Source organism: Cetorhinus maximus, chromosome 29 (assembly GCF_964194155.1).
Source record: "Cetorhinus maximus chromosome 29, sCetMax3.hap1.1, whole genome shotgun sequence".
Taxonomy (NCBI): domain Eukaryota; kingdom Metazoa; phylum Chordata; class Chondrichthyes; order Lamniformes; family Cetorhinidae; genus Cetorhinus; species Cetorhinus maximus.
This window is the reverse complement of record NC_135907.1, coordinates 1,533,187-1,605,275: the sequence shown is the minus strand read 5'-3', so window position 1 is coordinate 1,605,275 and position 72,089 is coordinate 1,533,187. Positions and strand designations below refer to the sequence as shown.

Below are 72,089 nucleotides of genomic sequence, written 5' to 3'. Positions count from 1 at the left end.
TGATGTCTGCTCAAACTCTGTTCCGTCTAGACAATTTGAGGCCTTTCTTTCCAGCGCTCTGCAATACGCCCCCCAAAACCATTCTGCCTCACTGCAAACCTTCTGCCTACCGAAGATTTTATCTTTGTCCCGGCCTTCGGTCTCCTTCTCACACACATGGTTCCAGAGCTCAGTGATGTTTCCTTGACGCTAGCAGCCCTGCCCCCATAACCCTTGACTCCCTTTTCTATCAAAAATCTGTCTAACTCAGCCTTGAATATATTCAATGACCCAGCCTCCGCTGCTCACTGGGGAAGAGAATTCCACAGACGACCACCCTCTGAGAGGTAAAGATTTCTCCTCATTTCTGTCTTAAAGTGTGTCCCCCTAGGTTAAGTCTCTCCTACAAGTGGAAACATCCTCCTGGTATCCACCCTATCAAATCCCCTTAGGATTTCATACCTTTCAGTAAGATCGCCTCTCATTCTTCTGAATCTTCTATACAATGGGTACAGGCCCAACCTGTTCAACCTTTCTATTAAGGTAAGCCCCTCAGCCCAGGAATGAGTCAAATGAACCTTGTCTGAACTGCTTCAAATGCATTAATATCCAATTAAAGAGACCAAAACTAGATGCAGTATTCCAGATGTGGTCTCACCAAGGCCCTGTACAGCTGCAGTAAAACTTCCCTAATTTTATATTCCACCCCCCCTTTGCAAAAAACGACAACATTCCATCTGCCTTCCTCATCCCTGGCTGTACCCGCATACTGACTTTTTGTGATTCATGCACCAGGACGCCCAGATCCCTCAGCACTTCAGAGTTCTACAATCGCTCTCCATTTAAATAGTATACTGCTTTTCTATTCTTCCAGCCAAAGTGGACAACCTCACATTTTCCCACATTATACTCCATCTGCTCATTTTTTGCCCACTCACTTAATCTATTTACATTTCTTTGTAGACTTTTCATCTTGATAGCTTACTTTCCTACCTATCTTGGTGTCATTGGCAAACTTAGCAACCATATAGTCGGTCCCTTCACCCAAATCATTGACGTGGATTGTAAATGGTTGAAGAACTAGCAGTGATCCCTGCGGCACTCCACTAGTTACAGCTCGCCAACCCAAAAATGATCCGTTTATCTCTCTGCTTCCTATTAGCCAACCAATCCTTTATCCATGCTAATATGTTACCCCCTACACCATGAGCTCGTATTTTGTGTAGCAACCTTTGATGTGGCACCTTGTCAAATGTCTTTTGGAAATCTAAGTACAGCACATCTACAGGTTCCCCTTTATCCACCTTGCTTGTTACTTCCTCAAAGAAATCTAATAAATTTGTGAAACATGATTTCCCTTTCACAAAACCATGATGACTCTGCCTGATTCCAATATGATTTTCTAACTATTCTCTATAAGCTCCTTGATAATGGATTCTAGCAATTTCCCTATGGCCATTGTTAGGTCAACAGGCATATACTTTCCTGCTTTCTGTCTCCTTCCTACCTTGAATAAAGGTGTTACAATTGCTATTTTTCAATCTGCTGGGACCCTTTCAGAATCTAGGGAATTTTGGAAGATTATAACCAATGCATCTACTATCTCAGCAGCCACTTCTTTTAAGACTCTAGGATGCACGCTGAATTAGATAGATTCCTGATTGACAAGGGAGTCAAAGGGTATAGGGATTAGAAAGGAAAGTGGAGTTGAGGCCACAATCAGATCAGCCATCATCCTATTAAATGGTGGAGTAAGCTCGAGGGGCCAAATGACCCACTCCTGCTCCTAATTCACATGTTCGTATATTTTTGATTTTCAAGCATCTTTAGGGAGTTTTCTAAGTCTCCTACAGCAAAGAGAGACACAAGACACACTGCAGGAATTCACCTTCGACAGCACCTTCCAAACCCACGACCACTACCATCTAGAAGGACAAGGGCAGCAGATACATGCTGAAACACCACCAACTGGAAGTTCCCCTCCAAGTCACTCACCATCCTGACTTGGAAATATATCACCGTTCCTTCACTGTCGCTGGGTCAAAATCCTGGAATTCCCTCTCTAACAGCACTGTGGGTGTACCTACACCACATGGACTGCAGCTGTTTAAGGCAGCTCACCACCACCTTCTCAAGGGTAATTAGGGATGGGCATTAAATGCTGGCCCAGCCAGCGAAGCCCACATCTCGTGAATGAATAAAAAGGGCCTGGATTTTCTCCAAGTTGGGTTGTCTTGGGAGCCCTTTAAAAATGGCGGGCAGGAATTCCTGACCCTGATTTTTGGGAATTCCTTTAAAGGGTGTGGGCTGGTTCCTGTCAGAAGCCTACATCTGGCACTCCTGACCTGGCCCGCTCCAATGTGTAGACGGATATGTTTTCTCATGTCCCCTATGCCAGACCCCGCACTTCCACCCACCCTCTATGTCCCCTCATGCCCCCGATACCAAACTCCGCCCTTCCACCCATCTCCTCAGGCCCCTCATGCCCCCTATGCCAAGCTCTGGCAATTCCATGCCAATTGACCTCATTATGTATGCTTGGCTGAGAGCCCAGACATCTATTAAAATATCAGAACATCTGCTTCTCAGAGGAAACATTGTTTGATTGACAGCTCAGCCTCACTGATCTCTGCGGTCAATTTCACTATGTTTGTTATATAACTCAAGTGGTTTTAAGTGTTTTTGGTTTGTGGTTTTTGAAGGGCCTTTTATTAGCTTGCATCCAGACCGTTTCCCTTCATCAGAAATTTATCAATGGATTACATTTTTTCAAAGCTTTTTTTCTACACATCCCACTTTACATTGAGATGTTCATTGGTTCTAGAAGGTGTACAGTGGGTCAATCGGTGCGAAAGTTTCAGAGCTTAGTATAGAGGGCTTGAGGGGCCTGTGGGGTTGGATGGAAAGGCAGAGACTGGATAGGGAGCATGATGGGATACGGGGAGGCAAGTAGGGGCATGAGGTGACATGGATAGAGTATGGAGAGCGTTTGGAGAGTGAAGGGAGTGTGACAGGTGAGGAATGGAGAGTCTTTGTGCTTTTTTCCCACTGGGACAAAGTCCCATGGGACCGAGGCCAGCCTTTTAAACAGCCCCGCCTCCACACGCGGCAGCCCCTGTGGTTGCCTCCAAACCTCTTCCTCTGGGATTGACTGGTCCGACTCAGCCTCACACCCAGCTCCCAGCAATGAAGACCCTGCCTTGGTGGGCACTTCCTCCCTAGGCAGGGGGGCCGAGCCAGGAATTTTCCCAACTTCCCCTAGCCACCTGGAGGAAGAGAAACAGGCCAAATGACCTGTTCAACGTTTCCCCCATTTCCTTGTTTTTCCATTACTAATTCCACAGGCTCATTCTCTAACACTCACTTTAGTTACTCTTTTCCTTTTTAAATACCTCTAGAAACTCTTACTATCTAGTTTTTGTATTTCTAGCTAGCTTTCTCTCATACCCTAATTTCTCCCTCTTTATTTTTAATTAGTTTTTCTTTGCTGGTTCTTAAAATCTGTGCAATCATCTGACCTACCACTAATCTTTACAGAATTGTACAGTGTAGTGTTCAACGTGATAACTTAAGTTTCTTATTTAGCCACAGATGATGCATCTTTCTCACTGGGATAAATCTTTGCTGAGAGTTATTAAATGTCTCCTTAAAAGTCTACCACTGCGTATCTACTGTCTTTGTTTGGTTTTGAAATGCAACAGTACTACATGTCCTACCTGGCTTGCTGTGACCTCTGCCAAGACGGAATTCTCCCAACTCCCCCTATCCAACTTGAGGATCAAAATCCAGGCCAAAATATCTGTTCAATGCTTCCATCTTAAGCTGCCATCTTACAATCAGTTCAATAAAGATCTACAACGTAAAAGTACTGCGATCATTGAACTCGAAACATAGTGTCAGGAAGTGGAGATAAAATTAGAGTTTTGAAATCCTGGAAATGCTGCAGAAAAGGCACAGCTCAGAAAGGCACTCAGAAATGTTCAAATCTGCTAAAAAAAAAAGGACAAGGAAAAGCAAACACATACCGAAAGCAAGGCTGCAAAGAAAACGCTGGATGAGTGAACATGGCAATAAACCTCCCCCTCCCAGCACCTGTCAAAATGAAAGGCAACATGGGGCAGAACTGGCAGTTTTTCCACTTGCAATGGCAAAACTATGAGCTGGCAACAGATTTAATTAACAAGCCGGAACTGATAAGAGTAGCCACACTTCTAACACCGTGGGGAGGGACTGCTACAAATTGTATACCACCCTAAATCTAACTGACGAACAAAGAAAACAGACAGCGGAGATTTTGAAAGCCTCGAACGAACACTTTGAACCTCGAGTGAACGTAACTTATGAAAGCTATGTATTCAACACTCAAGCTCAAGAGAAAAAAAAACATTGAACAGCATGTGACTGCAGTAACAAAACTTGCAGAGTCATGTGAATTCAGCTGGCTAAAAGATGATCTGATTAAAGATAGAATACTCTTAGGCACTTGAGACTCCTCAGTGAGGGCAGATCTACTGAAAGAGGAGAAACTTATGCTCAGAAAAGCGATAGGCGTGTGCAGGAATGCCGAGTTTGTAAAATGTCAGTTAGAGCACATGTATGGCAGAGCGGACCAGGAGTTACATTATTCTAGAGACATGCCAGGCTGAAGGAGCAGAGCAATCGCAGACAAAGGGCAGGGATGCAAATGCTGTGGATGACATTTTACAAAGGAAAAGAAGGATTTCCCAGCATGGGGAAAGCAGTGTTTTAACTACAAGAAGCCGAATCATTTCGCACACAAGTGTCTGACTGGAAAGAAGCAAAACAAGCCTATAGAGGTGGCCACTGGACAGGTATCAGCAGAAGAGTCTGACGATGAACTGTACACGATACAGCAGGTTGTTTCTGTCAAGTCTATAGGTGAGAAATGGTTTGTGACTGTTACAGTGACGACCGCAGAAGGAGAGTATCAAGTGAACAAGAAATGTCAGATCGACACTGGTGTGTCATGCAACGCAATGACCTTCACAAACCTGTGCAAAGTAGCTCAACCTGACGATCCAAAACTGAAGAACCCGAAAGTGAGGTTGAGGCTATATGATGGCGCAATACTCATTCCGAGAAGACAAATTAGTCTGAGAGCCCAATGCAATGGGAAGAGGGAAGATCTAGCGTTCCAGATCATCGATGGGATGCAATGACCACTCATCTCAGCTGGAGCAAGTCTAAAGCTTGGGCTGGCATCACTAAACTTGCCATCAGACGTTCAACGTGAAGCGGCAGCTCCACATGATCTGGACCAGCAGAGGCATTGAATCTGACAGATAAGCACCTTGCACACATCAAGAAAACTACCCAACTCTCCAAGCACTACAAGGAGTAGTGATGAAAGGATAGCCTGAGAGCATCAAGGGCACAAAAGCCTATTGGACATACTGAGATGAATTGACAGCTCAAGATGGCATCTTGTACAAAGGAAATAGAGCCATCATCCCTAAGGAGATGAGAGGAGAGATGCTGAAGCACATCTACAAGCCTCAAGGAATTGTGTCAAATCTGAGGAAGGCAAGAAAAGAGCTCTCCTGGCCAAACATGAGCAATTAAAGACCATAAAGGCCATTGCAGCGCTTGTAACGAGTACCAAGCTAAACAAGCTCGAGAGCTGTTGATGATGCAATGACATCCCAGACAGACTGTGGATGAAACTGGGTGATGCAGGAACTGATTATCTTATCACTGTTGACGACTATTCTGACTACTGGGTATTAGACGAGCTGACTTCAACAACGACAGGAGAGATAGCTGAATGCCTGAAAACACACTTCAGTCGTCATGGCATTCCAGACATTGTGATCAGTAACAATGGCCCTCAGTTCACGAGTGAAGAATTCAGCTGCTTCACAAAGGATTGGAAATTCAACACTATACATCATCTCCACACTATCCCCAGCCAAATGGAAAGGCTGAGGTGGCAGTGAAAATCGCCAAAGGAATCATCACGAAATCGAGCAAATTGAGCACTGATGTACACAAGGTAATCCTCGAGTGGAGACAGACACCAACTGAACGCATGGAAAGTAGTCCATTCCAAAGACCAATGTCAAGCCGCACACAAACTACTCTTCCAATAACAAAAAAGCTTCTGAAACCAGAAGTATTAACAGGCGCGAGTGAAAACACCAAGGTGAAACAGCAGAAAGCTAAATTTCATTTTGACAAGACTACCAAACCATTGCCAGAGCTAAGCATTGGAGAGCCAGTCAGGATACAAAGCTTCAACACCCTCAACAGGAGTCAGCCCACGTGGCAACTTGGGACATGTGGAGAGAAATTGTCACCTCGATCATACGTGGTGCAAGTGAACGACCAAATCTACCGGCAGCACCGCAGGCAAATACACGCAACCACCAAAGCTGTCTCTTCACTGCAGTCGGCTGGTCAGGAAGATGGGATCTCACCAGCTGTACAGAGTACAGAACGACCATCACTCCTAGAGCTCCACGGATCCCCAACAATAGAACAGCAATAGTTACCATGGCAACAAGTACGTAAGAATATAAGAACTAGGAGCAGGAGTAGGCAAATTCAGCCCCTCCAGCCTGCCCCGCCATTCATTACGATCATGGCTGAGTACCACGGGAACGACACTCTCCGGACAAGGAACATCAACCAGATGAACAGTCAATGACAACACGTACATGTACTATTGAGAGACCTGCATGGTTTAAGGACTATGTATATAATGCAGGTGCAGAGACTGAATAGCAGAATGAACAGTCATCAATGAATGAGAACAGTGGGTGTATGGTGGGCAACTTGGGTAACTCACAGTGACATGTGATTGTGCATGCAAATGTGTCTTCTGTTCATTAGGAAAAGGGGGATGTTTGGGTTTTGAAATGCAACTGTACTACATGTCCTATCTGGCTTGCTGTAGTCATGTGACCTCTGACATGAGGGAAGCTCTGTAAGCTGCTATCTTACAATCAGCTCAATAAAGACCCACAATAAGAAAGCGCCACAATCTCTGAACTCTAAACAGTCTTACCTTTTAACCTAGTTTCCCCGTTCACTATAGCCAACTCTGCCTACATACCCTTATAATTACCCACTCTATTCAGGGCTTGGTTACATCAGGCGACTCCCAAGAGGGCTACAGAAACACTTTAGGGATCTCCTCAAAGCCTCCCTGAAGAGGTCAAACATCCCCCACTGACTCATGGGAGACCCTGGCTTGTGACCAACAAAAATGGAGAAGGCTCATGTGGGAAGACGCCGAACACACTGAGAGACTGGGATTGGGAGAGTCTGCAGACGCGCATTGGATTTATCAGCCATTACAGAACCAATCGAACTGGAGAGGAAGCAAGTCATAAGACCATAAGACATAGGAGCAGAAATTAGGCCATTCGGCCCATCGAGTCTGCTCCACCATTCAATCATGGCTGATAAGTTTCTCAACCCCATTCTCCCGCCTTCTCCCCATAACCTTTGATCCCCTTACCAATCAAGAACCTATCTATCTCGGTCTTAAATACACTCAATGACCTGGCCTCCACAGCCTTCTGTGGCAAGTCATCCTTGGTCCTGAGAGACTGCCTAAGAAGGAGAAGAAGAAATTACAGCCCATACCTGAATATCTTGAGGTTTCCTGGAAGTTGCTGGACTCTTCGCATCTTTAAGTGGATGTGTGAGGGGAGTGGATGTGTGAGGGGAGTGGTGGATACGGGATGATATTGCCTCTGAAAATACAATAGGAATAATGAGGGCAGATCATTGCTCCAACATCGAGACAGAGGGCAATGCAACTCGAATTTCAAAAGTTCCTCAAGGCAAACTGGGGCACCACTCAGGGGGTCCTCGCACATTGAAGCGCGATTATGCTTGGATTTCGCCCATGCAAGTTCCCATAGCAGAGAATCACATTGGTGGTGGGGGTGGGTCAAGTGCTTACATTTAGCGGGGACTGGAGGCTTGACTGATACTGAACTTTAAAGCTGGGATTTGCATTCAGAACGATGGAAGAAACCTGATTCACACTCAGGTGATCGGACATTAGGCTGAGTATAGACGAGATCAACATTTTACCATGTAAACTTCTGGCAGCCATTGCACCGTATGGAGCACCGATATACCAATGGGTCTCACGGTGCAATAGTGCATCTGGAAAATTGTAGTAATCTAAGTTGAGTATCTAATGGCCAGAGATGTACGCTCCAAACTGCAGCCAATTCAGCAGATGTGGCTGCAACGCTTTCAGTGAGGGCCTGAGCAGTATAAGTGCACGGCACTGCTTTCAACAACTTGCACTGATATAGCGCCTTTAACATAATGAAACATTGGATGGCACTTCACATACGCGTCGTTGAACAGAATTGGATACTAATCCAAGTCAGGAGGTATTAGGACAGGGCTTGGTCAGGCATACGTCTTAAGAAGTGTCTTGGGAAGGTAGTGAATTGGAGAGGTTTACGGAGGGAATTCCAGAGCTTAGTGTCCAGGCAGCTGAAGGCACGGCCGCCAATGGTGGAGCGATTAATGTCGGGGATACTCAAGGTGCCAATTACAGAAGTGCAGAGATTTGGGATGGTTGTGGGGCTGGAGGAGATGGGGAATGGGGCGGTGGGGGGGGGGGGGGAAGAGAAATTTGGAACAAGGATGAGAATTTTAAGGCTCAGTACAGAGGGAACATGTCCCCTAATCCTGCCCAGCAACAGGCCCCTCCCCAATAACAGGCCCCTCCCCATAACAGGCTCTACACCCAGCAACAGGCCCCTCCCCAATAACAGGCCCCTCCCCAATAACAGGCCCCTCCCCATAACAGGCCCCTCCCCATAACAGGCCCCTCCCCATAACAGGCCCCTCCCCAATAACAGGCCCCCTCCCCAATAACAGGCCCCTCCCCATAACAGGCCCCTCCCCAATAACAGGCTCTACACCCAATAACCGGCCCCTCCCCAATAACAGGCTCTACACCCAGCAACAGGCCCCACCCCAATAACAGGCTCCCCATAACAGGCCCCTCCCCAATAACAGGCCCCACCCCAATAACAGGCCCCTCCCCAATAACAGGCCCCACCCCAATAACAGGCCCCCTCCCCATAACAGGCCCCTCCCCAATAACAGGCTCCCCATAACAGGCCCCTCCCCAATAACAGGCTCTACACCCAATAACGGGCCCCTCCCCAATAACAGGCCCCTCCCCATAACAGGCTCTACACCCAGCAACAGGCCCCACCCCAATAACAGGCCCCTCCCCATAACAGGCTCTACACCCAGCAACAGGCCCCACCCCAATAACAGGCTCTACACCCAGCAACAGGCCCCACCCCATAACAGGCTCTACACCCAGCAACAGGCCCCACCCCAATAACAGGCCCCTCCCCAATAACAGGCCCCTCCCCAATAACAGGCTCTACACCCAGCAACAGGCCCCTCCCCAATAACAGGCTCTACACCCAGCAACAGGCCCCACCCCAATAACAGGCCCCTCCCCATAACAGGCTCTACACCCAGCAACAGGCCCAACCCCAATAACAGGCCCCTCCCCAATAACAGGCTCTACACCCAGCAACAGGCCCCACCCCAATAACAGGCCCCTCCCCATAACAGGCTCTTCACCCAGCAACAGGCCCCTACCCAGCAACAGGCCCCTCCCCAATAACAGGCCCCTCCCCAATAACAGGCTCTACACCCAGCAACAGGCCCCTCCCCAATAACAGGCTCTACACCCAGCAACAGGCCCCACCCCAATAACAGGCCCCTCCCCAATAACAGGCCCCTCCCCAATAACAGGCCCCTCCCCAATAACAGGCCCCTCCCCAATAACAGGCTCTACACCCAGCAACAGGCCCCTCCCCAATAACAGGCTCTACACCCAGCAACAGGCCCCACCCCAATAACAGGCCCCTCCCCAATAACAGGCCCCTCCCCATAACAGGCTCTACACCCAGCAACAGGCCCCTCCCCAATAACAGGCTCTACACCCAGCAACAGGCCCCACCCCAATAACAGGCCCCTCCCCATAACAGGCTCTACACCCAGCAACAGGCCCCACCCCAATAACAGGCCCCTCCCCAATAACAGGCCCCTCCCCATAACAGGCTCTACACCCAGCAACAGGCCCCTCCCCAATAACAGGCTCTACACCCAGCAACAGGCCCCTCCCCATAACAGGCTCTACACCCAGCAACAGGCCCCACCCCAATAACAGGCCCCACCCCAATAACAGGCCCCCCCCCAATAACAGGCCTGCCCCAATAATACACTCCACACCCAGCAACAAGCCCCCCAGTCTCAGGCTCCTCCCCCTGTCTCAGGCCCCGCCCCCAGGCTCAGATCCCGCTCCAGGCTCCTCCCCCAGTCTCAGGCCCCGCCCCAGGCCCCACCCCCCAGCTGTCAGGTGGTGTGGACTCTGCAGGCGGGTGTTCATTATGACGATATCCTGAATATATTGTTAAGATTTGGATGTTTTGAGAGCCGAGACTCACCGACCCGCGGCCCAGGAGGCGGGACAGACACCGAGAGCAGCATCTTCACCCGGCCGGGCCCCCACTTAAAGGGGAAGGCCTTTACCGGCGGGCTAAATACTCTTAAAGGGGAAGGCCTTTACCGGCGGGCTAAATACTCTTAAAGGGGAAGGCCTTTACCGGCGGGCTAAATACTCTTAAAGGGGAAGGCCTTTACCGGCGGGCTAAATGCTCTTAAAGGGGAAGGCCTTTATTGGCGGGCAAAATGCTCTTAAAGGGGAAGGCCACTTTTTTTGTTGGCAGCAAATATTCTTAAAGGCGATGGGCTGAAAATTATTTGGCTTAATGGGATGGGTTACTTTAATACTAGAGTCTCCGCGGGTAAGAGAAAGACTTGAATTTATACAGACCCTTCCTCACAGACAATGAATTATATTTGAAGGGCAGTTATTGTATAAAATGTCTCGATCACATTTTCTCCATAAATTTCACCTCATCCAAAACTCTGCTGTTTGGTGTCTTAACCCACAACAAATCCCTTTAACCCATCACCCCTCTGTTATCCCACTCCAGCAACACCTCGATTTTAAAATTCTCATCCTCGTGTTCAAATACCCTCCTATCCCTGTGATCCCCTCCACCCCTACATCCCTCCGAGGATATCTGCGCTCCTCCAATTCTGGCCTCTCGAGCATCCCCAACTTTAATTGTTTACTACTGACAGTCCTGCCTTCAGCTGCCTAACCCTAAACTTTGAAATTCCCTCTCCAAACATCTACTTTTAAACCTACCTCTTTGACCAAACCTTTGGTCATCTGCAATAATAGCTCCTTATGTGGCTCGGTGTCAAACTATGTTTGATTGACACTCCTGTGAAGCGCGTTGGGATGTCGAAGGCTGTATATAAATGCAGTCGTTGTGACACTCATTTGCTCTTACTCATTCACTGAGACTTTGTTGGTAACGCTCAGAAAGAAACAGGCTCACTCCGTGCACTGCCAGAAGAGATCTCCCAGTAATCATTCCAAAACATTTCACCTCTTGTTCACCACGTGACCAGATGCTTGTGTGCCAATCATAGAACAATGTAGAGAGATTAAGACCTGTTCTATGGGTGGTGCTGAGCATAAGAGTGGCATTGAGGGAACAGCCTTTAGGACCCAACAGAGAAAAACCTAAGGAAATTTGACTACAATGTTATCGCACGTCATGGGCATTGAAATTCTTGGGCATCCATTGCGTCTGTACGTGTGGCTGGCAGATCAGGCTCTGTTCAGCCCTAGACTTCATGGACCACTTGTGGAAATGTTGAGGGATGGAACAAGGGATAGTAACTGATGACAGAAGAAAGTAGTAAAGGATGATTGAAAGTACTGCAGTTGTGTCGGGGTGGCAGACATCTTGGAATACCAATGCGTCATGTTATCCGCAGCCACAATGTCCTACCATGCTGGGATCAGCTCTGATGCATTGGGGAATTGTTTGCCAAAGGAAGATGGGCTGAGGTAGAATCTTGTTACGAAGGTAGGTCTTGGTATTGAAAAATTAAAGAAATATTAATAAAAACATTTCTAAAGCATCACTTTCAGGACCATTGGATGTCTCAAAGTGCTTCAGTAAATGAAGTACTTTTGAAGTGTAGTCATGTGGGAAACCCAGTTTGCACAGTGATCAAGCACCAATGCAACAATGACCAGATAACCTGTTTTTCTGATGTTGAGGGATTCAGGTTATTGGTTAGGATATGAAGAATAACCTTGCTTTTCTCCAAAATAGCACCATGGGATCTTTAATGTCCACCTAAGAGGGTCAGTTTAATGCCTGATTCAAAAGACAGCAGTTTCAACAGTGTCGCACTCCCACAGTACTGCACTGGACTGTTAGCCTAGATTCTGTCAGGCTGGAGTGGGGCTTGAACCCAGAAGGTTTTGACTCAGAAGCACTTGACAACTTGAGAAGATATGGGGATGCAATGCTCAGCTCTGGGTCAAATAACAAAGTCTTCCAAAGTTTAATTAGGGAGATGTTGCAGCTCATTCAGAATTGGATATGTGACAAGCAGTCTGAAACACGGTGGAGGGGTCAAGATAGGTGGTAATGAGTTGGATGTCATCAGCATATGTGTGGAACTTGACGTCATGTCTTCAGATGGTGTCACTGAGGGGCAGCATGTAGCAGACAAGACTAAAAGGCAGACACGTAGGCAAAAATAACAGTAACACTTGCACCACACGAGTGCCAATGGCCATCTCCAATGAGAGAGAATCTTACCAGCTTCCCTTGGCATTCAAAGACATTATCATTGCTGAATCCCCCATCAATATCCTTTGGGTCACTACTGACCAGAAACCTAACTGTACTAGCCACGGACGGCATCTACAAAAGCAGGTCAGAGGCTGGGAATTCTGCGGTGAGTAATTCGCTTCCTGACTCCCCAAAGCCTGTCCACCATCTACAAGGCACAAGTCAGGAGTGTGATGGAACACTCCCCACTTGCCTGGATGAGTGCAGCTCCCACAACACTCAAGAAGCTCAACACCATCCAGGACAAAGCCTGCTTGATTGGCACCCCATCTACCACCTTCAACATTCACTCTATAATGTGGAAATATGTGTTCAGATTGCCCATGTACCTCGTTGTTTGTGGGATCAGCAAAGTGAGGTAAAACAGCTTTCAGCTGTGCTGAACAGGGATGCATTGTGTTGCAGGCCTAGTTGAAGGAAGGTCATTCATCCATTTCTTAAGGGGCTGGGACATGTTGTTTATAGTAATAGTGATTGAAGAGCTTTAGTGGACCATATGACCAAAATAACTGAAACACTGGGAGATTGAGATGAACATGTGCATCTTCTCAGCTCTATGTTATATATCTGAAGACTGCTTTGGGTGTCTTTTAGTGTAATGTTGTTTAGTGTCGGTATGCATGGAATGTAGAGATCAAAGGGTAGAACTGGTAAAAGTGTTTTGTTTGCTGTTGTTATGCTGGAATTGTGAAGCATGATACCTGAGTTCATACAGTGATTTGTGAACTCAATAATAAAGGGGTTGTGTGATTTGACTGAGTACTCATATTGGATTGTGTAATGAGCCCATTAAAGATAAAGTTCAGTTACTGCAGTTTTTACAACTGATTTAACAAAACAAAATAGGACAGGAAAGTGGTCCCAATATGTACCATCTAAAAGATTGACTCACCAAGGCTCCTTCGACAGCACCTTCCACACCCATGACCTCTACCATCCAGAAGGACAAGGCAGCAGATAGATGGGAACACCATCGTCTGCAAGTTCCCCTCCAAGCCACACACCATCCTGACTTGGAAATATATCACTGTTCCTTCACTGTCACTGGGTGAACTTGCTGGAATTTCTTCCCTAACTGTATCTGCACCAGGTGGACTGCAGTGGTTCAAGAAGGCAGCTCACCACCATCTTCTCAAAGGGCAGTTAGGGATGGGCAATAAATGCTGGCCCAGCCAGCAACGCCTACATCCCGTGAATGAATAAAAACAAACATGGCAGTTATTTTGTGCACAGAAATATCAGCAATGATTAATGGCCAATCTGTTTTTTCTGGTGTTGGATGAGCGAGAAATGTTGGGCAGGACACTGTGAAAATCACGCCTTAAAATTACACTTTGTAAAAGAATTAAACCATGTATTCAAATTCTGTAGCTTTAACACATGTCTGTATAAGTTTAAACACTATGGCCTCTAATTTACCAGCTCTGGGGCGTCTCCCAAAGATGCACTGCACCCCCCCCGCCCCCAGAAGGATGGCAATTGCCCAGCAACGGGAACCATCTGAAAGTACAATATAAATCGCAAACCTCAGATGGTACCGACTGTCTTACAGGAAAAGTTAGAAGTAAAACCACTCCTAATCTCTGGGTAACTATAGTACTGACCCCCCCTGCCCCCCCCAGCTCCCCACTTACACCCCAACCCCCCAGGACCCCCTGACCTTCCACAGAATCGTCCTCCCACCCCAGACTGCACTCCCTGCGTCCCCCGCTGACCATCCGTCCTCCCCTGACCACCCCACCGCCCCCTCATCCTACCCATTTATCTTACACACTTACCTCCACCCGGGCTTCTGAAAGTGGCTGGGCCTTTAAACTTACCAGCTTTACGGCAGCTAGTGCTGTTATTAAAAAGGCGTCCCTTCCTTACCTCGACTCTCCAGCCCTCAACTGAAGGCCTGGGGAACCCGCTGCACTGCACCGTTCTCTCCCGGCCTGAGTCGGAAGGTCGGGTGAGAAGGGAGCGGCTGCATTTCAAGGTAAAAATACTCGGAGCGGAGTGGCAATCCCACTCTGAGCACCACTCTGCGGAAACTCTTTCGAGTTATCAACAGTCACAGATTGCAACTCTTTCGAGTACAATCACAGTTCTTGGTTTCCGGGAGTGGGACATGAACCCACAACCCTCTGATTCAAAGGCGAGGGTGCTATGAACTGAGCCACAGCTGACACCTCTCTGCGGAAGTTACAGTTCTGAGCGTACCTTTGTAACCTTGGCTTGCCTCTAACTGCATGAACCTGTACCATTCTGGTTAGAACTAGTAAAGATTGATAAGCTGTCGGGGAGTTTGAGAACCTTCTTACGTAGGAACGTAATAATTTAGGCGTCAACATCAGATGCTCAGGGCCAATTATTAATCAGTTCTGTGCCCTGGTAACTGGTGAATTGGCTCAAGTAGTTAGTAAAGGAGGGGAATAATTCATTATTTAGGGCAGGCTTATCCATCGCACAGCCCGCAGGCCACAAAGCCATTCTATGTGCCCCCCCACCACCCCCCCCGGAGTCACTTTTCAAAACGCTGGTAAGAAGTGAAGTTCAAGATTCTGCACGGGGCTGCTCCCCCATTGCGAGTGAGCCTATCAGCAGCAAAGAGTGGGAGAGAAGCAGGCTGTGATCGCAGGAGCAGTGAACACTGACGGCTGTACGTGGAGGGAAAAGGAGACGATAGCAGGAGGGGGAAAGAGAGAGTGAGGGGCCCCCGAGAGGCTGTGGGGTGCATGGGGCAGAGAGAGAGAGAGAGGCGGCTGGATATGTTTCGGGGGAGGGGTGAAGTGACTGGTTGTGGGGGGACGTGAGAGTGTGAGAGAAAGAATTGTGAGAGTCTGTGTGTAACAGAGATTGTGTGTGTGTGAGAGAGTGTGTGTGTGAGACAGAGATTGTGAGTGAGAGAATGTGAGTGTGTGTGTAAGAGACGGAGAGTGTGTATGTGTGTGAGAGAGAGATTGTGAGTGAGAGAAAGAATGTGAGTGTGTGTGTGTCTGTCTGGTTCACCCCCAGCCTCAGGATTCTCACTCATCCCCACCTACCAACGCATACTCACACCCACACTCACAGTGGGTGAGGATGAATGAGTGACCACCCTGAGACTGGGAGTGAGCTGGACACACACACACTCACTCAACCCTTTCACACTCTAATGGTCATCTTGATTAATTACTTTTTTAAAATGATAATTATAAATATAATTTATAATTATAATTGCTTTGACGTTGCTTTATTTTTGCTTGGCAAGTTGTTTCGTTTGTTCATGCCTCCTCATGTTTAATGCTGTGCCAAACCTTATCTTTCCGAAATTTACTCATTGGCCCTTGAGTGGGAAAAAATTGGAAATGTGGCCACCCCCCCGCGCAGAAGGTTGGACAAGCCTCGGTTAGTAAGTAGGTTGAAACCATGTTCTTTGTAGCATGGAGAAAACAGATCCAAACAGAGGGACTACCTCTACCCAGGATCTGAGAGTATGAGAAGCCTGAACATGGTACAGGAATCCAAAGAGACCACAAGAGTTTAAGAAGTCAGGAATAGAAATTTTCAAGACAAGTCCTGTCCGGGTTTTTGTCTGCTCTGTTGTCCATAGTCGAACAGGGACCTATAACCTGATACACTGTTTTAATTACTGCCCCCCAGCCTATTAAACCACCTTTAATGCTGAATAAATCTTTCCATTCTGCTACAATTTGAGTCTTGCTGTTGACTTATTTATCATGCCCGAAATTCCTTAGAGCAATGGGTGTGAATCGTGTTATGGATTTTAATGCCTCCCCCTGAGCAGGGTTTGATATTCTTTAGAAGGGCACTGTTGATAATGCAGCATTCCAATCTTGGTACCAGCCTAGAACACCAGCCTAGATTATGCACGCAAATTCAGGGGCAGGGCTCAAATCAGTAGTTGCCTGTCCCAAAAGCGAGTGCGCTAAAAACTAAAGCAATACTGGCCGAGCCTGGGAGAGGTTCACCCACTCCCTCAAACATGCCAGGTAAGGAGCTTAAGAATCACACTGGGCTGAGTTTAACCCTTACAGTGGCACTGAAACCAGCTGAGAAGCTGTTGCAGAATAAAACTTTAAATTTCCCAAAAAACATCCGTGACAGGAAAACAGAAACAAATTTTCAAATATTTTACTTTTACAATAATCCATCTGCAACATTGAATTATTTTAACTTCTCCATAAATGAAGTCACAGACCCTGACCTGTACACAACCACTTCTTTAAAGGAGCAGTTAATTTAGAAAAATAAAATTGAAGATTTCATTCTGGGAGCCACACCCGTGCTCAGATATAATCTCAGATGGCTGCACGTCTTGTCCTCTGTACGGGAGGTGAGCACCTGTATTATGGAACTACAAGGGGGGAGCTGTGGAGCTCTGAGGGTGGTGCTGTGCTGCTGCGGGGGAGCTGCAGTGGCGCTGCGGGGGAGCTGCAGTGGTGTTGCGAGGTGGCTGCGGGGGAGCTGCAGTGGTGTTGTGAGGTGGCTGCAGTGGCGCTGCGGGGGAGCTGCAGTGGTGTTGCGAGGTGGCTGCGGGGGAGCTGCAGTGGTGTTGCGAGGGGGCTGCAGTGGTGCTCTGAGGTTGGAGCTGTGGAACTCAAGGCAGCTGCGATGGAGCTCCAAGTGTGCTGCAGTGGAGTTCAATAGGTACTGCAACTTCGAGGAAGCTACAAGAATGTTAAGAGCATGGTGCTATTAAACTCTGAGTGAGCTGCAGTGGTGATCCGAAGATCATGATGTGGAACTCCGAGGAAGCTGCAGTGGAGCTCCAAGAGATGAAGAGAGAAAGTAGGCAAGAAAGTACTCAAATAACTCCCCAGTAAACTCCTCCCTCTTCTTACTTATGAAAAATACAGTCAACCAAAATAAGGATTGGAGGTTGGTTAGTGTGTTAAGGGAGTGTGATAAAAGATGGTTTGTAGACAACTGCCCAGTGAATTCTTAACCTCAGAGTAACCCTAGCCTCTTTCACCCAGAACAGGCTGGAGGGGCTGAAGGGCCTGCTCCTGTTTCTGGCGACAGGTCATTGATGTGATACGTTAACTAAGATGCTGCCTGAACTGCTGAGGATTGCCGACATCTTCTGTTTTTAATCTTGTTCCTATTGTGGGGCTGTCAAAAGTTGGGAGGTTGGCCCACAGGTTCATCTGCTGCAGCCAATTCAAGTGAGGTCCCGAAACCTCATTATTGCTTTGTACTTTCCAGATTTAGGTTAATCTTCACGACACTGTGCTGCTGTATCCAACTGCACCTGCCTGTTTCTCCCTCGATGTGCAGTAAATAGAAACTAGCTCACTAGGAGTACAAGTGTACTTTAACCAGGTGTTTCTAAGTAAAGAGGGCAGTCAAGGTTCATTATATTAGCCATGGGCAGTGCTAGTTGGTAGTTAATAGGTAACTTGTTGCTGTAACCAATTTCAAGGCTTCCCCACCACCCCACAAACCCTTGTAAAAATAATGAGGAAAATAAAGTTCAGACATGACAATGACTTGCCAACACAGGGTTTGGGTAGATGTGAGTGGGTTACAGGTGGTTTGTACAATACTAATTATTAAAAAAAAACTGTGAAAAATTCAGGAGATACAAAAATATCCTGTGCAGGTTTCTGAGTTTCTTGTCAGTGAGGGTCGGTATATCCTGGAGATCTCAGAAGGGAACTCTGTGCCGTCCTCATTACGCAGAGAAGCCCAGGATGGTCAGAGTCACAGAGAGGCTTTCACCTTGTCAGAGCGAGTCTTGGTTCTGTTATGTTTGGATCAGAGCTCATTTGGATACTTGCTGCTACTAGGATTGTAGCTTTACTGTTTCCGTGATTGTGAGGCTTCAGTTACGCGGAGAAGGCCGGGTGTGCATTTCCCCAGCTAAACCCGACCGCGTCTCCACTGCTGGTGCAGGCCCGGCCATCGCCTGGACTCAGGTCCGGTCACTTCTCAGCAAAGTGGCCGGTGATGGCATCAATCAGCTCTTGTTTCTTGCTGCCCTTCAGCCCGTACTGTTTACAGACCTCCTTCAGCACCGGCACCGTCAGCTTGCCCAGTGTCCCACTCCGCAGATACTGCCTGACCTCATCCACCCCCAGTGATGCCTCCACTTTCGGTTTCTTCTCCGCTCCCCCAGCTGTGTTGCCTGATCACAGAAAACAGCAGTTCACACTTTAATTCTTTAGACAGTCACTGTGAAAATTCTCAGTGCCAAAGCTCTACAATGGCCCCATGCTTGAATATTCAGCTGACAACAAGTGCAACCATTCAACTCCACTTAAGAACAATTACACCTGCCGATTGTTTTTAAGGAACAGTATAACAATAATCATTCTTGAGATGCGGGCATCGCTGTCGTTTATTACCCAGCCTTAGTTGCCGTGAATCGGGCAGTTTTGATACTACTGAGTGGCTTGCCAGGTTACTTTAGGGAGCATTCAACAGTCAACCACATTGGGGTGGGACTGGAGTCACATAGAGGGCAGACTGGATAAACATAGCACGTTTCCTTCCGCAACGGACATGAATTGGGCAGTCGGATCTTTTTCCGACAATCTGACAGGTTTGTGGTCACTTATACCGTTTATCGGTTGAAAAAAAAACACTAGATTAGAATTCTCGAACTGCCATAGTGGGATTTGAACCTATTTTCTCTGGATTTGAGTATCGCCGGAAAAAAAGCGACAGGCTGTTGAAGTTTTCTGTCTTGCACTCATCAGGGACAGAGACAAGAATGCCAAATTTCAAAGGGAGCCACAATTTATACTGCATGAGAAAAGGGTGCTGATTGGTTGAGGCGTTACCATGCAGAATGCACCAGGGAGCTATTGTCCCCCTCAAGCTTCTGTTTAATTCAAAAAACGTGCAATGTCTGGACATGTTCCTCTTGCTTGCAGAGGCCCTGTGTATGAATATATGTGGCTTCTAGCAAATATAAGTGAGCTACATTGTGAGCCTGACTGATAACCTTAAATTATTGCTCCCTTTAAAATCTGGCATCCTTGTGTCTGTCCTGATGAGTGCAAGATGAAAATCTTCAACAGCATGTCTCTTTTTTCAGCAATACTCAAGTTCTGTATAACCAAGCAACTATTTGTTCCCTGGATTCCCTGGAGTAACACAGCCACAACATTACATTCCAATCACTGCCCCAGCTGAGATGAGCAGGATTGGAAACTGAGAAAGACCATTAGGACGAATAAAGTGGTTTCCTGCTATCAATTCCCTTGTTGGTGCCAGCCTGGGGCTTAGCGCTAGCACCCTTCCCTCCGATTGTCGGTTCAAGCCCCACTCAGAGGTCCGAGAACAGATTTGACACTCCAGTGCAGTACTGAGAGAGTGGCAGCACTGTCAAGAGGAGCCATCTTTCAGATGAGACCGATAGCGTCTCTGCCCTCTCAGGTAGGCGTGAAAGATCCTATGGCATTATTTCGAAGAAGAACTGAGGAGTTCTCCCCGGTGTCCTGACCAATATTTACCCCTCAACCAAAATAAAATAGATTATCTGGTCATTAATCACATGATAATGATGGGAACTTGCTGTTTGCAAAGTAACTGTCACGTTACCAACATTATATTGTGAATATCTAGTTCGTCATTCGTATGTTTTGAAAGTATAACTTTAGTTTTAGGAATTAAAGTTTTAATTGTAGATAAATGGGGCATTTAGTTGCGGAACTGCTAAACAAAATTCTGATATAAATACAACTCAAACAAGCCTGGGTTTATTACACTTAAAAGGTAGCCTGTGTTTATTCAATAAGGTTAGAGCAGACAGTGGGAACACTTGAACAATGGACAATCTATTGATAGGCTTGTGGTACAGCCAGAGAGACTCCACTTACTCCGATAAAATATTTAAATTATCCATGTAGTTCCCAGATGAAAGGAGTTTTGGGGCAAGTTAAGTCAACAAGGGAGTTTCTCGATAGGGACAGAAATTCTGGAGATAGGGTCATAACTCCACTAATAATATAAATTATCCATATGGGTTACGGAATCAAAGAGTTTTGTTGAAGGTAAAATAATTGATTTACATTTCTGTTTGAGGACATGGCACGTTGTCATAAAGATGGGCTGTGGGGATAGAAGGTTATCTTGTTCATCTGGGTATCTGTTCAGAAACCAGGCTGTTGTAGTTTTGCTTTGGTGTAGACTACATCTCACTGAGAGGAGGGAGCCAACAGGAGATGACCGTTAGCCAGGCCTGACTTTAAGCAGAGAAAATACAAACTTTATTGTCCATCGCATGGAATGCAGATGGGGCTCGAGCTCAGTTTGGATTTCGTGAGGGGGAGAAAGCAGCTGAAAGATTTGTAATGTGTAACGAGTGCAAGAAAGCTGCAGTGGTCCTCACAGAGCCTTGTGGTAGAAAGTAGTCAGCAGGGCTAGCTTGGAAGCTCTGAGGAAGCACTGGGTATCTGCCAGGAGCCAGAACAAGGAGCTGAGGCATCCATTGTTGTAAGGTATTAAATAAAGTTTGGAGGGTCGGTTAGTCAAAAAAGCTAATGGAAGGATCTCCATTGAATCTTACCTCAGAAAATATCTAGAACACTGAGGAGAAATAAAGTGAATTCCGGAGGGTTGTGGCAGACCTGGCGGGTTGGACCCTACAGAGGTGAATAAACCTTCAATATTCTTGTAACGTATAGGGGAATTCTTTGGTGGGGGTGGAGTGCAAAGTCGAACCGTGTTCATAGCATAATTATAAACTATAGTGTTAAGTTAATAGTGTTTGCTTTGTTTAATTCTAATGTACAATGAAGTTTGTTTTTGTTTAAAAACGTGAAATCTTCTGGGGTGATTATGAAGAGGTGATGATGGGGGTGCCGAGGGTCGAGTTTGGGTGTGGATAGAGGGAGCTGGGGTGGGGGACGGAGAGTGGGAGCTCAGGGTGCGGAGAAGGGGAGCTGGAGGTGCAGAGAAGGGTAGCTAGGGGTCAGAGGGGTGATTGACTGTAAAGTGCTTTGCAATGTCCTGAGGCCGTGAAAGGTACTATAGAAATGCAATTCTTTCTTTCTTCCAATGTTCAGCTGATTCAGCTCTGACAGAGAATTGGGCAGGGACTTCCTTGCCTCAGTTCTATCCTGAGAGGTGCAATTTCCTGACACAATGTTTAATTTGCTCCTCTTTCCTGAGCACTCACCGAGCTTCCTCTTCTGATGGCTCTTTGCCTCTGGGTTATAGTCGGGAGGATAAACCAGTGCATTGAATTCTTCTGCCAGCTGTCCGATTCTCCTGTCCATAACATCCGTCTTTGGCACTGTGTGGGGAAATGATTATTTACATTCCTCTGTCCAGCTCCCCATCTCCGCACCCCCAACTCCCCCTCTCCGCACCCCCAGCTCCCCCTCTCCGCACCCCCAGCTCCCCCTCTCCGCACCCCCAGCTCCCCCTCTCCGCACCCCCAGCTCCCCCTCTCCGCACCCCCAGCTCCCCCTCTCCGCACCCCCAGCTCCCCCTCTCCGCACCCCCAGCTCCCCCTCTCCGCACCCCCAGCTCCCCCTCTCCGCACCCCCAGCTCCCCCTCTCCGCACCCCCAGCTCCCCCTCTCCGCACCCCCAGCTCCCCCTCTCCGCACCCCCAGCTCCCCCTCTCCGCACCCCCAGCTCCCCCTCTCCGCACCCCCAGCTCCCCCTCTCCGCACCCCCAGCTCCCCCTCTCCGCACCCCCAGCTCCCCCTCTCCGCACCCCCAGCTCCCCCTCTCCGCACCCCCAGCTCCCCCTCTCCGCTCCCCCAGCTCCCCCTCTCCGCACCCCCAGCTCCCCCTCTCCGCACCCCCAGCTCCCCCTCTCCGCACCCCCAGCTCCCCCTCTCCGCACCCCCAGCTCCCCCTCTCCGCACCCCCAGCTCCCCCTCTCCGCACCCCCAGCTCCCCCTCTCCGCTCCCCCAGCTCCCCCTCTCCGCTCCCCCAGCTCCCCCTCTCCGCACCCCCAGCTCCCCCTCTCCGCACCCCCAGCTCCCCCTCTCCGCACCCCCAGCTCCCCCTCTCCGCACCCCCAGCTCCCCCTCTCCGCACCCCCAGCTCCCCCTCTCCGCACCCCCAGCTCCCCCTCTCCGCACCCCCAGCTCCCCCTCTCCGCACCCCCAGCTCCCCCTCTCCGCACCCCCAGCTCCCCCTCTCCGCACCCCCAGCTCCCCTCTCCACACCCCCAGGCTCCCCGTCTCCGCCTCCCAGTTCATCCTTCTTCACCAAACCGCTCCCCCCACCTTCATCAGCCTGCTGCTCTCTTCATGCCCCCAGCAAACCCTCTCTGCCCCCACAGCTGGATCCAACGCTCACCCGATATTCACACTGGCCCAGGGGCCCTTAATCCAATTGGAAAATATCACCACTGTGCTGTCCTGTGGAGGTCAGCTAACCTGTTACAGACGCCAGGTAGAACCTGGGCTTCTCTAGACTGTGAGATCATGATCACAAATCCCTCCTGTAGCTGAGCAGTCAATAGAAGCTTCACAACCAGATACTCACACGTCAGGTCCTCCATTCCTTCTGGTTCCTTTAAATCGAGCGCCAATGCCTCCAGATTACGGAAATGCCGCTGAATTACCGGATTTTCAAAGCTCTCGGGCCTGTTGCCAGAGGAACAGAAAAAGTCAGTTTTGTTGAATGGAAACGTTGCAGGAATTTCCCATTCACTGCGCGGGGACGTGTAACCTTTAGCGGTAATGTTAGCTGTGGGTAATCTTTTCCAATGTTTGGCACCCAGTATCAGCGTCCAGCGCCCTTAGGTTTGGGTTATGGCTGGGCCACACAGTGAGTGAACCTCCCTCGGCACTGCTCCAACATCAGCAGGATGGCCCAGTATTATCACCAGACAGATTTATCACACCAAGTCAAAGTGACGGGGGCAGCAGAGGGATTTTATTCTTGTGCGATGCACTTCTCAAGTGACACTCTCTTTTTATTAATTTATGGGATACGGGCGTCACTGGCTGGGCCCAGCATTTATTGCCCATCCCTAATTGCCCTTGAGAAGGTGGTGGTGAGTTGCCTTCTGGAACCACTGCAGTCCATGTGGTGTAGGTACACCCACAGTGCTGTTAGGGAGGGAGTTCCAGGATTTTGACCCAGCAACAGTGAAGGAACGGCGATATATTTCCAAGTCAGGATGGTGAGTGACTTGGAGGGGAACTTCCAGGTGGTGGTGTTCTATCTGCAGACCTTGTCCTTCTAGATGATAGAGGTCATGAGTTTGGGAGGTGTTGTCTAAGGAGCCTTGGTGAGCTTCTGCAGTGCATCTTGTAGATGGTACACACTGCTGTTACTGTGCGTCGGTGGTGGAGGTAGTGAATGTTTGTGGATGTGGTGCCAAACAAGAGGGCTGCTTTGTCCTGGATGGTGTTGAGCTTCTTGTTGTTGGAGCTGCACTCATCCAGGCAAGTAGGGGATATTCCATCACAGTCCTGACTTGTGCCTTGTAGATGGTGGACAGGCTCTGGGGAGTCAGGAGGTGAGTTACAGAGGATTCCTAGCCTCTGACCTGTTCTTGTAGCCACAGTGTTTATATAGCTAGTCCAGTTCGGTTTCTAGTCAATGGAAACCCCCAGGATGTTGATATTGGAGGATTCAGTGGTGGTAGTGCCATTCAATGTCAAGGGACGACAGTTAGATTCTCTCTTGTTGGAGATGGTCATTGCCTGGCACTTGTGTGGTGTGAATGTTACTTGCCACTTGTCAGCCCAAACCTGGATATTGTCCCGGACTTGCTGCATTTGGACATGGACTGCTTCAGTATCTGAGGAGTTGCGAATGGTGCTGAACATTGTGCAATCTTCAGTGAACATCCCCACTTCTGACCTTATGATGGAAGGAAGGTCATTGATGAAGCAGCTGAAGATGTTTGGGCCAAGGACACTACTCTGAGGAACTCCTGCAGTGATGTCCTGGAGCTGAGATGATTGACCTTCAACAACCACAACCATCTTTCTTTGTGCTAGGTATGATTCCAACCAGTGGAGAGTTTTCCCCCGATTCCCATTGACTCCAGTTTTGCCAGGGCTCCATGATGCCACACTCGGTCAAATGCTGCCTTGATGTCAAGGGCAGTCACTCTCACCTCACCTCGGGAGTTCAGCTCTTTTGTCCATGTTTGAACTAAAGCTGTAATGAGGTCAGGAGCTGAGTGGTCCTGGCGGAACCCAAACTGAGCGTCAGTGAGCAGGTTATTGCTGAGTATGCGCCGCTTGATAGCACTGTTAATGACCCCTTCCATTACTTTACTGATGATGGAGAGTAGACTGATGGGGCAGTAACTGGTTGGGTTGGATTTGTCCTGCTTTTTGTGTACAGGACATACCTGGACAATTTTCCACACTGCTGGGTCAGTGTTAGTGTTGTAGCTGTACTGGAACAGCTTAGGCTAGGGGCACGGCAAATTCTGGGGCACAAGTCTTCAGTACTATTGCTGGAATATTGTCAGGGCCCATGGCCTTTGCAGTATCCAGTGTCTTCAACCGTTTCCTTATATCACGTGGAGTGAATCGAATTGGCTGAAGACTGGCATGTATGATGCTGGGGACCTCCGGAGGAGACCGAGATGGATCATCCACTCGGCACTTTTGGCTGAACATTGTTGCTAATGCTTCAGCATTATCTTTAGCACTGCTGTGCTGGGCTCCCCCATCATTGAGGATGGGGATATTTGTGGAGCCTCCTCCTCCAGTGAGTTGTTTAATTGTCCACCACCATTCACAACTGGATGTGGCAGGACTGCAGAGATTAGATCTGATCAGTTGGTTGTGGGATCGCTTAGCTCCGTCTATCACTTGCTGCTTATGCTGACTGGCACGCAAGTAGTCCTGTGTTATAGCTTCACCAGGTTGACACCTCATTTTGAGGCAAGCCTGGTACCAGGTAGGTATTTCAAACACCTCAAATTGCTCCCTATTGTCAGTGATAGATCTATAAGGAAGTAAAATTTTGTACACAGCAGGATCTTACGGGCACAACGGGATCTGTTTTTGGTGATGGTTGAAGGATGAATGTTGGTCAGTAGACCATGAGAGCTCCCTGCCTTCCTTTGAGCATGGTAGCAATGTCAGTGCTAGAACTAGTCAGTGAGTCAGAAGGTTGTGGGCTCAAGTCCAGAGCCTTGGGTGCAAAATCTAGGCTGACACTCCAGTGAAATGTTGAGGGGGTGCTGGACTGTCGGAGATGTTGCCTTCTGTTCTCTCAGGTACATGTAAAAGATCCCATGGGACTATTTCAAAAAAGAGCAGGGGAGTTCTTTCCCTTGCACAGAGCTAGCACAAACACAATGGCCCGAATGGCCTCTTTCTTTGTTGTAACCGTTCTATGTTTTACCCTTCAAACAACACCTAAAATGAGATGATCTGGTCATTTATCTCATTGCTGTTTGTGGGAGCTGACTGTGCGCAAATTGGTTTCTGGCTTTCCTACGTTACAATAGCGACTGCACTTCACAGTTATTTCACAGTTCTGAGATTCGGAAAGGTGCTATATAGAATAAAAATTGTTCTATCTTTCCAGAGATCCTAGATTATGTACTTAAAACCTAGTCGTGAGATTTGGATCCACGATCTTCTGACTCAGAAGGGAAGAATGTTAACAGCTGAGCCAAGCTAAGAGGGTCAATCCGTTACAATAGTGACACTTTCTAAGTGGGATGTCCAGAGGGGTTCCAATATAAATGCAAATTTCCTTTCTATATTATGATGGAAAATACTCCCTCTGGGAACATAAGAACTAGGGGCAGGAGTAGGTAATTCAGCCCCTCGAGCCTGCCCCGCCATTCATTACAATCACGGCTGATCTCATTTCGGCCTCTACTCCAATTTCCCGCCCTCTCCCCATAACCTTTCAACCCATTACTAATTAAAAATCTGTCTATCTCCTCCTTAAATTTATTCAGCGTCCCGGCATCCACTGCACTCTGAGGTAGTGAATTCCACAGATTCACGACCCTTTGAGAAAAGTAATTCCTCCTCATCTCTGATTTAAATCTACCACTCTTTAGCCTAAAACTATGGCCTCTCGTTCTAGAATGCCCCACAAGGGGAAACATCCGCTCCACGTCCACTTTGTCTATCCCTTTTAGCATCTTATATACCTCAATTAGATCTCCTCTCATCCTTCTAAACTCTAGCGAGCATAGGCCTAAACTGCTCAATCTCTCCTCATAAGACAAGCCCCGTATCTCTGGAATCAATCTAGTGAACCTCCTCTGAGCCGCCTCCAGTGCAACTACATCCTTCCTCAAGTAAGGGGACCAAAACAGTGCACAGTGCTCCAGGTGCGGTCTCACCAATGCCTTGTACAGTTGCAACAACACTTCCCTATTTTTATATTCTATTCCTTTAGCAATAAATGCCAAAATTCCATTTGCCTTCCTTATTACCTGCTGTACCTGCATACTAGCTTTCAGCGATTCATGCACGAGGACACCCAGATCCCTCTGCACTGAAGCATTCTGAAGTTTCTCTCCATTTAAATAATAAGTCACCTTTTTATTCTTCTGAACAAAATGGATAACCTCACACTTATCCACGTTAAACTCCATCTGCCAAATTCTGGCCCATTCACCTAACCTGTCCATATCCATTTGTAAATTTCTTATTTCTACATTGCAACTTACTTTCCCACCTATTTTGGTGTCATCTGCAAATTTAGCCATAGTACCTTCTACCCCTGAATCCAAGTCATTAATATAGATTGTAAATAGTTGGGGCCCAACAATCCAAGTCTACCTCGCCACTGTTATTGTATGGATGAATGTTCAGAACAGGCTCTCACATAGAAACATAGAAACTAGGAGCAGGAGTAGGCCATTCGGCCCTTCGAGCCTGCTCCGCCATTCATTACAACCATGGCTGATCATCCAACTCAATAGCCTGCTCCCGCTTTCTCCCTATATCCTTTGATCCCTTTCGCCCCAAGAGCTATATCTAACTCCTTCTTGAAAACAGACAATGTTTTGGTCTCAACTACTTTCTGTGGTAATGAATTCCACAGGCTCACCACTCTCTGGGTGAAGAAATTTCTCCTCATCTCAGTCCTAAATGGTCTACCCTGTATCCTCAGACTGTGACCCCTGGTTCGGACTCCCCCACCATCGGGAACATCCTTCCTGCATCTACTCTGTCTAGTCCTTTAGAATTTTATAGGTTTCTATGAGATCCCCCCTCATTCTTCTGAATTCCAGCGAATATAATCCTAACCGACTCAATCTCTCCTCATATGTCAGTCCCACCATCCCAGGAATCAGTCTGGTAAACCTTCGCTGCACTCCCTCTATAGCAAGAACATCCTTCCTCAGATAAGGAAACCAAAACTGCACACAATATTCCAGGTGTGGTCTCACCAAGGCCCTGTACAATTGCAGCAAGACATCCCTGCTCCTGTACTCGAATCCTCTCGCTATGAAGGCCAACATACCATTTACCTTCTTTACCGCCTGCTGCACCTGCATGCTTACCTTCAGTGACTGGTGTACGAGGACACCCAGGTCTCGTTGCACATTCCCCTCTCTCAATTTATAGCCATTCAGATAATAATCTGCCTTCCTGTTTTTGCTACCAAAGTGGATAACCTCACATTTATCCAGATTATACTGCATCTGCCATGCATTTGCCCACTCACTCAGCTTGTCCAAATCACACTGAAGCATCTCAGCATCCTCCTCACAGCTCACCCTCCCACCCAGCTTTGTGTCATCTGCAAATTTGGAGATATTACATTTAGTTCTCTTATCTAAATCATTAATATATATTGTGAATAGCTGGGGTCCCAGCACCGATCCCTGTGGTACCCCACTAGTCACAGTTGAACAGTATGAACACTGCACATAGACTGACATTTACTGACATTCTTTTGACAGCCCTGGATGTCTTCATGCACCCAGGAGTAATTTCTATTGGTCAATATATCAGCATACAAACACAGGGAGCAAAAGTCCAACTGCTTCATCAAGCCTGGCTGAGACATCATGAGCAGATATTTTCTAATTGTCCCCACATATGTAGTCTTCTGGGAGAGGCCAAAAAAATTCCCAGCGCCAATGTAGGAAAATATTCTCTTTATTTTCCCACCCTCTCAAGAGATCGCAACCAGTCCAAGAGATCACATGGACCAAAGGCACTTAGAATCCATATGATGTGATCTCTGCCCCAGTCAAGAATTCTTGCTTTCAATTAGAAATTCATCAAGGTTCCTGATATCCAACTCACTCGCACTGAACTGTCACAGCAGTGAAAGAGGGAACTTTCTCCCAGACTGTGAGAGTCGGGATCCCTGTTTCCAAGGTGAAGTGACAATGGAACCCAGTGCAACTTGTCACAGAAATCCCACAGGCTGGTCAGAAACCCACAAAAACTAACACTGCTGTCAAGATGCAGTGGGACACACACACAACTGCCTCGCAGTGATATGGACATCTCTCTTGCTAAGTGAAAAGAGGAAAGTCACAAAGGTCAGGCCTCGTACAGGGCAGGGTGGCCCAGTGAGTGAAGACACTCACCTTTCACCGCTGGGAACTCGGTTCCAAGCTCAACCCAAAGTGACGAATGAAAATCACCTCTGCCTGCTGGGTGTAGATGGAGCAATGGATGAAAATCTCCCTCATTGCTCCACCATTGGCAGCCTGGCCTTCAGCTGCCTAGGTCCAAAATTCTTCCCCCCTCAGGTGTTTCTCATGTGTCGGTGCAGACTCGATGGGCCGAAGGGCCTCTTCTGCACTGTGAGATTCTGTGAAACCTTACACTCCTTTAAGATGCTCCTTAAAACCTGCCTGCATAGCAAAGCTTTGGGGTCTCCTGCCCTAAGAACTTCTTGGAGTCAAACTTCATCCAATTACCCTCCTGCGAAGCACCTCAGGACGTTTTATAACCTGCAAGGTGCTATGTAAATGTAAGCCTTTGCTCTGTTTGAGCTCTGCAGTTTCAATTCCTCCCATTGCTAATAAAAGCAGCTGAGGCACAAAACCATCCTCAGTATGACAATGGCCAAATCAACAACCGTGTTCGTCTTTAATGGTGTGAAACCTCCGACTGACCTGTATTTAAACTTGAGTTTCTGCACCACTAACTTCATCTTCTCGATCTGTTCCTCATCGGCCACTGTCTTCTCCGTATAGTTGATCTTCCGGATATCGTCGGCATAAGGCAAGAAAATCAGGTGGAATCCTGATGTGAAAACGATGGAAAGGTTTGATTTGTACTAAGAATCGGCGAACATTTCGCACCTACACACTGCCTGAGTTAGGAGCTGTGTTTGCCGGGGTGTTTGGAGTCCCAAGATGAACATTCACATTTCCACAGAAATCAGGTCAGAGCTGCCACCAGTAACAGTAGTGGTCTCTCCAATCAGATCCCACAAACCAGTACTGTGTATGCGGGAGGGCTCGGGGTGGGTGGGTGCGGTAATGGTTCCTCAGGGCATTAGGAACCTTCAGGTACTTTAATGTTTTTCAGATGAGACAGAAAACCGAGGTTCCGTTTCCCCTCTCAGGCGGTGGTTAAAGAACAGCAGAGGAGATCTCAATGGTGTCTCAGCCAATAGCTACCCCTCAATCAACATCACTAAAAAAAACTTCCTGCTCATTATCACATGGACTGTTCGTGGGAGTTTGTGCAAATTGGCAGCCGTGTTTCCCGCATTCCAACAGTGTCTGCACGCCAACAATTCATTGGTTGTAAAGTGTTTTGGGAGTCTTTCTTTGTCTTCCACTGCCCTCAGGCAGACAGTGTGAAGTTGGACTGACTCATGGCTGACGCCCAATGCTCAGTTCACTTGAAATGAACAGTGGAGCACACAAATAATGGAAGAAAACCACAAGTGAAGATCCACATCAAAAATCAACCACAATGCCACCATAATACAGGGATACCCACCCTGCCAATATAATGCAGGGATACCCACACTGTAACATAATACAGGGATACCCACCCTGTAACATAATACAGGGATACCCACACTGTAACATAATGCAGGGATACCCACACTGTAACATAATGCAGGGATACCCACACTGTAACATAATACAGGGCTACCCACACTGTAACACAATACAGGGCTACCCACACTGTAACATAATGCAGGGATACCCACCCTGTAACTTAATGCAGGTATACCCACCCTGTAACATAATACAGGGATACCCACACTGTAACATAATGCAGGGCTACCCACACTGTAACATAATACAGGGATACCCACACTGTAACATAATGCAGGGCTACCCACACTGTAACATAATGCAGGGATACCCACACTGTAACATAATACAGGGCTACCCACACTGTAACATAATACAGGGCTACCCACACTGTAACATAATACAGGGATACCCACACTGTAACATAATGCAGGGCTACCCACACTGTAACATAATACAGGGCTACCCACACTGTAACACAATACAGGGATACCCACGCTGTAACATAATACAGGGCTACCCACACTGTAACATAATGCAGGGCTACCCACACTGTAACATAATACAGGGATACCCACACTGTAACATAATGCAGGGATACCCACACTGTAACATAATGCAGGGCTACCCACACTGTAACATAATACAGGGCTACCCACACTGTAACATAATGCAGGGATACCCACCCTGTAACATAATGCAGGGCTACCCACACTGTAACATAATGCAGGGATACCCACCCTGTAACATAATGCAGGGCTACCCACACTGTAACATAATGCAAGGTTTACAGTGATGATAAATGACTCAGAATCAATAAACAATACCACATAGTCAGGGGTCATTCGGCCCATCATGGCCATGCCAGCGCTTTGAAAAAGCTTATCCAATGGGTCTCAATAGCTTCTCTCTCCCCAGCCCTGCAACCTTGTCCTCTTCAAGTATTTATCCACTTTCCTTTTGGAAGTTATTATTCAATCACCTTCAATTTTCAGACATCCAAGGTAGCACCCACTATAACGGAGCTATAGATGCCTGAAGGATCAGCCGTGAGTTAGCTCATCTGAGCCCAAGTCCAGGCCGTGGTGCTCTCTGGCCTCAGTGCCTCTGGGTCCCGGAGGCCACGCTCCAGTTCTCTTACTGTGTGTGGGGTGGGAGGGTGCTCAGGATTGGTAACAGTTATGATGTCCTCCGTTGTTGGGGGTAGAAAATTGAAAATCAAATGTACGTACCCAATCAGTGAGCGATTTGAGGATGGAGACAGTGTCACTGACCTGAAGGGATCGTCTGCACTTTCTGATTGTCCAATTCCTCCTCTTGGGGGACCAACGCCACAAATCGGGGTGGGGTGTTCCTCCGGGGAGTGTACCGGCAAACAGCGTACACTTCCTTCTCCAGGCACTTGGTAAGCAGCGCGCTGAATAAAGTGGTGCTTCCTGTCAGGAATGTGAAAAACAAACACAGCTCAGAAGAACAAACAGATTCGAGCCTGGCCCAAAGGCAAACTACTGTCGAGAAGGGTGAGCAGAGGGACAGACCTCTCTGAGCTGCTCAGCAAGTGGCGAAGATAAAATTCATATTACTTCTGAATCTGCATGAATTTCCTTTATATCTAACCAGAGTAACAGGATTCAGCACCTGTCACCTTTATTCAAAGTGTGAGACCCCTTTGGAAATATTTATCATCCAGAGCAGTGGAGAAAAAAACATTGATGCCATTCAACATGTAACTGAATGCTGTAACAGGAGGGAGTGGACCAGAGGGAACAGGTACAATGAGCACAAAACCATCTTCTCACCTCTAAGCCATCATAATTCTCAGGTAGCATCAAACAATCAGTGACAGATCCCCTCAGGGTAGGGGTATTCTGTACAATGACACATTTGCAGCAGGTTTCTAATATGGTTGCATGGTAAATATATACAATGCCACTAACTCCCCCAGGGTACGATTCTCTCATACAACATGCTGGGGCATTAGCTGCGAATGTTTTAACTCTACATGCTGCCGCTGCAGGCTTCCTCATCATCTCTCTGCACAGACTTGTCATTTCAACCAGCAGCTTATTGAGGATGAAGACTAAACTCTTTGCTCCCCACTCTGCAAACCACACTGGGTAGTGCCTTACCCGTGAGATCAATGGGGAGCAGTAGCTGTGGTTGAAAGTTACCTGCTATCAGTGTCTCCTCTGGGTAAATGAACTGTGAGGGTCTGACGTAGTGATGCTTCTTTAAGAGCGACAATGGCTTGAAACCAATTAGGACCAACCCTGGGTCATCGAACCTCTTCAGTTCCTCAGTTTCTTCTTTCTCCATAACAATCTGCCTGTGTCCATAAACCTGGGGATCAAAACAGACAAGAACAGCCTTAAACCTGCATGAATTTATACAAAAGAGCAAACATCTTTTGAGTAACTCACCTCCTGACAACCCAAAGCCTGTCCACCATCTACAAGGCACAAGTCAGGAGTGTGATGGAATACTCTCCACTTGCCTGGATGAGTGCAGCTCCCACAACACTCAAGAAGCTTGACACTGTCCAGGACAAAGCAGCCCACTTGATTGGCACCACATCCACAAACATTCATTGCCTCCGCTGCCAATGCACAGTAGCAGCAGTGTGTACCATCTACAAGATGCACTGCAGGAGCTCACCCAGGCTCCTTATAGACAGCACTTTCCAAACCCACGACCTGTCTCATCTAGAAGGACAAGGGCAGCAGATAGATGGGAACACCACCACCTAGAAGTTCTCCTCCAAGCCAGTCACCATCCTGAGTTGGAAATATATCGCCATTCCTTCACTGTCGCTGGGTCAAAACCCTGGAACTCCCTTCCTAACAGCACTGTGGGTGTACCTACACCACATGGACTGCAGCGGCTCAAGAAGGCAGCTCACCACCACCTTCTCAAGGGCAACTAGGGATGGGCAATAAATGAAATAAACTCCTCTTAATATAGCACCCTTACCATGGTAAAACATCGCAAGGCTCTTCACAGGAGCATATCAAACAACAGAAAGAGATTAGAACAGGTGAAGAAATGCTTGTTCAAAGAGGGAGGTTTTACAGAGGAGGAGAGAGGGAGACGGAGAGGTTTTGGGGAGGAATTTCAGAGCTTGGGACCTGAAGGGCACAGTCGCCAATAATGAGGTGATGAAAGTCAGGGATAATACAAGAGGCCAGAACTGGAGGAGCTCAGAGATCTTGGGGCATTGCAGAGCTGGAGGAGGTTATAGAGGTAGGCAGGAGCAAGGCCATGGAGGGATTTGATAAAAAGAATGAGCATTTTAAAATTGAGACGTTGTCAGACTGGGAGCCAGCGTAGGTCAGCGAGCACAGGGGTGATGGGTGAACGAGACTTGGTGTGAATTAGGTTCGGGGGAAGAGCTTAAGCTGACATCAACATAAAGGTGACCAGCTCCCACTGAAGTCAATTGAAAACAAGAATTGATCCCTTTCTGGATTCTCTCACACTGTGCGACATTAGTGATCACTGTGTTAATCCGGTCATACTATGCTCCTTTACTTAATGAGTTAGTGCTTTTGTTAAATAGCACAGAGAGGCACAGACATGCTCAATACCAACAACTCATTAGAGGCTGAACATGCTTTATGGGATAATCCATCTATATAGATGGTGATGTAACTACCACAGGGAGATGAATCCAGTGAAGGTCTGATTGAAAAATGGGAAATTGATCGAGGGGTAAGAAGAGCAAAGGGGAAGAAGATCTTTCCCACTGGGCGTCTGGACAGGGTCGTACAAAATATTCAGGACACTGCACGGAGGCTAGAGTATATCCCAGAAATAGGCAACGATTTAAAGAGAGAGCAGAAAATTGAGCAAAGAGTTAAAAAAGAAACCTCATACAGGTCCTCATTTTAAAACAAAGACGCAAGTTAAAGGGAGGGAATCAGTTTGTGAACGATAAAGAGAGTTACATGTAAGCAGAAACTTTCCTGTACTACAACAGTGCCTACACTTCAGAAGCAATGCTGAAAAGAGAGACATGTTGCCAAAGGTTTTCATCTTGCACTCATCAGGACAAACACAAGAATACCAAATTTCAAACCATCACAATTTATATTACAGGAGAAAAGGGTGCTGATTGGTTGGCAAGTTGACTCTGATTGGCTGAGGCGTTGCCATGGTTAAAGTAACAGGGAACCATAAACTTCCCAAGCTCTCAGGCAATCCAAAAAAGGCACAATGTTTGATCATACTCCTATTGTTTGCAGAGAACTTCAAAAATACTTTATTGGCTGAAAAGTGCTCTGGGCCATCGTGAAAGGTGCTATTTTCATTAACACAAGTTCTTTTCTTTCTTTACTCGTCTCATTACCACTTCGTCTTTGCCTCACACCATCGTCTCTTCTGTCATTTAGTCTCTCCTGCCTTCCACCCGGTCAGGGACCTTCCCTTTCATTCTTTCCAGCCCTCTGCACATACCCTCCATCTGTACCTGATTAAAACCTGTTACATGTTTAATGTGGGATAGTTCTAAAGAAAAGTCACCAATCTGAAATGTTAACTCTGTTTTGCTCTCCACAGCACCCACAAGGGATACAACACCATAGTAGTTATTTTACTGGACAAAGTAAATCCAGAGACTTGGCCTAATGACCTGGAGGTTGAAACTCCACCATGTCAGCTGGGGAATTTACATCCAGTTCATTAAATAAAGCTGGTATTAGCTTTTGATCCTGAAACTGCCAGGTTATTATAAAAACCCATCTGGTTCTTTAGGGAAGGAAATCTACCGCCCTTACCTGGTCTGGCCTACGTGTGACTCCAGAACTGCACAGTTGGCTCTCAACTGCCCTCTGACTGGCCTGGAAAGCCACTCAGGTGGATTAAAAATCGCTACGAGAAACAATAAAAACCCACCGCGCTTTGGGAGCACCTTCACTTCACCGAGTGCAGGCCTTTTACAAAGTGCTTCACCGTCACCGTCGCAAAGGCAATTAGGGCTGGGCAATAAATGCTGGCCCTGTCAGCGACGCCCACACCTCGTGAACGAATTAAGAAAGAAACGTTTCCAGCATTTTCTGTTTTATATTTCAAATTGCCATCATCCGCAGTATTTTGCCTTCAGTGAGGCGGGAGCTGATGTTATCATTCAGCATGATAAAGGTTCGCTATCCGTTACCTGGGCCTTTTTGGTGTCGCTGGGCAGGAGCAGGCTGCCCGTCTCCCCGTTAAACCAGCGGGTTTTGGTTTTGACTGGCTCGTTGGTTGCTTGGTACAGGCGGATTGCACTGGGTTTATGGGCGCTCCGGATGAGATTGTAAACTCCGACCGAAAGGTCCACACCTTCTCCCAGCTTCAGGTTCAGCCTTAGGCAAAGAACAGGACATCAAATGCGATCAGCACGACATCAGAGAGAGAGAGAGAGAGAGAGATTAACAGGGCAGAAACCCCACCTCAGAGGTAAACACGTTCCTGATGCACATTAAGCAGCTGAAGGTGGCAGGTTAGGGATGAAGTTTAAACTGACTATCCGGTCAGTTGGATGTAAAGGACCCCACTGCACCACATGAAGAGCAGGGAAGCTCTGTCCTATCCAAGATTTGTTCCTTAATTAACCATCAAAAACAGAACTGGTCATTCATGTCACTGCGTGAGCTTGTGTGGAAAATAGCTGCTACCTTTGCCAACGCGATAGCTGCTTCCCTTCAAAGTAACATGATGCACTTTACGATGTTCCTACAAAGGATATACAGCAGAGAATCAGGCCATTCAGCCCAACAGATCCATGCCAGACAAGCCTTCTCCTACCCCTCTTCACTTTGTCGGCGTAACCAACTAATTTCTTCCCCCTTGTGCTTGTCTAGCTTCCCCTTAAATGCATCTACACTATTCACTGCAAACACTCTCTGTGGTAGCGACTTCCACATACTCATCACTCTCTGGGTAAATAGGTTTCTCCTGAATTCCCGATTGGATTTCTTGGTCACTATCTCGTGTTGACGAGATAGTTTTGCTCTTCCCTGCAAGCAAAAACACAACCTTTGTGTCGATTCTATGAAAGCCTTTCATAAATTTAAAGATCTCTATTACATCCCATCAAGAGAAAAGAGACCCAGCCTGTTTGTCCATCCTGAGGCATGATGAGGATCTATTGTTAGGTCTGCCAGGATCCACAGGGGAAATGGGAAAATGTGTCATGAGTGACTTTATTAGAAACTCTGCAGTCTTGCAGGACCCAGGAGACACTGTGCTATTCTTGGTGGCTGCTGACCTGGTGATAGTCCTTTTCTTGTAGTCCTTGGCCCACACTTTCTGAAGCAGATCATCCAACCTGGCTGACTCCTTGTCTTGCATGGCTGTACCTTCATCCTCTGACACGCTGACAATGTCGCAGTAGAATAGAGACGTGTCAAAACCACCAGGCTTCTTCAGGTGCAGTAGGTCAAGGATGATACCTGCACACAGACAAGGACATTGGCAAAGACACTCCACTCACAACAGTGCAGCAAAAAGCAAAGCTATTATTATTATTGCTCTATAGATAATATCTTTGAACAAAAAAAAATTGACAGTTTTCTCTCTAACTCTTCTCAGGTCCTTTAAAGTGGAGCTGGACCCAGTTGTTGACTGGGGTAGAGATTGCGTTGTGCAGAAGATCAGATTCTGGATAATATTTGATCTATGTGATCTCCTGGACTAGTTTTGATTGCCTGACAGGGTTGACTTTGGCCCTGTTTATTTGCCTAGATTACACGACTGTGCCAGTGAGTGTGGGGATGGAGGGATAGAGAGGGGAAGACTCATACCGTCATGGTGTGGGGCAGGCTATCATGGGGCCAGCAGGTCTTTTCCTTCCCCTCCCAGTTTCCTATGCTGCCTGGTAGGCCACCAGCCATGTTGGGAAACAGCTTTCTGGCCATCCCTACAGGGCCATGCTTCATGTGTGAGTCAAGACAGCGGAGGCAGTGAAGGGAATGTTAGATGAAGCTCCAATGCACGGTACAACACTGGTGTCAGAGAGTTAAGACCTCATTCTACACTTTTATAAGATATATCATCCTGGCTAATCTATAAAGTTATTTTTCTTAAAACTGGGCAAAGACTTTAACCTAACTGAAGCCATGACTGGCTATGACTCACACAAAAGGAATTTTTGGCCTTCACACCAGCAGTAACCTCGTTATCTCTGAAGAGGTGCTAATGCCCCTGTGACTGCAGAGATCAAACCCCCAGGATCTGTCCACAAGGACAAGAGGACCCGGAAACCTCTGCTGAACTTATTAATGTGAACATTAACCATCTCAAGAGTCCAGACCAGGAGTGTACATCCTTTGTCCAACCCAAGGTTGCGAAGTGGGAGTCAGGTCACATGACACCTCCCCAAGCTGCTAGAATCTATAATATTGCCTCGTGGAGCTGAACAAAGGCAGACTGTCATTTTCCATCTAGCAGAAAAAGGGCTCTGTCTAGGTTTTTGAATACCTGGCTCCCCACCTAAACTATTTTCTACTGGAACTTCTGTGCCAGCGCCTACAAGACTAATTCATCTCTACGTGCCTATCCCATCTCTACTGGAAAAGTGAATTATCCAGCATCTGTCTTCAACCTGCCGACTCTGAAAGATACACTATTGAACTTTGATTCTGGACTCACATTTTATCTTCTCTGTATCTCTTTTTTTCCCTTATTTCTCTTTTATTATATGAATGGTACCGGGGGCTATATAGTGACATCCCCTCCCGCATTTTGAGTGTGTAAAATAAACTAACCCTTTTAGTTCACCCTGCCTCAAGTTTGCTGTGGGGTTATTATTGGAGAATTGGATCACACCAAAACTGAAGGGTTGGAAAAATACACCACCACATATAAAGGGGAAAATCAAAAATCAAAAACACTTTTCTGCTTAGGGATGGGTGGGGAGAGGAGAAATCAGGACTGTTTAAATTAAGAGCCCCCCCCCTCCTGTCTGTAACACTGGTCGAATCGCTACACCATCTAAACTTGTTTAAACGCAACACAATATGAAGCACAATTTTCAAATCGCTCCAATGTCTTGGCCCTCCCCATCTCTATAACTCTTCACTACTCCTCCAACCCTCCGAGATCTCTGCACTCTTCACGGTCTTCTAGGACCCAGGAGGCACAGGTATTAATTGCTGACCTAGTGACTGTCCTTCTCTTGTATTCTGTCCTCTTGTGCATCACCGAATTCCTTCACTCCACTACTGGCAGCTGTGCCCTCCACTGCCTGGTCCCCCAGCTCTGGAATCCCCTCCTAAACCTCTTGGTCTCTCTACCTCGCTTTCTGCCTTAAAATTTACCCGACCAAACTTTTGGTCGCCTCGCCATATGTGTCTCGGTATCAGGTTTTGTCTCATTATGCTCCTTTGTGGTGCTTTGAGATGTTTTGCCATGTTAAAGGCGCTATAAAAATGCAAGTTGTTGCTGTTGTGGTCCTGGCAGACAAACAGTACGGCACAGACAACAATACAGTAAGTGCCCATTTTAAACTGCCCTGCTTAAACTGCTCCCCTCTAAATTTGGTCAGTTAATGGGTCTGTATTTGTGTTTAACGTCTGGAATTTCGTTTTACAGTCGCTTCGTGCTGGATCTGACGTAGAGGCCACACGACCTGGCTGGTGCAGCCTCTGCCGCTCCCTGACCATTTATCTTGCTGTTGGCTTCAGGCTTCTCTCGCTGCCTGACCCACCCTCTCGCTGCCTGACCCGCCCTCACGCTCCCTGACCCGCCCTCTCGCCTCCCTGACCCGCCCTCTCGCCTCCCTGACCCGCCCTCTCGCCCCCCTGACCCGCCCTCTCGCCGCCTGACCCGCCCTCTCGCCGCCTGACCGCCCTCTCGCCGCCTGACCCGCCCTCTCGCCCCCTGACCCGCCCTCTCGCCGCCTGACCCGCCCTCTCGCCGCCTGACCCGCCCTCTCGCCCCCCTGACCCGCCCTCTCGCCGTCTGACCCGCCCTCTCGCCGTCTGACCCGCCCTCTCGCCCCCTGACCCGCCCTCGCCCCCTGACCCGCCCTCTCGCCCCCTGACCCGCCCTCTCGCCCCCTGACCCGCCCTCTCGCCCCCTGACCCGCCCTCTCGCCCCCTGACCCGCCCTCTCGCCCCCTGACCCACCCTCTCGCCCCCTGACCCACCCTCTCGCCCCCTGACCCACCCTCTCGCCGTCTGACCCACCCTCTCGCTCCCTGACCCACCCTCTCGCTCCCTGACCCACCCTCTCGCTCCCTGACCCACCCTCTCGCCGTCTGACCCACCATCTCGCTCCCTCACCCACCCTCTCGCTCCCTGACCCACCCTCTCGCCGTCTGACCCACCCTCTGGCCGCCTGACCCACCCTCTGGCCGCCTGACCCACTCTCTGGCCGCTTGACCCACCCTCTCGCCCCCTGACCCACCCTCTCGCCCCCTGACCCACCCTCTCGCCCCCTGACCCACCCTCTCGCCCCCTGACCCACCCTCTCGCCCCCTGACCCACCCTCTCGCCCCCTGACCCACCCTCTCGCCCCCTGACCCACCCTCTCGCCGCCTGACCCACCCTCTCGCCGTCTGACCCACCCTCTCGCTCCCTGACCCACCCTCTCGCCATCAGACCCACCCTCTCGCTCCCTGACCCACTCTCTCGCCGTCTGACCCACCATCTCGCTCCCTCACCCACCCTCTCGCTCCCTGACCCACTCTCTCGCCGTCTGACCCACCATCTCGCTCCCTGACCCACCCTCTCGCTCCGACCCACCCTCTCGTCGCCTGACCCACCCTCTCGCCGCCTGACCCACCCTCTCGCCGCCTGACCCACCCTCTCGCCGTCTGACCCACCCTCTCGCTGCCGACCTGCGGATTGCGGCAGACCAGCAGCTAGAGGGAGGATGAGTGGGTGGGGTGGGGGGAATAGAGGCCCCAAGCTGAGGAAGGGTCCGCAGCGACCCGAAGGACCAAGGAACGGGAGCAGCCGTTAGCTGGAGCCACAGGGAGGGTCAGGGAGCCAAAGAGCTGAAAAACCTAACTCCAGCTTTAATGGGAAAATCTGATTTGCTTAAAGTCGCTTCATGTAAAGTTGCTCCTTTCAGAAACGCATCTACAATTTGAAGTGAGGACTTCCTGAATCACGTTTCTTTCAGCCAGTTGCTGTCAGATGTATAACGATGCTTTATGGGTAACAGTAGCTCACCCACCTGTGTCTCGGAGGTCACTGGCCTTTGTTCTGGCCATTCGTGCTTTGGAGCTGTCTTTGGCATGCGGGTTGTCGTTGTTGGTGAACAGCATGATGCGCTTGTGGCTCAGTTTGAGCCTGACGTCACTGAAGAGATTGGAGCAGACCCAGAGTGCATCGCTCAACGAGCCATCGGGGCTGTGGCCTATGTTCTCCTTGAAGGACTTGTTCCCCTTCTCCCCCTCGTACTGATCCAGCTCCAGCACTCGCTTAGCACCTGTGTCCAGAGAGATGGATTCAGATTAGGACGTCAATCTATTAAACACACCAGGAAACGGCCCACGTTCTTTTACATAAATACAAGGTGGTGACCTAGCTGGGAGAGAGGCTTCAGAAACTTGCTCTTCCACTTTCAAACTTAAGGATCTTGGGGGTGGAAAGTCCCCCTCAATCCCCTGCCCTCACCCCAGGCAGTGCCAGTGGGAGCAGTGGTAGCTGCCGGCAATGCACCCACCAGATGCCCAGGATCAACAAGGGATCCAGGCTGAAGTTTTGCGGTTGAGACAGAAACGACATTAATCAGACTGGACAGAGGGCAGTAAGGGGAGACTTTGGCCTGAGTGAGACAGAGACCGAGTGAGTATATTGGGGATTTGGTTCAAAGTGAGAATTTGTTGCTTAGGAGGAAAGAGGTGTTTTAGGTAGGGTTTACTGCAGGAAGTAGAGTGTGCTGAGTGGGGAGTTCGGTGAAGGGCAGGGAGGAGGTTTTTCTTTCTTCTCTTTTACAGCCTCCAGTGCAGAAGCAGGTAAACCAGTAACTGGTATTATTAGTTTTATCCGTATTGTAAAGTTTACTGGCAGTGCCAAAACCTATTGGGAGGTGTCGGCTTTATTAATTATAATTAGTTAATTGGCAATTATTAATTAATTAACACAGATTGGAGATGGCAGGGCAGGTGATGTGCTGTGATTGCAGAATGCGGGAGCTGCTGGGTACCGGTGTGATCCAGGGCAAACACATCTGCACTAAGTGTTTGCGGCTGCAGGAACTTCGGCTCCGAGTTATTGAGCTGGAGGCCGAGCTGCAGACACTGCGGCATAGCAGGATGGGGGAAAGTTACCTGGACACTTTATTCCAGGAGGCGGTAACATCCCTTAGGATAGGGTCTTCTGATTTTGTCAGTGGTCAGGGACAGGAGGGTGTGACTGCAATTGAGGCAGACAAGGGGGACCCAGAGGGCAGGAGTCTTGGTCTTGCAATTATCCAACAGGTTTGATGTTTGCATGGTGCTGCAGGGTGGATGGGTTAATTGGCCATGGCACTCTGGCCCAGGAAGCCATTCAAGTGGGAGGAGTTACAAGGAATGTAGTGCTAGTAGGGGTCAGTATATTCAAGGGGATTGACACCATTCTCTGCAGCAAAGAGTGTGAGTCCAGACGGCTGTGTTGCCTGCCCGGTGCCAGGGTTTGGGATATCTCCTCAGGGCTGGAGAGGAACTTGCAGTGGGAGGGGGAGGACCCAGTTGTCATGGTCCATGTTGGTACCAGCGACATAGGCAGGACAAAGGAGGAGGTTCTGCACAGTCTGTATGAGGAGCTTGGCACCAAATTAAGAAGCAGAACCTGGAAGGTCATAATCTCTGGATTATTACCTGAGACACATGGAAATTGGAATAGGACAAATCAGATGAGGGAGATGAATGTGTGGCTCAAAGCCTGGTATGGGAGAAATGGGTTCCGGTTCACGGGGAATGGGCACTGGTACTGGGGAAAGTGGGATCTGTACCGTTGGGACAGTCTACACCTGAATCGTTCTGGGACCGGTGTTCTGGCCAGCAACATAACTAGGGAAGTAGAGAGGGTTTTAAACTAAGTAGTGGGGGCAAGGGTACAAATTTGGGAAGATGTGGTAAATCAAAGAGTAGAGACAAGGCAAGAGAGAAAGGTATTATTAGAGGAAATGAAAAACAGGCCATGACAGGAAGGGTTAGAGAGTACAAATCTAACAATAAATCAACAGATGAGACTAGAGGTTATAAAAAGAATAAAAGGATAAAACTAAAGGCTCTGTATCTGAATGCATGAAGTATTTGAAACAAAACAGATTTAACTGAGAGTGCGCATAGAAATAAATCGTTACGATTTGATAGACATTACAGAGACATGGCTGCAGGAGAACATGGATTGGGACCTGAATATTGAAGGGTACAGGATATTTAGGAAGGACAGGAAGCGAGGAAAGTGTGGAGGGGCAGCTCTGTTAGTTAATGATGGTATTAGCACAATAGAGAGGGATGACCTAAGCTCAGGAAAGCAGGATGTGGAAATGGTTTGGGTAGAGATGAGAAATGGTAGAGGCGAGAAGTCACTTGTGGGAGTCGGGTACAGGCCCCCTAACAGTAACCACATGGTAGGATGGAGCATAAAGGAAGAAATAATTGGAGCTTCTCAGAAAGGCACGGCGATAATCATGGTAGATTCTAATTTACATATAGACTGGAAAAGTCAAATGGGCAAAGGTAGCCTGGATGGGGAGTTCATAGAATGCATCCAGGATAGTTTCTTGGAACAGCACGTTCTGGAGTCAACCAGAGAGCAAGCTATACTAGGCCTGGTATTGTGCAACGAGATGGGATTAATCCACGATCCCATAGAGAAAACACCCCTAGGTAGCAGTGACCATAATATGATTGGATTTTACATTCAGTTTGAGGGAGAGAGGAGTGGGTCCGAGGCTATGTTTTTAAACTTAAAAAAGGACAATTATGATGGTTATTATTGCATTGGTGTTCGCTGCTTTGTTTCCTACATTACAATTTTCACAGAGCAAAATCCCAAGTATGAATGCTGGAGGGAGATACTCCACACGGGGTTCAAACAGACATGTACTGGATCTGGTAGACAAACTTGCCTGGTGTGTCCAAGTCATGGAGGACATAAACGTGCTTGAAGTCTACAGAGTTCTTGTGTTCTCGAGTCCCGAAGAACACGACAGCCAGAAGATCACGTTCACTGCTGATAATCTTACTGGTGTAAACCCTGTGTACACACTGCGAGCAAAGAGAGTCAAATCAGTCAGCAGCACTATCAACCAACCAAACCACTCAGCACTCTGAGTGGACTGAAAGATACTCTGGACGTTCACCAACGTGAATTAACTCCCTTCACCTCCATCGCACAGTGGCAGTAGTGTGTGTACCAGCTACAAGATGCACTGCAGCAACTCGCCAAAGCTCCTTCGACAGCACCTTCCAAACCGGTGATCTCTACCACCTCAAAGGGCGAAGGGTAATCAGCCACCTGCAAGCTCCCCATCAGGCCACACACCCACCCTGACTTGGAAATATATCGCCGTTCCTTCACTGTCGCTGGGTCAAAATCCTGGAACTCCCTCCCTAACAGCACGGTGGGTGTACCTACACTCACACGGTTCATGAAGCTGGCTCAACACCACCTTCTCAAGGGCAATCAGGGATGGGCAACAAACCCTGGCCTTGCCAGTGACACCCACATCCTGTGAAAGAATAAAAAAAAAGTAATCCTCTAGCAGCTTTCCCAGGTCATCGTACATGATGCCCTGTTTTGGAAGGGCAGAAACACTCCACCATGTCAGACACCGAGCGTTATTCTGTTGCTAACTTAGAGCCTTCTCTTTTCAATCCCTAACTCCAGTCAGCTGGTCCTCTGGTCAACTAGAAGGTGACTAATTATCTCTTTTGAGATCGGCAGCTGAATTCAAATCCCAGCTCCTTTCCAAGATCGTCATGAAAACAATTGCTTTCTTCCTCTTTATTTCAAGATTGTTTTAACTCTGTTATCAGGTGTGATGTGGGCTAGACACATGTCTCTATATAGCCATCTAATTATCTACCCATATTATCAAAAAATTCTTCCGTAGACAAAACCTTACCTTGTGTTGTAACATATTTGCCACAATTTGTCCATCGCAAACTCCATTTATAATGGAAACTGTCTATGTAAACGGTGCACAATGTAATTGCAACCTCCTGTCGATGGTGGCGCTACACTAGTTTTGCACTCCTAGTTCGACAGGCTGAACTGCAGAGAAACCCTTAGTTTTCAACCAATTTGTAAGAAATAGCAGTTTTTAAGAAATGGTGTTCTTTTAGAATAGTATAGAACTCTTATGGCACTAGCTGGCACTGCAATTAATTCTCTCTCTCTCTCAGAAACAAAACCTAAACCATTCTAAGGAGTCAGGGGCCAAGGCGAGGTAGCAATAAAGGTCACAAAGATTGCGCTCCCTACACTGAGGTCTCTAGATTCTACAAACAATCCTGAGCCTGCCGGCAGTCTGCGTACCCTCAGTGATCTCAAGCCAGGGTGACGAATGGAGTGGGGAGGTGACCACCCTGACATCTTGGGTACCTGCCCCGTATCCATTGGTCGAAGGGTTCGAACAAGCTTAAAGGGAGGGAAGTCCCGACTGCAGACAGTTAATTGTCTGATGCTTATAGAATGCAGTCAGAACTCCCGGAACTGGGGCTGCCCCTGACTTTCTGGGTGGGGTGTGGATGGGGGCCATCGCTGCCCATAAAACCCCAGCCAATAAGTGAGAGTGGTGATTAAATCCCACCAGTGAATCCTGGTGGGATGAGTGGGTATTTGACTGTGGCGTGCATCGGGTGCATTGAATTTAATTTCACATTCTTATCGTGGTGGGAATTTGAACTCACAACCTGTTGGTCACTGATCCTGTCGCTGCACCATCGGAGTTACTGCCTATAGTGGCCATACCACACTCTCCTCTTACCTGAACAGTCATGTCGAATGCTGAAGTATCTTCCTCGTTCATTTCAAACATGGCTTCTGAGGCATCAATGAGGAAGATTAAGCTGTCCCTTCCCAGGTATCTAATGTCCTCTGAAACGAGAATCAACTTGTCACAACTTTAAATGATGGAAAAATGGGGGAGGTGATAAAACTGGGTAACCGTAGCCCGTCATTATTATACTCCCCACCATTACATCAATTCTTTGCTTTAGGAGGGATTTATGGTGTCAACAGCGACAGGGCGACTCTGGTGGATATAACACATTCTGCTTTGTAAAGTCTTTAACTGAGGCCCAACAGCCTCTAACTAGTAGAACCACAACAACTTCGCTCAGAGAGGCCACAGACAGGCTGCTGGGGGGGGAGGGGCCACAGACAGGCTGCTGGGGGGGGAGGGGCCACAGACAGGCTGCTGGGGGGGGGGAGGGGCCACAGACAGGCTGCTGGGGGGGGAGGGGCCACACACAGGCTGCTGGGGGGGGAGGGGCCACACACAGGCTGCTGGGGGGGGAGGGGCCACACACAGGCTGCTGGGGGGGGAGGGGCCACAGACAGGCTGCTGGGGGGGGGAGGGGCCACAGACAGGCTGCTGGGGGGGGAGGGGCCACACACAGGCTGCTGGGGGGGGAGGGGCCACACACAGGCTGCTGGGGGGGGAGGGGCCACAGACAGGCTGCTGGGGGGGAGGGGCCACAGACAGGCTGCTGGGGGGGAGGGGCCACAGACAGGCTGCTGGGGGGGGGAGGGGTCACAGACAGGCTGCTGGGGGGGAGGGGCCACAGACAGGCTGCTGGGGGGGGGGCCACACACAGGCTGCTGGGAGGGGGAGGGGCCACAGACAGGCTGCTGGGAGGGGGAGGGGCCACAGACAGGCTGCTGGGGGGGAGGGGCCACACACAGGCTGCTGGGGGGGAGGGGCCACACACAGGCTGCTGGGAGGGGGAGGGGCCACAGACAGGCTGCTGGGGGGGAGGGGCCACAGACAGGCTGCTGGGAGGGGGAGGGGCCACAGACAGGCTGCTGGGAGGGGGAGGGGCCACAGACAGGCTGCTGGGAGGGGGAGGGGCCACAGACAGGCTGCTGGGGGGGAGGGGTCACAGACAGGCCGCTGGGGGGGAGGGGCCACAGACAGGCTGCTGGGGGGGGGGAGGGGCCACAGACAGGCTGCTGGAGGGGGAGGGGCCACAGACAGGCTGCTGGGGGGGAGGGGCCACAGACAGGCTGCTGGGGGGGAGGGGCCACAGACAGGCTGCTGGAGGGGGAGGGGCCACAGACAGGCTGCTGGGGGGGGAGGGGCCACAGACAGGCTGCTGGGGGGGAGGGGTCACAGACAGGCCGCTGGGGGGGAGGGGCCACAGACAGGCTGCTGGGGGGGGGGAGGGGCCACAGACAGGCTGCTGGAGGGGGAGGGGCCACAGACAGGCTGCTGGGGGGGAGGGGCCACAGACAGGCTGCTGGGGGGGAGGGGCCACAGACAGGCTGCTGGAGGGGGAGGGGCCACAGACAGGCTGCTGGGGGGGAGGGGTCACAGACAGGCTGCTGGGGGGGGAGGGGCCACAGACAGGCTGCTGGGAGGGGGAGGGGTCACACAAAGGCTGCTGGGGGGGGGAGGGGCCACAGACAGGCTGCTGGGGGGGGAGGGGCCACAGACAGGCTGCTGGGGGGGGAGGGGCCACAGACAGGCTGCTGGGAGGGGGAGGGGCCACAGACAGGCTGCTGGGAGGGGGAGGGGGGAATGGGGCTGTCACCCTGGGCTCTGCACATCTGAACAAAATCCAAATAGTGCGGGTGCTGGAAATCTGAAATAAAACCAGAAAGTGCTGGAAATACTCAGCGGGTCTGGCAGCGTCTGCGGAGAGAGAAAGATTTCAGACCTTCCTGAAGTTGCGGCTCAGTCACGGGGGAGGAATATTTCCACTAAGCCGCCTGCAGTGAAATGTGCTCCGAAAAACTGAATTAAAAAAGACTTGGGAGTATTGTGGACTGTGAGGAGATAGTGTTAAACTTCGGGAGGACACAGACAGGTTGGCGGAATGGGTGGACAAATTTAATGCGCAGAAATGTGGAAGTGATTCATTTTGGTAGCAAGAACACGGAGAGACAATATAAACTATAAGGTACAATTCTAAAGGAGGTGCAGGAGCAGAGGGATCTGGGTGTATATGTGTATAAAGCACTGAAGGTGGCAGGATTGAGAAAGTGGTTAAAAAAACATACGGGATCCTGGTCTTTATCAATAGTGGCATTGGGCACAAAAGCAAGGAAGTTATGATGAACTTTTTCAAAACGCTGATTTGGCCTCAACTGTAGTATTGTGTTCAAACCTGGAGACCACGCTTTGGGAAAGCTGTGGAGGCTTGAGAAAAGATTCATGAGAATGGTTCCAGGGGTGAGGGACTTCAGTTACGTGGATAGATTGGAGAAATTGGGGCTGTTCTCCTTGGAGGAGAGAAGGTTGAGAGAAGATTTCGACAGAGGTGTACAAAATGACGAGGGTCTGGACAGAGTAGGTCAGGGAGAAATTGTTCTCATTGGGAGAAGGATCAAGAACCAGCGGGCACAGATTTAAGGCGAGCGGCAAAAGAAGCAATGGCGACATGAGGAAAGACCTTTTTACACAGCGAGTGGTAAGGATGTGCCCGAGAGGGAGAGAGGCAGATTCAATTGGGGCTTTCAAAGGAGAATTGGGTAAACACTTTGAGAAAACAAAATGGCAAGAGCGACAGGGAAAGGGAAAAGCTGGGGGAGCGGCACTAGCTGAGTTACTCTTGCAGACAGCTGTTGGATGGTCAGGGGTTGAATGGTCTCCTGTGCTGTAACTGTTCCGTAACATGATTCTATATCTTATAATGTCTTTCACGACCTCAGGAAGAGCCCTCCGGCTTCACAGCCAATGGAGTATGTTTGAAATGTAGGGAATGTGGCAGCCAATTAGCGCACAGCAAGCTCCCACCAACAGCAATGTGATAACGACCAGATAATCTGTTTTCGTGATGTTGGTTGAGGGATAAATATTGTCCCGGATACTGGGGAGGACACCCCTGCTCCTCTTCAAAATACAGCCATGGAATCCTTCACATCCACCTGAGAGGTGGACCCCCTCAGTTTAACAATTCATCAGAAAGACGGCACCTCTGACAATGCAGCACTCCTTAAGGACTGCAATGGAGTGTCAGCCCGGATTAGGTGCTCAAGTCCTGGATTGGGACACAAAGCCACCACCTTGTGACTCAACAGACAAGCACGCTATCCACGAAGCCAATGGTGACACAGTTTCTCCACTGCTGGTAAGAAACAAAGATTCGCTCTGCGTTTAATTATGCCACGGGGTGGGTATTCATTACCCACCTTGAATGGGAGATATTTCAATTCCTCACCTGAGTGAGGACTCAGAAAAATTCACCTTTAAAATCTAAGCTTTTTTTAAATTTGTCCGTGGGATGTGGGCGTCACTGGCTAGGCCAGCATTTATTGCCCATTCTTAATTAAGAGTCGACCCTGTGGGTCTGGAGTCACATGTAGGCCACACTGGGTAAGGACGGCAGATTTCCTTCCCTAAAGGGCATTAGTGAACCGGATGGGTTTTTTACGACAATCGGCGATGGTTTCATGGTCATCGTTAGATTTTTAAAAAAAATTGAATTTAAATTCCACCATCTGCTGTGGCCGGATTCGAACCCGGGTCCCCAGGGTGTTACCCTGAGTCTCTGGGTTACTGGTCCAACAACAATACCACTACACCACCACCTCCCCTAATGATCTGATAGTCGTGATTTATTCAGGTTTGATAATAAGTCATAAACATAAACATAAATAAAAATTTAAATGACCTACTCCTGCTCCAAAGTCCCATCTTTTCCTCTGTTCCTATGAAAAGCTTCAAATATATCAGAAGCTTGGAGCAGAGGCTGGCTGAGGCGCGGCTAGGCTCTGCTGGAATTCAGTGTCATCAGTCAAGCTCTGTGTATTTAGCCAGGGGGAGTAGTCCAGGACTGATATATCAGTAGAGACCAGGGGCAACTCCTCTTAATTCAAACCTACTGCATTTCGTATCGCCTGTTTATCTAAACCGAATTCTACAACAAAAAGGTTGAGCGCTGTTTTATTAAAATTGCTTAACCTGCCCCACTGGATGACTTGAGTTCCTTTCAAACAGAAAAACTGCTTCGAATTCACTCCCTTCTCAATGGGCAGAGTGTCACCAGCGGGAGGTGGTGACTTTGGTGGCAGTATTTTGAGACGGGCAGGTCAAGAACACCCACTGTGTTCCCGCCTCCAGTTGATCTTGCCAGCGATGGCTGAGCGACGCAGCTAGCCAATTGGTGCCAACTAGCTGGTCAGTTGGCGCTGCAATCTGATCAGCCATGATCTTATTGAATGGTGGAGCTGGTTCGAAGGGCCAAATGGCCCACTGCTGCTCCTGTTTATTATGCTCCAGAGGGAATGCGATACTGTCGGAGATGCTGTCTTTCTGGCGGTGGGGGTGGGATCCGGGGGTGAGGGAAATGTTATGATATGGCAGGTAGTAATTACCGGGCTAACCAAATCCCAAAGGGAAGCTGTCACAACGATTTTAATTTGTATTTTTATTACGAGAAGGTATGTGCACTGAAGTCAGAAGTAAAGACTCCACTACCACTTTTGGAGGTTTTAAATATTAAATTAAAACATTTATTAACAAGAAAAGAAAACTTAAACACACAAGATTACAGTTACACAGTTAAATTTAGTCTTACAGCTTTCCCAAAATATTTCTACTTAGTTAGCCTCCCACATAAGTGCCCTTTTCCAGGCAACAGTTCCTATAGATTCTTAATCTGCAAAAAATCCAGTAATATTACCGCAAGGCACCCACTGTTGCTACAGGGGAAGTATTTCACAGGGACTTCTTTCTCTCTCTCATTTGACGATGAAATCCAAGGCTTGTAACAAAACCTCGCTTTCTGGAACAAACAAACACTCCTCTGGGGTGGCTAGAGGCTGCTTACTTCACCGGTCTGTCCTCGCACAATACACTCTACAAGATCACATGGTCTCACCATCCCATACAGCTTTCAATCTTTCCTTAAATATATTTTTTCTCTTTCAGCTTTAAACCCATTGTTCTTAACTTTCTTTGGAAGTTACTTTTCCCAGATTATAAAAAGCTTTCATGTTTATGGCCACCACTTTCAGGAAAAGAAAACTTAATAACTTTGCTTTATTCATTTATGATCTTCCTTGTATTTCTCTTTGAAATTCAACAGCTAAAAATTCAACTCCTCATTTATCTCCTAATGCAAATTCCTATTCATGTTGTATTTACATGTATCCCATCTTAGCTTATTCATCTCCACCTCAAAGTGCCTGTTTTTACACCTAACCCTTTGATGATTTAAACCTTGCCACCTGACTCTCTTCAGTTTAATTAGTCACAAACACACACAACATACACGCAGCCCCCACAAGCCTCCTTCACAGTGTCCCACAGTAATATTGGAAAAAAATGATATCTTATTTACAGAAGAAAGCAAAATACAGGTCGACATACTTTCTTCATCATGTCCCAAGATTCCCAAGGGGGAAAACCATAACAGAGGCAGCACACATCACCCAAGAGGAAATTTCTGCTCGAAGAGAGCCACACTCTGGCTGATTAGGTCCCAATGCAGAAGGTGCAGAGTGAAAGGAAGCGAAATAAAACCATTGCAACTAATCTATATTGGCACATTTTAAGCTGTATAATATTCAGGTGAAGCACTGGTGAGCACTGCTCCGACACTCATTGCGGCTAGGATTTCAGGTCACGGTTAGAATCATTAAAAAAAGTAGAGCGTGTTCTACTTAAACATAAGAAACAGGAGCAGGAGTAGGCCATTCAGTCCATCAAGCCTGCTCTTCCATTCAATAAGATGACCTCTGATCTAATTGGGACCTCAACTCCACTTTCCTGCTGCCCCCCATAACCCTTGACTCCCTTGTCGATCAAAAATCCGTTTCACTCAATCTTGAATGTTCTTATAATGGAGAAGTGTACCGTGTGTTGAACATGAGGGGTTCTGCTCTCCATGTACAGAGGTTTGATGATTTTATTTACATTCCCCGTACCTTCATTCTCCTCGGTCTCTTCCTGATCCTCCTCGTCTTGATTATGAAAGTGTGACTGCCAATCCGACATATCTGCAGCGGAGGAAGTTCCAACTGTCCTGTAAGGTAGAAACACAAGAGCAAACGCTAGCTGAGGGAGACATTCCTGGAGCATGGGGCTAGCTCGGTGATGTGACAAGAGGATCAGATGACAGAATGATCCCCCACCCCCCAGCACAATAATTCAGTCAATTTGGACCCAACTGATTTTTTAAAAAAAAGAAGCCTAAATTGGTTTCACTTCTTCTTACATCCCCCTCCCAAAAGAAACAGGGGCCTGTATAGACCATCCAGCCCCTCAAGCCTGCTCCGCCATTCAATAAGATCATGGCTGATCTTCCACCTCAACTCCACCTTCCCGCACTCTCCCCATCTCCTTCGTTACCTAAAAACCCCATCGATTTCTGCCGGGAATGTACTCAACGGCTGAACATCCACAGCCCCTGTGGGGTAGAGAATTCCGAAGGGAGATGGACAGCTCCCAGACCATATCCAGTGCTGGCCCCACTGTGATTGATTCATTTTTGTTATGCAAGGGGATGAACAGAACCAAGGTGGGTAAGTGGAGCTGAGACGTGGGTCAGCCGTGGGCTAACTGAATGATGTAACAAACTAGAGGGGCTGAATGGCCTCTTCCCCCCTTTTCCTATATGGAAAGTGAGGTCTGACTTTTTTTTTTTAGCTACACGTCTGGATTTAAAATATCCGGAGCAATGCGCCAAACTGAGCAGCAGTGAAAGAAGAAATATTAGGCGCTTTCTTAAAGCAGCTATGTTTTATAATCTGTTCACCTGGAGGGAGCTGTCACTTTAAGGCAATGACTCACCCAGTCAGTTTGATTGACAGCCAGACAGGACCTACCAGCCAATTGGAAGCCATACCGAGCAAAGGCACAGGGCCAATAAACAAAATCGTAGGCGGGACCTAGCGTCACAGTGATTGATACCCATCGGAACCATTCGGAAGGAGCATTGAGGACAGGCGATGAGCCAATCAGCAACAAGATAGGCGGGCACTTGCGTCGTGATTGATACCCGTAACAACCAATCAGAACAGACCAGTACTGGGAGCAAGCAAAGAGCATAAACAGGCGGCCTGTCCAGTGAGAGCGTTTGACAACATCGATAACCAATAAGCATCGGCTGAGAAGCAGGCCGCCAATCAACAACGAGGTAGCCAGGCAGCAGCGCGAATGATTGACACCGGCACTAACCAATCAGAAACAAGGCAATGTGAGCAACCACCAAATCAAATCTACAGAAGGCCTGAGGGACGCGGATCGGCTGCCAGTTTACGAATAAAGTTTTGGTACCGTTGGAGAGTTAGCCGTCGGAAATCATTCAGAATGCCCGGCGGGAAAGGAAAGTAATAATAAAATGTCGCCTCACGCACGAAAGTGAATCCGAATCTTTGGCGGGGGAAACGGCGGCCGGCAGCTCGCGCCTTGTCGCACTTCCGGTCCTGGAGAGTATCGCGAGAGGTGAGGCTGCGCAGGCGCAATGGGTACCTGTGGTACAGCCCATTCACAAAAAAACCCCACCCAAACCTCCTCAATGAGCATCACAATGAACATCACTCCCATCCCAGGGTCACTCCCCTGGCTTCAAACCCAACTCTCCCCAATGAGCTTCACTCCCATCCCTGGGTCTCTGTGCCCTGGCTTCAAATCTCATTCCAGAACTTTTAAGCACAAAATCCAAAATTGGCACCCTACCGTGGGGGTACCGCACTGCCAGAGGTGCCGTCTTTCGGATGGGCTGTTATAGCCGAGGCCCCATTTGCCCTCTCCGATGGGCATGAACGATCCCGTTGTGCTGTTTGGAGGAAGAGGAGGGGGAATTCTCCCCGGTGTCCCGGCCAATATTTATCGCACAATTCACATCACAGAAATTCATTATCGGGTCATTGTCACATTGCTGCTTGTGGGATCTTGCTGTGTGCAAATTGCCTGCCACATTTCCTACTTGACAACAGTGATTACACCTCAAAAAAGTACTTCGCTGGTTGTAAAGAGCTTTGGTAAACACGAGACAACATTTCTTTTACACAGTGACTTGTTGCCTGTTTCGAAGGCCGGTGGAAACAGAGTCCGTAACTTTCAAAAGTGAATGAGATAATTATTTGAAGGAAAAATTTTACAGTGCGATAGGGATAGAGCGGGTGGGAGAGAGCGCAGTGAGATTGGGATTGGGATAGAGCGGGTGGGTGAGAGCGCAGTGAGATTGGGATAGGGATAGAGCGGGTGGGCAGGAGCGCAGTGAGATTGGGATAGAGCGGGTGGGCGGGAGCGCAGTGAGATTGGGATTGGGATAGAGTGGGTGGGCGAGAGCGCAGTGAGATTGGGATAGAGCGGGTGGGTGAGAGCGCAGTGAGATTGGGATAGGGATAGAGCGGGTGGGCGAGAGCGCAGTGAGATTGGGATAGAGTGGGTGGGTGAGAGCGCAGTGAGATTGGGATTGGGATAGAGTGGGTGGGTGAGAGCGCAGTGAGATTGGGATAGGGATAGAGCGGGTGGGCGAGAGCGCAGTGAGATTGGGATAGAGCGGGTGGGCGAGAGCGCAGTGAGATTGGGATAGAGCGGGTGGGCGAGAGCGCAGTGAGATTGGGATAGGGATAGAGCGGGTGGGTGAGAGCGCAGTGAAATTGGGATAGGGATAGAGTGGGTGGGTGAGAGCGCAGTGAGATTGGGATAGGGATAGAGCGGGTGGGCGAGAGCGCAGTGAGATTGGGATAGAGCGGGTGGGCGAGAGCGCAGTGAGATTGGGATAGGGATAGAGCGGGTGGGTGAGAGCGCAGTGAGATTGGGATAGGGATAGAGTGGGTGGGTGAGAGCGCACTGAGAATGGGATAGAGTGGGTGAGTGAGAGCGCAGTGAGATTGGGATAGGGATAGAGTGGGTGGGCGAGAGCGCAGCGAGATTGGGATAGAGCGGGTGGGCGGGAGCGCAGTGAGATTGGGATTGGGATAGAGCAGGTGGGTGAGAGCGCAGTGAGATTGGGATTGGGATAGAGTGAGTGGGAGAGAGCGCAGTGAGATTGGGATTGGGATAGAGTGGGTGGGTGAGAGCGCAGTGAGATTGGGATAGAGCGGGTGGGCGGGAGCGCAGTGAGATTGGGATTGGGATAGAGCGGGTGGGTGAGAGCGCAGTGAAATTGGGATTGGGATAGAGCGGGTGGGTGAGAGCGCAGTGAGATTGGGATAGGGATAGAGCGGGTGGTCGAGAGCGCAGCGAGATTGGGATAGAGTGGGTGGGTGAGAGCGCAGTGAGATTGGGATTGGGATAGAGCGGGTGGGTGAGAGCGCAGTGAGATTGGGATAGGGATAGAGCGGGTGGGTGAGAGCGCAGTGAGATTGGGATTGGGATAGAGCGGGTGGGTGAGATCGCAGTGAGATTGGGATTGGGATAGAGTGGGTGGGTGAGAGCGCAGTGAGATTGGGACTGGGATAGAGCGGGTGGGCGGGAGCGCAGTGAGATTGGGATTGGGATAGAGCGGGTGGGTGATAGCGCAGTGAGATTGGGATTGGGATAGAGTGGGTGGGTGATAGCGCAGTGAGATTGGGATTGGGATAGAGCGGGTGGGTGGGAGCGCAGTGAGATTGGGATTGGGATAGAGTGGGTGGGCGAGAGCGCAGTGAGATTTGGATTGGGATAGAGCCGGTGGGCGAGAGCGCAGTGAGATTGGGATTGGGATAGAGCGGGTGGGTGAGAGCGCAGTGAGATTGGGATAGGGATAGAGCGGGTGGGAGAGAGCGTAGTGAGATTGGGATAAAGATAGTGCGGGTGGGCGAGAGCACAGTGAGATTGGGATTGGGATAGAACGGGTGGGTGAGAGCGCAGTGAGATTGGGATAGGGATAGAGCGGGTGGGCGAGAGCGCAGTGAGATTGGGATTGGGATAGAACGGGTGGGTGAGAGCGCAGTGAGATTGGGATTGGGATCGAGCGGGTGGGTGAGAGCGCAGTGAGATTGGGATAGAGCGGGTGGGTGAGAGCGCAGTGAGATTGGGATAGGGATAGAGCGGGTGGGTGAGAGCGCAGTGAGATTGGGATAGGGATAGAGCGGGTGGGTGAGAGTGCATGAGATTGGGATAGGGATAGAGCGGGTGGGTGAGAGCGCAGTGAGATTGGGATAGGGATAGAGCGGGTGGGTGAGAGTGCATGAGATTGGGATAGGGATAGAGCGGGTGGGTGAGAGCGCAGTGAGATTGGGATAGGGATAGAGCGGGTGGGCGAGAGCGCAGTGAGATTGGGATTGGGATAGAGCGGGTGGGTGAGAGCGCAGTGAGATTGGGATTGGGATAGAGCGGGTGGGTGAGAGCGCAGTGAGATTGGGATAGAGCGGGTGGGTGAGAGCGCAGTGAGATTGGGATTGGGATAGAGTGGGTGGGCGAGAGCGCAGTGAGATTGGGATAGAGCGGGTGTGTGAGAGCGCAGTGAGATTGGGATTGGGATAGAGCGGGTGGGCGAGAGAGCAGTGAGATTGGGATAGGGATAGAGCGGGTGGGCGAGAGCGCAGTGAGATTGGGATAGAGCGGGTGGGTGAGAGCGCAGTGAGATTGGGATAGAGCGGGTGGGTGAGAGCGCAGTGAGATTGGGATAGGGATAGAGCGGATGGGGTAGAGCGCATTGAGATTGGGATAGAGCGGGTGGGCGGGAGCACAGTGAGATTGGGATTGGGATAGAGCGGGTGGGCGAGAGCGCAGTGAGATTGGGATTGGGATAGAGCGGGTGGGTGATAGCGCAGTGAGATTGGGATTGGGATAGAGCGGGTGGGTGATAGCGCAGTGAGATTGGGATTGGGATAGAGTGGGTGGGTGAGAGCGCAGTGAGATTGGGATAGGGATAGAGCGGGTGGGCGAGAGCGCAGTGAGATTGGGATTGGGATAGAGCGGGTGGGTGATAGCGCAGTGAGATTTGGATTGGGATAGAGCGGGTGGGTGAGAGCGCAGTGAGATTGGGATAGGGATAGAGCGGGTGGGTGAGAGCGCAGTGAGATTGGGATTGGGGTAGAGCGGGTTGGTGAGGCAGCAGTGAGATTGCTCCAAAGAAACCAGCACAGGTACATTGGGGTCTATGGTCTCTTTCTGTACCCTATCATTCTGTGGGATGTCTTGTGGCCGTTGAAGGTTCTTTTTATTCATTCATGGGATGTGGGCGTCGTTGGCTGGGCCAGCATTTATTGCCCATCCCTAATTGCCCCTTGAGAAGGTGGTGGTGAGCTGCCTTCTTGACCTGCTGCAGTCCATGTGGTGTAGGTACACCCACAGTGCTGTTAGGGAGGGAGTTCCAGGATTTTGACCCAGTGACAGTGAAGGAACGGTGATATATTTCCAAGTCAGGATGGTGAATGACTTGGAGGGGAACTTCCAGGTGGTGGTGTTCCCATCTATCTGCTGCCCTTGTCCTTCTAGACTCCTAAATAATGTATTTATATTGGCTATCTTATATTTATGCCCCTGGTTTGTAGTGTAAGAGTCTGGCAATGGAGGGTTAATGTGGGACTGAGTACAATGCCGCCCACAGAGTGACGTTGGACAGAGCCATGGGTACAAGCAAGCATGGAGTCAGCTTGAAGCCTTTCCTGTGTTTCTGTCCACTGTTCTTGTAGTTAATAAATACATAGTTAACCTACTTAAGACCACAAAGACTTCAGTAAAACCTACTGAATGGTATCCAACCCCCTACAGCAAGACTCTGCTGTAGTTTCTCCGCATCCAGCCTATTGAGCCTCTTCATCATTTTAAAGGTCTCTATCTGGTCTCCTTTCAGCCTTCTGTTTTCCTGAGAAAAGCTTGCTAAATCTTTCCTGATTCCCACGAGCATCCATGTAAGTCTTTTCTATCATTTCTCAACTCCTTTTTATAAGACGGAGACCAGAACTGCACACAGTACTGCCAAGCATGGTCTAACCGGAGTTCCAGGTAAGTCCAACATTACCTCCGTGCTTTGGTGTTAGGGTGGCAGCCTTGTCTCAGCGGTAGCACTCTCATCCCTGAGACAGGAGCTTGTGGGGTTCAAGTCGTATTCCAGGGATGTAAGTTGTTACAAAACCCCAAACGTACCTTAATGTGGAGCTTGGAATTTGAGAACTTCAGCTCCCGATGGACCTCAGAATTTCTGTGTCCGTGCAGGTCGGGAGCAGGTTACACAAGCCCAGCTTCAGTATCTTTAAGCCCTTCAGGCCCAGGACAGGCCCAGCCTACCTGCACATGAAGAGAATGAAGAAAAATGGTGCGAGAACCCGGGTGCGGAGTGCGAGAGCCAGCAAGTGCCCCAGGCAGGGGACAAGAGAGAGGGGACAGGGAGAGGCCTCATGAGGAGGCCTCAGGTAAGGGACAGAGATGGGGGATGGAAGCAGCTCCTAGTTAAGGTCAGTTAAAAGAGAGGAGCAGAGAAACAGGCTCCAAATTAGAGAAAGGTGAAGAGGGTTCAGGAGAAGCTCCGGTAACTGAAAGGGGGGTGTTGGGGCAAAGGTATCCCTTTGGAGCAGTGATGTTCTGTTCAGTGCAGCCAAAGGTCTGAAGTTGTGCCTGTAGTTTGGTGTTTGAGTGCACACCCGGGAATCCAGGGGAATGGGACCTCGGAAGACGAAGCTGAGACACTGCAAGGCGGGCTGTTGTTGACGCCGTCCGAGTCTGCTCATTGAAGAGGGCTCAAGAGAAGCCCTGAATATCCAAGAAGGCGGCCAAAGGTTGGCGACCCTGTGCTGCGGGCCTTTGGGGCAAAGGTACCCCTTTGGAATAGTAGCGTTCTGCTCGGCACGACTGAAGAGCTCAAATTGTGGCTTGTGAGTTGGTGTTTGAGGGCACTTGGGAATCCAGGGCAATGGAATCTCAGGAGACGAGGTTAAAACCCTTTGGGGTGGGGCTGTCATTGAAGCTGTCTGAGTTGGAGTGACCTTTGGAGAGAATTCCAAGGTGAGATCCTTGAAGGTGAAGATTGGAATCCGCTGTGAGAGAGACGGAGTTTCAGTGAGATTGGTTAACTCTCAGTGTTACTGACGTCTGGGTGGTTTGTTGAGAAATCCATGGAATCTGTTTTGGTCGCACCTGTCATTTATTGTGTAGCATGATGTGCCTGACCACAGTTTGCTTGTTAATTCACATCTATCTCATACTTAACCTGAATGTTAGAGTATAAGGTAGATAATGCAAATTGTTTCTTTATTTTTATGACCTTGTATAGCAAAGTTTATTTTTGTTTGTGGTTTTATTCACCGAGCAAGTGTCTTGAATCTCAAACTTTATCTACTTTGAACAAAATGTTATTGGTCCCTAAGCGGATGTCACCGACAGCTCGGGGGTCTGGCCTAGGACCATAGCGATGTCCGGACTGGCATTCCCAGTGCAGTACAGAGGGAGTGCTGCACTGTTGGATGTGTTGTCCTTTGGGATGGGATGTTAAACCGAGATCCTGTCTGCCCTCTCTGGTGGATGTAAAGGATCCCATGGCACGGTTTTGAAGAAGAGCTGGGCGGGCGGTTCTCCACTGTGCCCTGGACGGCACTCACCCCTTAACCAAGAGCTAAGGCCAAATGATCTGGCCCCGGATTCCCCCCCATTGCCTCAGCATTGGAGTCCTAATCATCGATGGATATGGGGCCCTTCAGGAAGACACTTCCCATTCTCTCCCGATTCAAGGAACAATTCATCCCCTAAGTTTTCTGTTTTGTAGCCATCTCCCAATCCTTCAAAGAATTCAACAAGGTTGGTTAAACACGAGCTTCCTTGTAAAAATCTGTGCTGACTCTTTTTTAATAGATCCCCCACCTCTTGATGTTTTTGTTATTTGATCTTTTTGCAAATATTCTTATACCTTTCCTGCCTCTGCCATTAACCTACAGTCCCCTGGATTAGCTCCATCTCCCTCCTTACACATGCATAGGATACACAGCACAGAACCAGGCCATTCGGCCCAAGCAGCCCAGGCTTGTGTTGATGCTCCACTCGAGCCTCCTCCCGTCTTTCCTCATCCAAACCTACCATCGTAACCCTCTGTTCCCTTCTCCCGCAGATGCTTACCTAGCTTCCTCTTAGATACATCTACACTATTTGCTTCAACCACTCTCTGTGGTAGTGAGTTCCACATTCTCACCAGTCTTGGGGTGAAGAAGTTTCTTCTGAATTCCCGATTGGATTTCTTGCTGACCTGCCTTCTACCTCCGGCCTCTAGTTTATGTTCTTCCCCGCAAGAGGAAACATTCTCCCTGTATCCGCTCGATCAGGAGCTTCTCATCGTTTTGAAGACGTCGATTGGGTGATGGTGCTGACCATCAGCCAGCATCAACAGGTTGCCCGTTATTTATCTCACTGCTGTTTGTGGGAGCTTGCTGTGCGCACGTTAGCTGAACACGCTTCCCCGCTCCAGAACCGTAACCACGCCTCCCTGGCTGTGAGGTTCCTCGGGACGGCCCGGAGTTCTGAGAGGTGCAGGGTGAGACAGCAGGCTGCATTTCAGCCAGCCACCAGGAGAGGGCAGAGCCACACCAGGCTAGTTTGAAGGTGACTGATGCAGGGAGTTACAAAGCGTGTGGCGGTGGTTTCTGACAGTCAAAACAAGTTAACTGCAGGGGACAAAGTACTTCAGCAGAGCTTTTAAATCTGAGCTGCAACACTGAGCTACTTACCTTTTCTCTCGTCAACAGTTCTCCATTTTGAGTATTTTCTGCTCTAACGCCCTATGTTATTTTGGCTGGGAGTGTGTTAATCTTTTTAAATAGGTGGCAGTTTCAATGCGCTGTCTCTTTTATTCTGAGTAAACACATGGACCATTTCCTGGAATAGTTTGCAGTGTGATTAAGATTGTGCACTTTGTTGCATTGAATTCTGCTTCCATTTGTTCCAGGCGCTGACTGCATCTTCAGTAGAGAAAGAGCAATCGATAAGAGACAGAAAGATGGAGATAGGGATAGAGAACTAGAGATGGAGAAACCGAAACGGATACGGATAGACAGGGATAGAGGGATCGACAGGGATAGAGGGATCGACAGGGATAGGGGAATAGACAGGGATAGGGGAATAGATAGGGATAGAGGGATCGATAGGGATAGAGGGATAGACAGGGATAGAGGAATAGACAGGGATAGGGGAATGGGAGTCGAGGGGGAGCGGGGGTGGTAGGAGTGGAGGAGGTGGGGGGAGTGGGGAGTGGGAGGGGGGAGTGGGGGGGTTGTGGGGTGTGTGAGGTGGGAGGGGGGAGTGGGGGGGTTGTGGGGTGTGTGAGGTGGGAGGGGGGAGTGGGGGGGTTGTGGGGTGTGTGAGGTGGGAGGGGGGAGTGGGGGGGTTGTGGGGTGTGTGAGGTGGGTAGTGGGAGGGGGGAGTGGGGGGGTTGTGGGGTGTGTGAGGTGGGTGGGGGGAGGGTGGGAAGGGGCTGTGGTGATAGAGAAGCAAAGTAACCATGTTCTAAAGATACTGATGAGTCACCATCCTTTCTTGGTCCAATATTTTACCAGTTTATAAGACAACCAATCAGTGTTCTCCCTCCCTGTCCCTCGGAGGTGCTGACCTGTGCTCATGTCACAAGTGCTGCTCTTTACGAGTGAAGCCAGACAGCATGTATCAGCGGGCAATTCGGCTGTGGGAGGTATTGCAGCCCAGTTCAGTCCTGTGTATACCCAACACACACACACACACACTCTCTCCATCTCTGCTGACTGATTTTATTTTCTCCTCCCTGAGAGCTGTGGTGTTGTCCACATCTCCAGTGTGTAACTGAGTGAGTCACAGAGTCATCGCGGGACAGAAGGGGCCCATCGAGTTAATGTTGTCTCTCTGTAGAGCAATCCAGTCAGTCCCATCCCCCCATCAGCTCAATCCCCATGGCCCTGCAAGTTTAATTCCCTCAAGTACCTATCCAATTTCCTCCTGAAATCTTACATTATGTCCAATTCCACCACCCCTGTAGGCAGCGGGTTCCAGGTCATTAACAGTCAGGGTTCCGCCAGGGCCTCTCAGCTCCTGACCTCATTACAGCCTTGGTTCAAACATGGACAAAAGAGCCGAACTCCCGAGGTGAGAGTGACTGTCCTTGACATCAAGGCAGCATTTGACCGAGTGTGGCATCAAGGAGCCCTGGCAAAACTGTAGTCAACAATCTACATTGAATCAGGGGGAAAACTCTCCACTGACTGGAGTCATACCGAGCACAAAGGAAGATGGTTGTGGTTGTTGGAGGTCAATCATCTCAGTTCCAGGACATCTCTGCAGGTGTTCCTCAAGGTGGTGTCCTCAGTCCAACCATCTTCAGCTGCTTCATCAATGACCATCTCCAACAAGAGTGAATCTAACCATCGCCCCTTGACATTCAATGGCATTTTCATTGCTGAATCCCCCACTATCAACATTCTGGGGGCTTTCCATTGACCAGGAATTGAACTGGACCAGCCATATAAATACTGTGTTTTCCACTTGCCTGGATGAGTGCAGCTCCAACAACACTGAGGAAGCTTGACACCATCCAGGACAAAGCAGCCCACTTGTTTGGCACCACATCCACAAACATTCACTCCGTCCATCACCGACGCACGGTAGCAGCAGTGTGTGTACCATCTACAAGATGCATTTCAGAAAGTCACCAAGGCTCCTTAGACAGCATCTTCCAAACCCACGACCACTACCATCTAGAAGGTCAAGGGCAACAGACACATGGGAACATCACCACCTGGAAGTTCCCCTCCAAGTCATTCACCATCCTGACTTGGAAATATATCACCGTTCCTTCACTGTCGGTGGGTCAAAATCCTGGAACTACTTTCCTAACAGCACTGTGAGTGTACCTACACCACATGGACTGCAGCGGTTCAAGAAGACAGCTCACCACCACCTTCTCAAGGGGCAATTAGGGATGGGCAATAAATGCTGGCCCAGCCAGCGACACCCACATCCCTTAAATGAATTTTAAAAAAGGTGACTAAAAACTTGGTAGATTTTAAGGAGTGTTTTAAAGGAGGAGAGCGATGCAGAGAGATTTAGGGAGAGAATTCCAGAGCTTATGGTCCAGGCAACTGAAGGCATTGCCACCAATGGCAGAGTGATTAAAATTAGGGACGTGCAAATTGCTACAATTGGAGGAGCACAGATATCTCAGAGGGTTGTGGGGTTGGAGGAGATTACAGAGATAGGGAGGGGCAAAACCACGGAGTGATTTGAGAACAAGTATATTTAAGACCGAGATAGATAGGTTCTTGATTGGTAAGGGGATCCAAGGTTACGGGGAGAAGGCGGGAGAATGGGGTTGAGAAACTTATCAGCCATTGAATGGCGGAGCAGACTCGATGGGCCCAATGGCCTAATTTCTGCTCCTATGTCTTATGGCCTAACAAGGATGAGAATTTTAAAATCGATGTGCTGCTTGACCAGGAGCCAATGTGGGTCAGTGAGCACAGAGGTGATTAGGGGAACGTATTTGGTGTGAGTTAAGATACAGGTGCAGGGTGTTGGATGAGCCCAAGTGTATGGATGAGAGATTGTAGGAGAGAGCAGCTGGGGATATGTTGGAATAGTGAAGTCCAGAGGTAACAAAGACATGGCTGAGGGTTTCAACAGCAGAAGGGCTGAGGCAGGGCGGTGAAGGATGACGATGGGTGATGGGTGACGATACGGTGATGGTTGACGATGTGGTGATGGGTGATACGGCGATGAGTGGTGATACAGCAATGGGTGGTGATACGGCGATGGGTGGTGATACAGCGATGGGTGACAATACGGCGATGGGTGATGATGCGGTGATGGGTGATGATACGGTGATGGGTGATATGGCGATGGGTGACGATACGGCGATGGGTGGTGATACGGCGATGGGTGGTGATATGGCGATGGTTGGTGATACGGCGATGGGTGACGACACGGTGGTGGGTGATACGGCGATGGGTGATGATACGGCGATGGGTGGTGATATGGCGATGGGTGGTGATACGGCGATGGGTGGTGATACGGCGATGGGTGACGATACCGCGATGGGTGACGATACGGTGATGGGCGGTGATACGGTGATGTTTGACGATATGGTGATGGGTGATATGGCGATGGGTGGTGATACGGCGATGGATGGTGATACGGCGATGGGTGGTGATACGGCGATGGGTGGTGATACGGCGATGGGTGATATGGCGATGGGTGGTGATACGGTGATGGGTGACGATACGGCGATGGGTGACGATACGGCGATGGGTGACGATACGGCGATGGGTGACGATACGGCGATGGGTGACGATACGGTGATGGGTGGTGATACGGTGATGGGTGGTGATACGGTGATGGGTGGTGATGCGGTGATGGGTGACGATGCGGTGATGGGTGGTGATACGGTGATGGGTGGTGATACGGTGATGGGTGACGATGCGGTGATGGGTGGTGATACGGTGATGGGTGGTGATACGGTGATGGGTGGTGATACGGTGATGGGTGACGATACGGTGATGGGTGACGATACGGCGATGGGTGGTGATACGGCGATGGGTGACGATACGGCGATGGGTGGTGATACGGTGATGGGTGGTGATACGGTGATGGGTGGTGGTACGGTGATGGGTGGTGATACGGTGATGGGTGGTGATACGGTGATGGGTGGTGATACGGTGATGGGTGACGACACGGTGATGGGTGGTGATACGGTGATGGAAGTCATAGTCTTGGTGACAGAGAGAAGATGTGTTCGGGTGTTCAGCTCAGTCACATAGGAGGCCAATGCTGTTCAGCTTCCAACAGCACCCAAAGGGAGGGATGGAATGACTGTCCCGAGGATGGAATTTGTGCCGGGGTCCGAAGACAATGGCTTTGTCCTTCTAAAGTTGGGATTGAAGGAGGAAGTGTCCAGGTGCTGGAACAATGTGATGCACAGGAAAGTCCAGGAATAAAAACAGAAAATGCTGGAAACACTCAGCTAGCCTGGCAGTATCTATAGAATCAGTTGGAAAGGAAGGGCAGGAGCTGAATGTTTCTCTCTCCACAGATGTTACCGGGTCTGCTGAACATTCCCAGCATTTCTCGTTTATCTGTCAGATTTCCAGCATCTGCAGCATTTGACTCTGTAAAGGCCGGGACCCTGTCTGCCCACCTCAGGGCCTCTCAGCTCCGGACCCGGGTAACATATTCCTTAGATCCTGTTGTTAGGATGAAGCCCACTCTGTCTCCCTCAACTCCCCTTCCTCAGGCTGGGTTTCTCTGATCAATGACCCAGTTCTGGCTCTCCGGAGGAGTTAGCCAGTCAGTGCCGTACCCCTCCTCCTTACCCCGAGCTCTCTGTCCCAGGGAACCGAATTGCTGTGGTCACATGCTGCACTTCACCCCCCACCCCCCAGTCCTCACGGAAACCAATCCGATTGGGAATCAAAGTGACGGGAATTGCCCGGGGCTGAATGCATCGTTCCCACCAGGATTAGTTCCTGCACTGGCCGTGCTGATGAGACTGACGGGTGACATGTTGCCAGGATACAGCCTCAAGCTACATTGCGCTCCCAGCTGACACCCCCTCGCTGCTCTTTGCAGACTCTCCGTGTGCCACTCAGTTGATTTTGTGCCACGTTTCCACTGTGCTCACCGCTTGGGCACCGAGCTCCAGATGCCAGCCCTCCACCTCTCCACACTGTCTGCACAACAGAAGCCACCACCCCCCAATCCCCTATCCCCACATCCCCCCCATTCCCCCATTCTCCCCATTCCCCCATTCTCCCATCCCCCCATTCTCCCATCCCCCCATTCTCCCATCCCCCCCATTCCCCCTCCCCCCATTCCCCCTCCCCCATTCCCCCTCCCCCCATTCCCCCTCCCCCAATTCCCCCTCCCCCATTTCCCATCCCCCATTCCCCCTATTCCACCCATTCCCCCACCCCCTCATTCCCCTATCCCCCACCCCCATTCCCCCATTTTCTCTAAGTAAAGGTTTAAAAGCAGACACAAAGTGGCCCAGGCCAGTTTCACAGAGGAGCTGGGAACCCCAGCCTCTGAATCAGAATTGAAGCCAGTGTTTTCCTCAGTGAAGTACGGGTCCTGCTGGAACCCAGTGCTCCTGACCCCACAGCCTGTGCGTGTTTGGGGGAACTCCAGTCTGCTCTCCCAAGAGTTTCAGTGAAAGCAAACGCCAATTTCCCAGTCCGATCTGAGCACAAAAAGGAAATGGGAGCCACACCAGCTCTCACCTGGGTGTGACTCTGTGGTCTAATTTGGTGGAAATTGAAAGCCGGAGGCTGATTGAAGGGAATTAGCGTGAACGGAATGTGTGGAGATAAGGTTGTGACAGACCCACTGAGCCAATTAATTACAATTTGTGCAATCTCGGCATCCTTGTCTCATTATCATGTTAATTCTGCTCCGCTCCCTTATCTCCCCCACTGATGTGGCGAGCAGCATGTTCGTTTGTCCCGCCTGTGCCTGGAATTGTTAATTGTTTTGTTGTCTCTTCTTGGAGAAATTTGTTATCCAATTTCCACTTGCAGCCGCGACTGCACGGAGAGTGACCGCAGCCAGAGCGAAGGCGATGGAGTAAATTCCCTGTCAATCAGGGTCCGGACACAGTACCAGCTGGAAGTGACTGTCCTGCAGAGAATCTGCACTCTGGAAATATTCCCCCTTTTTTTTCGGTGTTATTAGCAGGAGCACAGGGACTCCCCGGGGGTTCAGGCCAAGCTCTGTGAGCATCCCACCCAGCAAACACAGTGAACTTGCGCCCGCTCTTGCCAGCGCAGCTGCGGCGCGACTGGTCACGATTGTCCTGTGCCCTGTCCAGCAAACTGTGGGTGGTGCTCCCGGCCCGAGCTGCAAGGTCTGGAGAGGCTCAGCCTGAAAGGAGAGAGGCGCCTTCTCACCCTACCAGGAGGTGGAGGTCATTCCAGGAGGGAGTTTGACCTGGAAGAGACCGAGGAATGTCAGAAGGAGTTGACTCCTGGTGTCTCCGACACAAGCACTGGAGGGGGACAGGAGGGATGGGGGAATCTTCTCAGGACACCCTGCAGGCAGTGGGAGCACATGGTCATCGATGATCAGAGCCAGCCAGGGTAGAAACAGCTCAGACATGCCCTCAAAGCATCCCTGAAGAGGTCAAACAGACCGGCCGACTCATGGGAGTCCCTGGCTTGTGACTGGCCAAAATGGAGAAGGTTCATTCAGGAAGACACATTTTGGGATACAGTTAGTGAACCAGATGGGTTTTTACAACAATCAGCAATGGTTTTTTTTTTCAAATGGTCAACATTAGACTTTTAATTCCAGATTTGTATTGAGTTCAAATTCCATTAACTACCCCAGAGCATTAACCTGGGTCCCTGGATTACCGGCCCAGTGACATGACCACTACACCACTGTCTCCCCCTGGGTACAGCCACAGTGCTGTTAGAGAGGGGGGGTTCCGGGACTTTGACCCATCAGTGTTGACGGTTTCACCCTCATCACCGGCCACAGCCTCCAGTCGCGGCTCTTCAATGATGGTGAGCACTGCCTTCCCTCGCTGGTTCACTCCTGATGCTGGGGGGGTTGTGCACCAGCCCATCTTGCAAGAGAGAGGGAAGAGTATCAGTGAGGCTGTGCAGTCTGTTTGGGTGATGTGGCCTATCATGGTTGAATAGCTGGCAGTGTGTGAGCTGTGAGATGTCGGAATGAGGTGGGAAGGCAGCGGTGCTCAAGTGTGTGAGGGTGAGGTGAAGCTATAAATGTGAACTATGAGTGGTGATTGATAGAGATTGAGAGTGATGGGGGTTTGGTACATTGATAGAGATTGAGAGTGATGGGGGTTTGGTACATTGATAGAGATTGAGAGTGATGGGGGTTTGGTACATTGATAGAGATTGAGAGTGATGGGGGTTTGGTACATTGATAGAGATTGAGAGTGATGGGGGTTTGGTACATTGATAGAGATTGAGAGTGATGGGGGTTTGGTACATTGATAGAGATTGAGAGTGATGGGGGTGTGGTACATTGATAGAGATTGAGAGTGATGGGGGTGTGGTACATTGGTAGAGATTGAGAGTGATGGGGGTGTGGTACATTGATAGAGATTGAGAGTGATGGGGGTGTGGTACATTGATAGAGATTGAGAGTGATGGGGGTGTGGTACATTGATAGAGATTGAGAGTGATGGGGGTGTGGTACATTGATAGAGATTGAGAGTGATGGGGTGTGGTACATTGATAGAGATTGAGAGTGATGGGGGTTTGGTACATTGATAGAGATTGAGAGTGATGGGGGTGTGGTACATTGATAGAGATTGAGAGTGATGGGGGGTGTGGTACATTAATAGAGATTGAGAGTGATGGGGGGTGTGGTACATTGATAGAGACTGAGAGTGATGGGGGTGTGGTATATTGATAGAGTTTGAGAGTGATGGGGGTGTGGTACATTGATAGAGATTGAGAGGGTTGGGGGTGTGGTACATTGATAGAGATTGAGAGTGATGGGGGTGTGGTACATTGATAGAGATTGAGAGTGATGGGGGTGTGGTACATTGATAGAGATTGAGAGGGATGGGGGTGTGGTACATTGATAGAGATTGAAAGTGATGGGGGTGTGGTACATTGATAGAGATTGAGAGTGATGGGGGGTGTGGTACATTGATAGAGATTGAGAGTGATGGGGGTGTGGTACATTGATAGAGATTGAGAGTGATGGGGGTGTGGTAGATTGATAGAGATTGAGAGTGATGGGGGGTGTGGTACATTGATAGAGATTGAGAGTGATGGGGGTGTGGTACATTGATAGAGATTGAGAGTGATGGGGGTGTGGTACATTGATAGAGACTGAGAGTGATGGGAGTGTGGTACATTGATAGAGATTGAGAGTGTTGGGGGTGTGGTACATTGATAGAGATTGAGAGTGATGGGGGTGTGGTAAATTGATAGAGATTGAGAGTGATGGGGGTGTGGTAAATTGATAGAGATTGAGAGTGATGGGGGTTTGGTACATTGATAGAGATTGAGAGTGATGGGGGTGTGGTACATTGATAGAGATTGAGAGTGATGGGGGTGTGGTACATTGATAGAGATTGAGAGTGATGGGGGTGTGGTACATTGATAGAGATTGAGAGTGATGGGGGTGTGGTACATTGATAGAGATTGAGAGTGATGGGGGTGTGGTACATTGAAAGAGATTGAGAGTGATGGGAGTGTGGTACATTGATAGAGATTGAGAGTGATGGGAGTGTGGTACATTGATAGAGATTGAGAGTGATGGGGGTGTGGTACATTGATAGAGATTGAGAGTGATGGGGGTGTGGTACATTGATAGAGATTGAGAGTGATGGGGGTGTGGTACATTGATAGAGATTGAGAGTGATGGGGGTGTGGTACATTGATAGAGATTGAGAGTGATGGGGGTGTGGTACATTGATAGAGATTGAGAGTGATGGGGGTGTGGTACATTGATAGAGATTGAGAGTGATGGGGGTGTGGTACATTGATAGAGATTGAGAGTGATGGGGGTTTGGTACATTGATAGAGATTGAGAGTGATGGGGGTGTGGTACATTGATAGAGATTGAGAGTGATGGGGGTGTGGTAAACTGAGCAGCGGCTGGCGTAAACGGTGCAGTTGGTAGGATCTGGCATTTGAAGATACATTCACTGACCTTGCCCACCCAAGAGGCCATTAAACCTCTTGCAGCACTACGTCTTGGTGCTACACCGCTCCTTCTCCTCCTTTGGGATTGAGGATGGTGTGTTTCTGACCTGGTCTATCTCCTGTGCTCATTCCTGACGAAGTCTCTCCATGTACAATAAAAACAAAAATACCTGGAAAAACTCAGCAGGTCTGACAGCATCTGCGGAGAGGAACACAGTTAACGTTTTGAGTCCGTATGACTCAAAGTTAGTTAGTTCATCAGAACTAAGGAAATAGAGAAATGAGCTGAAATATAAACTGGTAGAGGTGGGTGGGACAGGTAGAGCTGGGTAGGGGGCCAGTGATAGGTGAAGGCAAAGAAGAGATTGCCAAAGGAGTCTCTCCATGTGTTTGGGTATCCCAAAGGGTTTGATTAGTCTGTTAAGAGATAGACTTCCTGCAATCCTAAAGTACTGGGCCTAGTGCTGGAAAATGGGATTGGAATAGTTAGGTACTTGTTTGACCGGTGCAGACTCGATGGGCCGAAGGGCCTTTTTCTGTGCTGTAAACCTCTATGACTCTATGACTCTAAGTTCTCGTAAATCAGAATGTGCGGAGTGGGAGCTGGTCCCGTGGACCATCTATTGGTGCCAAAACTCTGGATCATTGATGGAACCAGATGGGTTTTTCCCTTTAGGGAAGGAAATCTGCTGTCCTTACCTGGTCTGGCCTACAGGTGACTCCAGAGCAACTCCCCTGTAAAATCTTTCTTTTCAGGTAATTACCCAACTCCCTTTGAATTGAATTTTGATTGAACCTGTCTCCACCACAATCTCAGGTTCTGCCAATGGGAACATTGTTTCTCTCAACCTACTCCGTCCAGACCCCTTTTGAACATTTCTATCAAATCTCCCCTCAGGTGCCACCTGGTTAGGTCTGGGTGGAAGAGAGGAGATGGAAGGGCAGGAAGACAGTGATGAAAAAGACACACCATCACTCACTCACTCACTCACTCACTCACTCACTCACTCACTCACTCACTCACTCACTCACTCACTCACTCACTCACTCACTCACTCACTCATTCACTCTCACTCACACTCATTCACTCTCACACTCACTCATTCACTCTCACACTCACTCATTCACTCTCACACTCACTCACTCTCACTCACTCATTCACTCTCACACTCACTCACACTCACTCATTCACTCTCACACTCACTCATTCACTCTTGCACTCACTCACTCTCACACTCACTCATTCACTCTCACACTCACTCATTCACTCTCACACTCACTCACTCTCACACTCACTCATTCACTCTCACACTCACTCACTCTCACACTCACTCACTCTCACACTCACTCATTCACTCTCACACTCACTCACTCCACACTCACTCATTCACTCTCACACTCACTCACTCTCACACTCACTCATTCACTCTCACACTCACTCATTCTCACACTCACTCATTCACTCTCATACTCACTCATTCACTCTCACACTCACTCACTCTCACACTCACTCATTCACTCACTCACTCACTCTCACGCTCACTCATTCACTCTCACACTCACTCATTCACTCTCACACTCACTCATTCTCACACTCACTCATTCACTCTCATACTCACTCATTCACTCTCACACTCACTCATTCACTCTCACACTCACTCATTCACTCTCACACTCACTCACTCTCACACTCACTCATTCACTCTCACACTCACTCACTCCACACTCACTCATTCACTCTCACACTCACTCACTCTAACACTCACTCATTCACTCTCACACTCACTCATTCACTCTCACACTCACTCATTCACTCTCACACTCACTCATTCTCACACTCACTCATTCACTCTCATACTCACTCATTCACTCTCACACTCACTCACTCACTCACTCTCACACTCATTCACTCTCACACTCACTCTCACACTCATTCATTCACTCTCACACTCACTCATTCACTCTCACACTCACTCATTCTCACACTCACTCATTCACTCTCACACTCACTCATTCACTCTCACACTCACTCACTCTCACACTCATTCACTCTCACACTCACTCTCACACTCATTCATTCACTCTCACACTCACTCATTCACTCTCACACTCACTCATTCTCACACTCACTCATTCACTCTCACACTCACTCACTCACTCTCACACTCACCGCCACCAGCTCAGATATTGGCACTGTGCTGTTTTGGAGGATATATTCGAGGCAGGACCTGCAGATAGTGGGTCACAGGGCACCAGTAGTGCAAGCAGGGCAGGGGTAATGTGTTGTGCAGGATGGGTTCTGCTGTAGAGGACTCCAATGAGGATGTCAATGGGACGGCATACGGAGAAACGCAAATGGGTGTGCCCAACGAAACGTTCAGTGCATTGATGGGCCTCCCAGGAAGCCTCCTGTTACTGTCAAGAAGGAGCCTGACTCCAGTGTTGCACAGGGCTTCGTGGAGAACTTGCAGCTCATCCTTTCCAGTGTGGATGTGTTGGTTAGAACACATATGGACCCAAACACCTGGTGGTTAATGTCGCAGCTCCCACTGCATCACCAGCAGAAGCCACCCAATGCCTGGGTGCGGCAGCGGGAGCACCAGCCCTGCAAGCTCGGACTGCCGCCATTGGCTGTGGATATCAGTGTTCACCCTGCAGTCCTCCAATAGAATAGCTGACTCCGTCCCCGGGGGAGTGGCATTGGCTCCATGGAGCTTGGTCCTGCCACCCTCTCTCAGGCTGGCAGCAGTCATCCTCCCCACTCTGCCACTCTGCCAGTGTCCTTGCCTTTGTCCAGCCAGCTCCTGCCTGCTGCTGCTGTCCATGCCAAGATGTGGCCCAAAACTGGGCTGCTCAAAGTCTTCCTGCGAGGTCTTCTGCAGTCGCTCGAATGGCCCT

At 49.2% G+C, this 72,089-nt stretch overlaps 1 protein-coding gene across 2 annotated transcripts; it reads right to left on the bottom strand.

The window, feature by feature from the left end:
* Positions 1-16,831: 16,831 nt before the first annotated feature.
* xrcc6 (X-ray repair complementing defective repair in Chinese hamster cells 6) lies at positions 16,832-53,113 on the bottom strand. 2 transcript variants are annotated; one of them, XM_078532011.1, is made up of 13 exons: positions 53,043-53,113; positions 51,612-51,709; positions 45,505-45,614; positions 43,642-43,780; positions 40,753-41,007; positions 36,839-37,022; positions 35,747-35,933; positions 32,766-32,934; positions 31,869-32,030; positions 29,713-29,842; positions 23,172-23,272; positions 21,844-21,960; positions 16,832-18,843 (listed from the first exon to the last, which is right to left on the bottom strand). In XM_078532011.1, the coding sequence occupies exons 2-13, from the start codon at positions 51,679-51,681 to the stop codon at positions 18,641-18,643; spliced, it is 1,827 nt and encodes a 608-aa protein (XP_078388137.1). In that variant the 5' UTR covers positions 51,682-51,709; positions 53,043-53,113; the 3' UTR covers positions 16,832-18,640. The 2 variants fall into 2 exon arrangements, with proteins under 2 accessions (XP_078388137.1, XP_078388138.1); XM_078532012.1 differs by having other exon boundaries at positions 53,039-53,100.
* Positions 53,114-72,089: the final 18,976 nt, after the last annotated feature.

Coding starts and splice junctions, on each gene's coding strand:
- xrcc6 (XM_078532011.1), bottom strand. CDS start 51,681: ATGTCGGATTGGCAGTCACACTTTCATAATCAAGACGAGGAGGATCAG. Junction 45,615..51,611: donor AGAGACCGAGGAGAATGAAG/GTACGGGGAATG, acceptor TTCTCGTTTCAG/AGGACATTAGATACCTGGGA. Junction 43,781..45,504: donor CATTCGACATGACTGTTCAG/GTAAGAGGAGAG, acceptor CTTTGCTCGCAG/TGTGTACACAGGGTTTACAC.